This window comes from Mya arenaria, chromosome 10 (assembly GCF_026914265.1).
Source record: "Mya arenaria isolate MELC-2E11 chromosome 10, ASM2691426v1".
Taxonomy (NCBI): domain Eukaryota; kingdom Metazoa; phylum Mollusca; class Bivalvia; order Myida; family Myidae; genus Mya; species Mya arenaria.
In genome coordinates, this window is record NC_069131.1 from 13,980,429 (window position 1) to 14,040,573 (window position 60,145).

General features: G+C 36.1%; 4 protein-coding genes across 7 annotated transcripts; 3 read left to right on the forward strand and 1 right to left on the reverse strand.

Annotated features, from left to right (window-relative positions):
- Window positions 1-6,648: 6,648 nt before the first annotated feature.
- LOC128204082 (17-beta-hydroxysteroid dehydrogenase 13-like) lies at window positions 6,649-18,053 on the reverse strand. Its single transcript, XM_052905427.1, has 7 exons — window positions 17,772-18,053; window positions 16,386-16,487; window positions 15,489-15,635; window positions 13,484-13,590; window positions 11,884-12,021; window positions 11,074-11,190; window positions 6,649-10,272 (listed from the first exon to the last, which is right to left on the reverse strand). Exons 1-7 carry the CDS (start codon window positions 17,979-17,981, stop codon window positions 10,188-10,190), a joined length of 906 nt encoding a protein of 301 aa, XP_052761387.1. The 5' UTR covers window positions 17,982-18,053; the 3' UTR covers window positions 6,649-10,187.
- An 82-nt stretch (window positions 18,054-18,135) lies between these two features.
- LOC128205129 (uncharacterized) lies at window positions 18,136-38,549 on the forward strand. 4 transcript variants are annotated; one of them, XR_008256179.1, is made up of 20 exons: window positions 18,136-18,197; window positions 19,845-19,937; window positions 20,649-20,760; window positions 21,102-21,187; window positions 21,656-21,747; window positions 23,583-23,694; window positions 24,443-24,549; window positions 25,212-25,338; window positions 25,949-26,069; window positions 26,665-26,750; window positions 27,426-27,634; window positions 28,080-28,139; window positions 28,249-28,410; window positions 28,740-28,868; window positions 29,778-29,892; window positions 31,124-31,267; window positions 32,039-32,217; window positions 32,817-32,839; window positions 36,695-36,786; window positions 37,554-37,592. XR_008256179.1 is itself a non-coding variant. In XM_052906564.1 (19 exons), the coding sequence occupies exons 2-19, from the start codon at window positions 19,850-19,852 to the stop codon at window positions 37,729-37,731; spliced, it is 2,199 nt and encodes a 732-aa protein (XP_052762524.1). In that variant the 5' UTR covers window positions 18,136-18,197; window positions 19,845-19,849; the 3' UTR covers window positions 37,732-38,549. The 4 variants fall into 4 exon arrangements, 3 of the variants coding, with proteins under 3 accessions (XP_052762524.1, XP_052762526.1, XP_052762527.1); XM_052906564.1 differs by lacking the exon at window positions 32,817-32,839 and having other exon boundaries at window positions 37,554-38,549; XM_052906566.1 differs by lacking the exons at window positions 32,817-32,839; window positions 37,554-37,592 and adding an exon at window positions 38,156-38,549.
- Window positions 38,550-38,925: 376 nt separating this feature from the next.
- On the forward strand, window positions 38,926-48,818 carry LOC128204345 (neo-calmodulin-like). The gene is made up of 5 exons (XM_052905760.1): window positions 38,926-39,003; window positions 43,379-43,478; window positions 45,294-45,437; window positions 48,003-48,144; window positions 48,707-48,818. Exons 1-5 carry the CDS (start codon window positions 38,926-38,928, stop codon window positions 48,816-48,818), a joined length of 576 nt encoding a protein of 191 aa, XP_052761720.1.
- A 3,791-nt stretch (window positions 48,819-52,609) lies between these two features.
- LOC128204346 (basic proline-rich protein-like) lies at window positions 52,610-54,595 on the forward strand. The gene has a single exon (XM_052905761.1). The coding sequence runs from the start codon at window positions 52,610-52,612 to the stop codon at window positions 54,593-54,595; it is 1,986 nt and encodes a 661-aa protein (XP_052761721.1).
- Window positions 54,596-60,145: the final 5,550 nt, after the last annotated feature.

Sequence of the window (60,145 nt, forward strand, 5' to 3'; positions counted from 1 at the left end):
AGTCGCAGGTTACAAAACACTGTATAAAAGCAAGGTCGTCTGAGTTACCTTTCCCAAAATCGACATTACCATTAATGCCAGTTGCGCGGTGGTCATATAGGGAAAACATGTTTCAGATGTATACCAAAATTTTACTAGTAAATATCATCCTAATTTTCTTAGGAATCGTAGGCGTGTTAGGACACAAAGAGAAGCGGATTCTGAACTGTACGGAGGATGCCGAATGTCAGAGAAGTCAGTATTGTTCCCCGCACGGGTGCATACCTTATGGACGGCTAGGCGACGTCTGTCCGTGCCAGCGGAAGTACGACTGTGTGGAAGGTGAGTGCCGCGCTCGCGTCTGTTCCCGTGACGCTGAGTGTGGTGGCCGGCAGTGCTGTGTGGTGGGGTGTCAGGAGGAGGGTCGCGCACAAGGGCGTTGCCAGAGTCTGGGACGAGCGGGAGAATTCTGCAGTACTGGCAATACGTCGTCAAGCATCCATAGTGGCTACTGTCCGTGCAAAGATGACCTCGAATGTCGGGGCGGTATGTGTCACCAACGCATATGCCAGAAAAACTCCGACTGTCCGCAAAATTATTGTTGTATTCGGTTCCGCTGTGTCGAACTCGGACATGGATTCAGGGACGCTTGCGAACCCAAGCAGAACTACAATCCTTCGTCGATGATGGCTTACGCCTGTCCGTGCGTCACAGGCTTCCGTTGCTCACCGGAAACAGAAAAGTGTGAGCGAAAAAGATGCCGGAAGTCGAGGGACTGTCCAACGGAAATGTGTTGTAAGAGGCGCCGATGTCGGGAATGCGCGCCAACGATAGGTAAAGCGCATACAACGATGATAACCTGTATTATCTAGGTGTACATGAACATCTTTCAAATTGGTATCGTTTTGTATTTAAATTACAATTAAACATATTGCATCACGTCATAATTAATCATGTGGCATCTTGCTTAACAGAGCCCCCTGTACTCGAAATTGAGATGGACGTATTTTCCGGTCGACCGAATCCAAAATGGGAGGTCGATGAGTCACATCACATGTTTGGTCAGCTGGTTGAGATGTTGATGACGTCAACAAATACAAGGTGCTTTTTCGAAAGGTTTCATCCCGACAGTAAACTTCACTTTTAAATGCAAGAAATGTCACAAAAGAAGCGATTGCACGTTTAGGGCCACTTGATATGTTTGTTAGGAAATATTATCCTTATTTTCATTCTTACGTAATTTTACTTGTTCTAAGACATCCGTTTTAGTACCTGAATTCATGTTTTCAGTAATCATCGATGTGTGAAAAGCGATGCAGGTCTGGCATCAAGTGTCCTAGCATTGTTGTTCATCATAATATATATATATATATATATATATATATATATATATATATATATATATATATATATATATATATATATATATATATATATATATATATATCCCCGATCATATTTCTATTAGAGCCAGTAAATAAATTATATAATATTCTCCACGCTCAGTCTCGGCATGGACCTAGGGTACCGAGGTTTTATAGTAAAGGATCGGACGGGCGACCTCGGATGGCGGACAGTCGGCATCGCCACACTTCCGGAACTCGAGACGGTACTCCTGGAATCCGCTTCCATGGGTATACAACCGGAAGTATTGGAGCACGTGCTGGAGAGCATCCGCGGCATGGTAACAAGAATCATGTCCTAATTTCTCATTTCAAAATCCGTCAATTTGACACATACCGTTGTCATTGTTATTTAAAAAATAGACAATTCAAATATATATATTCTGTAGTTGTACGTAGTTTAACTATGTGAAATGTAAATGAGTATTATTGTAGAATACTACAGAAGACAGTACCACAACAATACCACAGACAAGTACCGCCTCCACATCAGCCACCACTACCACCCCAAGGCCTAACACACCCACGCCGGTCCCAGTCAAGGGTTGCAAGCTTCCGGCATTCGTCCCTGCACCTTGGAACGCTGCCGCCAGTGTCAAAATAAACAACTGCTATAACTACGCAAACAACAAAATGACGAACACGTTTGCGCAACCAGGTCAGTTGAATAACCTATTTCAAGTTGCATTCTCACAGTTTGATTGTTTGACATGTTTGTTTGGTGTCTAGAAATGAGCCAATTTTGGCGTTTATGTCTTGAAACCAGTAATGTGACTGATAAAAAACGAGCAGCTTTCCGATTCATGTTCGAAAAATAATGATTCATGGCGAAAGGCGTCACTAACGCTTCAAGAAAAATGCATAAAACATCATTTTTTAACATACGTACATGTACATATGAAAAACTGCAATCGGATTCATTGTCAGCAGTATTATATCTCTGGTTTCAATGCTTTTTGCAAAAATTTGCTTGTTCCAAGACATGAAAACAAGTTGTCAAAATGTTCAATCTGTGAAAGCGTTGATTTGGAATGTGATTTTACCACATTAATTACCTCATTCAAAGACAACTTGTGATAATCATCAGTTTAAAAGTTTATTAAAAAACTTTGACCTTAACGAAACTCATTTGTAGCTGTTTACAAGTTAAGTAAAACGTATAAAGATAATTACCCAAGACAGGAACACGATCACATGATAAGTAATGTTATAAGTATTAAACTTCAAAATAATTTAGGTCGCGGATCAGGGAAAATGCACACTAAACCAGGAAACGCGGTCGACGTGTTGGCCGCTACATTGAGGGACGGGATCAGGCCGCAGGCGAAATTTAATCCAAACATAAAACCCATGATCTGTTACATAGCCCTCGTCATATGGCCTAATGTGGACTTCCACTACTACCGACTGGATGATAACAAGAAGTGGTCACACAAGCCCGGCCAGACCCCGGCAATCAATACTGACAAGGCGGGGAAACTGATAGCGGACCCGAAAACAGCGGCCCGGGGCAAATATACTGTGTTTGTGTCCTACCTCGAAACACACACCGGAGTAACCATAATCTAGATGATTTTATTGACAATAAAATACTGAGCTATTTTTGTTGTTCTTCTTTTGGCTGTTGTTGTTGGTGTTTAACTGTAATAGTAGATTAATTTGATGTTCTTGTTACTGGCTACTATCGTAACTGTAGCTGTTTTAGTATAGAAGGAGGTCGCATCAGTAGTAGTGGTGATGGTGGTGATGATGGTTAGTAGTTGAAATTGAAGCATAGTTATAAAAACCTTGGTTGAAGTGGGGAGCAAACAGTCAATAAAAGATAGAGAACTGATACCATATCCACTCTCACACAAGGGGTATTGTAATTTCTCGAAACAACTTAAGTCTTTTATAATTTTGTTCTTGAATAATTTGTGAAATGTGTACTATTTTGTAAGGTTTTGTATTGTTGATTGAAGTTATCTGTCTGATAATCACTAAATCTCAGTTTTATTTATCAAAATAAGGTTAAAGCAAGATATTTTGCTAAACAAAATAAACTACTAAAGTCTGTTAGGCTTAAGAAGTTTCAAGAAAATAGGGCAAGGACTCATACTAAGCTGGCGGACATTTATACCTTTATTAAGTGCATTGGTAGCATCATGCATTTATGTAAATGAACCAATCACGGTGCAGTTATTTGCTGAATCGCGTTACTCACGCTTTTCAAAATGGTGGACTTTGAAGAAAAAATTTGAGCATATATCAACATTCAGTATCTTAGTTTTAACAATTCTAATGATTTGCCACTCTTTGTGACGTACTGTAATAACAAAATCCGTAAAAAGTGCATTTTAAAAACCTTGGAAAGCCCCTTTAAAGTCGGCAAGATAGCGTAACATCACAACATTAGCTCATATCTTTGAACCGACTATATGACAATTAACATACAGTATATAGTGAAACTGCAATACAATTTATCAATGTGTTATGACATTCGTGATTTTCCTGAATGCACATAGAAAGATGTCAAAATAATATATTTAAATAGGAATATATTTGATCACGAAGAACTTTTTCAAATGTTTTTGATGCAATAGGAATATGGTGCTCACTGGCCTGTAAATTGACTTGCCCAATGGATCTTTTTTCTTAAAAGAGCAACTTAATTGAGCTTGGTTTTACTGATCAGAGAAGACGCAAGTTCTAGTCAATTTGTTAACTAACATAGTTATTGGTTGTTCTAGAGCTTCTTTTCGGGCTTTAAACAATTTAACATATATTTTGTTACCACTGAAAATTAAAATTCATTTTACATTTAATTTTTGACAACCTCGGGAGATTTCTACAATCGAACACATGATATTTCCCAATACTCTTTGCAACATTAGTAAAAAAAGGTCCTGAACAGTATCAGCAAAATTTACACTTTCTGTAAACTTATTTTCTTCTTTTCCATTTATTTTAATTTGACTTTGTTTTTTTTGCTGTTTTAAGACAAGTATATGTTGATGGTTCCCAAAAATACAGAGGACTTTGAGACGTAAATACATATTTCTCGAATTTGGTAACTTGCTGAACCAATGAAACTGCCTATTTAATTATTCATGATTACGAGATTACCGTAACCAAATAGCCCACGGTACACAAGGAAGCATACATGTAGCGTTGTAGTGTATCTGGGGTATCCGTCGTTTTGATAGTGGTGGTGGTGGGTAGTGAGAAGTGGCAGTAGCAGTTGCAAATCGAATACATTTTAAGACGCACGTCTAAACTGTCTGTCAGCATAATGTACATGTGTATAGTATTGTCTTAGTATGCCCACATCGGAGAAACCGTGGTATATTGTTTTGCACATGTAAGTCTCCGATTGACAACTAGAGTATGCTTAGGCTTAGGTCCTCAAACTTGGTAGGGAGGCTGGTCATGACAAGCAGATGACCCCTATTGATTTTTAAATCAAAATGTCAATGGTCACGGTCGTGGTGAACTTAAACCCAAATATTTGTATGATTGATAAATACAGTATACTTTTATACGGTCCTCGAACTTGGTAGGGAGGTTGGTAATAACCAGCAGATGACCCTATAAAGTTTGAGGTCAGTATGTCAAAGGTGACAGTCGTGGTGAACGCAAAAAGCTTGTCCGATTGATTGCTATAGTACGATTTGTCCTTCTATCCTCAGACTTATAGAGATGTTGATCTTAATATTAAATTACCCCACATATATTGAATGTGGAATGACGACTTGAATTTGTTGCCATCAGGGGTTGTCATAGATGACATACAAACATCAAGCTTGTCAGATTGAAAATGTATGCTTTGTCCTACGGTCCTCAAACTTGAAAAGGAGGTTGGTCATGACCAGCAGATGACCCCATTCATTTTAAGGTCAGTATGTCAAAGGTCACAGTCGTAGTGTCATTGATCGCAAAAAGCTTGTACGATTGATTACTATAGTACGATTTGTCCTTCTATCCTCAAACTTAAAGAGATGTTGATCTTAATATCAAATTAGCCCACATATATTTAAAGTGAAATACTTCCATAAGGGGGTGGTCATAGATGATTTTCATTTCATAGAACATTTCAATGCTCTTATAATGTATATCTGCCAGTCAAGGATTTGTTACGTGACTGTGACCAGCTCTTGTTTGTGTCCTGCTTCTAGTACACTATGTCGTTACTAACTACAGTTTATAATATCAAACATACTAACTATAGTTAAGAATATCAAAAATATTAACTTTAGTTTAGAATATCAAACACACTAACTATATTTCAGAATATCAAACATACTTACTACAATTAAGATTATCAAACAAACTAAGTAAAGTTAAGAATATCAATCATACTAACTGAAGTTAAGAATATCAATCATACATGTACTAACAAAAGTTAAGAATATCAATCATACTAATAACAGTTAAGAATATCAAACATACTAACTACAATTAATAATATAAATCATACTAAGTAAAGTTAAGAATATCATACATACTAATTAAAGTTAAGAATATCAATCATACTAACTAAAGTTAAGAATATTAAACATACAAACTACAGTTAAGAATATCAACATTACCACAGTTAAGAATACCAAACATACCAACTAAAGTTAGAATATCAATCAAACTAAGTAAAGTTAAGAATATCATACATACTAACTACAGTTAAGAATATCATACATACTAAATACAGTTAAGAATATCATATATACTAACTACAGTTAAGAATATCAAACATACCACAGTTAAGAATATCAAACATACCAACTAAAGTTAAGAAAATTGATCATACTAAGTAAAGTTAAGAATATCAAACATACTAACTACAGTTAAGAATATCAAACATACCACAGTTAAGAATATCAAACATACCAACTAAAGTTAAGAAAATTGATCATACTAAGTAAAGTTAAGAATATCAAATATACTAACTACAGTTAAGAATATCAAACATACGACAGCTAAGGCCTAAAAAAATACATTTGGTTCGGGTTACCCACCCTACCTACGGAATAGGCGCCGACCCTACCGTTTTTCATAGTCAGTTTGAAAAAAAAAATGAAAAAAAAAAAATATATATATATTTTTTTTAATTGCTTTTCAATATGTAGTTTAAACCTTAAATGCTTATACAAAAGATAACTTTAACACCATTCTCCAATTATGAAAATGATATTCTTATATAAAGCCTTATAAAAAATAATTAAAAAATAATAAAAATCCTACCTTCCCTACCTGTTTTTGAAAAGGATGTTACCCTAACCAAACAATTTTTTTTAGGCCTAATTTCATAAAAATTCAAACTACAATTAAGAAAATCAAATATGGTACAATAAAGGTAAGCCATCCATCATAAGGGAGCAAACATGCGCTAGTGCATTTAGATAATAAAATTCCAAGATATGTCTATGTTTAATGTTATATTGAACATCTATTAACCCCAAACATTCTTAACTAGGCGTACACATGTATAGTATAATAATTGCATAATTAATTAACACAGCAAAAACATAACAATATCATTCCATATAAAATATTCAATCCTTTGTCAAACAAAGAGGACATTTAAAAAGATATCACTTGAGGTCAATTACATATTATTAAAATAGGATGTTTTTATAGCATTTAGAATACAACCTACATTTTACGCAAATGAAATTGCAGAAAGGCAACCATTAAGTAGTGGACTTAATCATTAAGATTTTCAGCTTTCGTGCATGTTAAAAAATCCGCCTACTGCCAATCATTCAATACACATTCCCTGCGTCAGAGTTTTTGTTGACAATGTATCAGCCAATGAGGTTGTATTCTAAGTAAGTTAGATGCATTGAGGTGAATTCTTAATAATTAAGAAGGGATCGTTTGCTACGCTCACTCTGCCCATTCTTAATGATTCTTACATCTGCAGGAAAAAATAAAATCCCAATAGTATTTCAGTAGTTTTGCAATGTCTGTTATTCCACAGGAATTGTTTGTGTAACAACTGTTGCAATAATACATTTTCCAGACAAAACTTGGATATAAACATGAGACTTTTGAAAGTAATTTGGCAAGTACTACCCACAGAGGCTCGGACGTTTGTGAAAAAAGATGTTATTACCAATAATAAATGTGTGGTTACCATGTTTAAAGTCATACTTGTAGCTATACATGTTCATATTGGATAATTTAAATTATTAATTGTGGATGGAATGATAAAGAATGACACATTTATTGTCAATAGTAACACTTTATTTCCAAAACATAAGCCCCTATGGTAGTACCTATGTTTGGCACAGTTGTAAATGATCCATCCAAATCAATGTATACTAGTTAGTGCTGTAGTTCATATAAACAGCTGCTTCAGTGTTGAGTTCTTGGCAACTCTACACCAGGGGAACATAATGAATGTCTGAATGTTAAAAAAAGTTCTCTAAATGCCCATTATTGTGGTTAGTTAATGCCGCAGACGTAGATTATTTTAATTTGGCAATGGTCTATTTTTGCATTTATTTTTAATTTGGACATTTAATTTTTTTGGGGTACAAATACTATTTTTATCTTATCATGCCATTTCTTTTTGCCTAATGCTAAATTTCGATCACATTTATTTTTGGTACCATTTGAAAGTGCATTTTTCACTGATAACAAATATGTAAAATAAACCATCTTAAAAACATCACACATATACAAGTTATTGCAGTTTGTGGTATTGCTAATAAGATCATCATTTCCACTGAAATCAAACAGTAACTGACCTGTTTTGCAACCTTTCTGACCAAAAACCTTGTGAGCGATACTTTCTCAAGTATATCAATCACATAATTCTATTCAAACTCTTATGTAACGAAATCCTTTTAAGCGGTACCAAAATAATATGGAGTAAGCAGGCATTTAACATTCCTGTACGGTAATTGTGCAAAGCTGAGAGTAAAAATTTTCAGCAGCATTATTTCGGGCTATTCCAGTAAAACATATAACCCCTGGGGGGTGGGGGGAGGGGGAAGGCAATTATTTGAACAGTATATGGGTGGGTGTCTTTTTTCGCTAATTTTGACCCCAAAAGGATAAATTTGCTTCTGTAGGGGGAGGGCATAGTTTAAATGTGCCTTCCCCCCCGGGGGTTACATGTTTAAATGGAATAGCCCTTATTGATTCGCAGACAACAGTGCATCAGCACTTGCTAATAAAATAATTCATGGCCAAGCCAGTATTCAATACAATTCTTATCCTTAGATATGTCTCAATAATTTCATTCAGTCTATTGATTATTTATTAATGTTTAAGTTCAATCAAACCCTTCTAAAAAAAAATATGCTTTTCACCAAAATGCACTTTTAATGCAGAAAATAATAGCTTTTAACGCAAAAAAGTGCTTTTAATCTAGAAAAAATGCACTTTAAATGCAGAAAAATGTGCTTTAGTGCATTATAGCAGTTTTAGTCCAAAATAAAACAAATAAGTGCAGATAACATGCGCTTCAGTCACAAAAAGTGTATTTTTTTCTAGATTTTAATTCTCTCAGAGAGTATGCATGCCAATATGGTGCCAATACCACTGTGTTTAATGCAGATTTAATGCATGTTTAACACATATTTAGATGGGAAACACTCAGATTTTACTCTTAAGGTAGATCTAATTTGGTTATCGAATACAGCCCCTTATCTTTTGGTGAACAATATAGCAGATTCTTAATTGTTGTGAAATTATCATTTCTCTTCTTATATATTGTGGATTGATACCCGGGTATTTAATTAATCATTTCTCTCCTTATAGTGTGGGTTGATACCCGGGTATTTAATTAATCATTTCTCTCCTTATATTGTGGGTTGATACCCAGGTATTTAATTAATCATTTCTCTCCTTATATTGTGGGTTGATACCCGGGTATTTAATTAATCATTCCTCTCCTTATATTGTGGGTTGATACCCGGGTATTAAATTAATCATTTCTCTCCTTATATTGTGGGTTGATACCCAGGTATTAAATTAATCATTTCTCTCCTTATATTGTGGGTTGATACCCGGGTATTAAATTAATCATTTCTCTCCTTATATTGTGGGTTGATACCCAGGTATTTAATTAATCATTTCTCTCCTTATATTGTGGGTTGATACCCGGGTATTTGATTAATCATTTCTCTCCTTATATTGTGGGTTGATACCCAGGTATTAAATTAATCATTCCTCTCCTTATATTGTGGGTTGATACCCGGGTATTTTATTAATCATTTCTCTCCTTATATTGTGGGTTGATACCCAGGTATTTAATTAATCATTTCTCTCCTTATATTGTGGGTTGATACCCGGGTATTTGATTAATCATTCCTCTCCTTATAGTGTGGGTTGATACCCGGGTATTTGATTAATCATTCCTCTCCTTATAGTGTGGATTGATACCCGGGTATTTGATTAATCATTCCTCTCCTTATAGTGTGGGTTGATACCCGGGTATTAAATTAATTATTTCTCTGCTTATATTGTGGGTTGATACTCAGGTATTTAATTAATAATTTCTCTCCTTATATTGTGGGTTGATACTCAGGTATTTAATTAATAATTTCTCTCCTTATAATGTGGGTTGATACCTGGGTATTTAATTAATAATTTCTCTCCTTATAATGTGGGTTGATACCTGGGTATTTAATCAATAATTTCTCTCCTTATATTTTGGGTTGATACCCGGGTATTAAATGAATCATTTCTCTCCTTGTATTGTGGGTTGATACCCGGGTATTTAATAAATCATTTCTCTCCTTATATTATGGGTTGATACCCAGGTATTTAATAAATCATTTCTCTCCTTATATTGTGGGTTGATACCCGGGTATTTAATTAATCATTTCTCTCCTTGTATTGTGGGTTGATACCTTTATACATCAACTCGTTTGGATTTTCCTTAAACTTCGATGGCCATAAACTGAAAATATAAATTCAAACCTTTAGAGCAGTATACCAGGTTAAAATCAAATAGTCACTTATTTTTTGAATCATAAATAACCCTTATAACTCTGTCACTAAAATATAACAATTTATATGAAACTAGAGAAGCCGAACACATATCAAAATTTAAATTCTCTAAACTGATGCATTTAAAAATGCATTAAAAATTCAACATTATATTACAATAATTAAATTTTCATAAACATATGGGAAAAACAACAATAATGTATGTGTATGCTATCATAATTAGATATGTCTCAAGTCTCCTACGGTAGTGATGTTCCGATAATTGATTATTATCAAAAATTAATTGGTTGGGCCTGAAATCAGTGACAATCGATTGTATTTGGTCATAATCATTCATCAATTCAAGCGACTATTTTTTTCCCCTTCTTTTTCGCTCCTTAATTGCGCTTTGTTAATTTCCACCGACTGAGTTCATTTATACATTTGGAAATGTTCAGATGTTATCGTTAACAATCTGGTCAAAAGCAACAACAACACTTAATAACTTCAAACATACCCATGATATACCGTAAGCATAGTTAAGGATTTTCAGTTATTGTACAAGAATAAAACTACAATTACAGTATTGTAAAATACCCATTGTAGTCATTGTACAATTGATAATTGATGACTTGAGTGGAAATTATTTTCAAGGTAAAAATGAAACCGATTCTAAACACCATCCTACACAGGTTTCCTCCCTGACAAATACTGACAGTATTGAATGGGTATTAAAGCTGCTTGATATTAGTTCAACCTCATTAGAATATACCTGGAAATTTTGAGCAAGCCTCTGTACCAGCTGGGAATAAACACAGATGTCTCGTTCATCTGAGCTCCCTCTACCACAGCAATGGCCACTTGTGCTGGCGTCAACCACTCGACCCCTCTGAAAATGAAGAGATCAGTAGGTTAAAAGGTCAAAGGTCAAGGGTTAACCCTAACCCTAGATAAAATCTTATCAATGATCATATTGTAAGTCATTTTTTCGTACCCTTTATCCTTGGTTGCAATGAGACAATGACAAAACCCTTGACTGGAAATATAACTCTATGCTTGTTTAATTTAAAAAATAAATTTTGATTTTCAATTCAGACTCCCTTTGTATTCAATTGAAATTCATGATCGTACGACATATCCCACACTTGTTGATAAGAAGAGTCCATCACACATATCAAGGACATGGATAAGTTGTATATTATGGCAATTTATGATTTTCACTAACTACCTAATGATGCTCTAAATAAAGAAATAACTGGACAAATTGTAAAAACAAGAAACGTTGCCATACAACCAAACCAGGTTTCTAATGGATTGACAGAGAACTCCAGCCTTCATTCAATGGATTCAGTTTCATCTGTTTCTTCTAATTTTACTAACATTTACCTTGACCTTAGGGGCACTAAATGCATGGAAGTCCTCCAGAATGTTTTCCTATATACAAAATTTGGTCAAGATATGTCAACTGTAACTCAAGTTATTCAGTTTCATAAATGAATTTGATGCCGCCCGCCTGAACAACAGCGTACATCATTCTTATAACCAGATTTCACTATGTGGATAAAAAAGGTTATGCACTCACATGCCAACCGTATACTTGGTCATTCCAGTGGCTACAAACATGGGGTAGACGGTGGTGAAGTTAATCCCTGTGTGGCCCTCTCTTCTCATCTCGTCTTTCAATGCCTCTGTAAATCCCCGTACAGCATACTTACTAGCTCTGGATAAACAATCAATCAGAGACCTTAGTAATATTGCTTTTCTTAACTGGTGTCTAATATAAAAGCTGCACTCTCACAGATTGTCAGAGTTGACACTTTTTAAAAATTGTCCCAGAATCAGCTGATTTTGGCATCAATGCCTCCAGTTCATTCATATTAGGTTATTCACAAAATAACAGATCTCAGATAAGTATTTGGTAAACTGAAGAAAATAACATATTTCTTTAAGCGTTTGTCACACTTTTAGCCATAAAACATCAATTTTGAACGTAAATACTATAACTGTGATCTGATATTTTGTCAGCAGTCTTATATCACTGGTTACCTGACTTTTACACAAAACTAGAACTGGTTTCTAACGCGGAATTTGAGACTCTGAGAATGATTCATATCATCTTTATCATAGCTATACTGACATTCCTGCAACCATAAATAAGTATAAACAATTAAGTACCACAGTGACTAAATTGGAACAAACTTCTATAGGCTAGTCAGCGTAGCTCAAAATACCATCGAAGTCTGAGGAAATTGCAAAAGATTTCATTCATAAGTTTTCTGTTAAGAGAATATGTCTACTTTAGAAGAAAAAAAGTTGCACTTAGAAAACCAAATTTGAAAAAAATGCCTTTGAACCTTCTTAACAATAAATTTCTACAAAATCTGAACATACTAGAAAATCTTTCATCTTGAGCAGTATAATTTTAAACATTATGGTTAAGACAAAATATATAATATAGTTTATCTTTACATAACCAATGCAAGGTTTTGTAGAAAAAACAGTTAATGTCTTCCAAATTTGGCCATTTCTGGCAAAGGGTAAACTGTTCCTAGTTTGCTGAGAATCAACACTAAATACTGACAAAAGATTATATAATGTATTTAAAGTGACACTCTTATTCAAAATCAATACACATACATGTACATTAGGACAAACATAAAGTTTGAGTAATACACCCTCAACTACTTACCTAATAATGCAATTATGGAAAATATTAATTACTATAAACAATATTGTAACTGTGTATTTAATAGCTGAAAATGCAAAAATATTAAATCATTGGTGAATGCTAAAATATTTATTATGATTTACTATAGTCTCATAAGGTAGCAATACCATGCTTTCTGCACATTTCTTTTAAATTAAACTCGGTATCCTTCATAAGAACCATTGTTTTCGACATTTGTTCATCCTTTTTGGTATTTTTAACAATTGTATTATATGTGTTAAATCTTATTTTGGAGTAATAGTGCATCTTTAAACACTACAAATATGGATGTGGAGTAAATATTTAAACACTACCAATATGGATGTGGAGTAAATATTTAAACACTACCAATATGGAAGTGGAGTAAATATTTAAACACTACCAATATGGATGTGGAGTAAATATTTAAACACTACCAATATGGAAGTGGAGTAAATATTTAAACACTACCAATATGGATGTGGAATAAACTTACGAATATTCAGTGAGGTATGCCACACCCGTCTGAGCGCTCATTGATGCCATGTTGACAATATGGCCCTCGTTACGCCTGACCATGTAGGGGAGAAACTCTCGACATGTCTGAGCAACAATGAAAGATATACACTACTTAGTAACTAGCAACATTCTTTTATTTATTTGTTAATACAATAACAGTTTTGAATAAGTCTATCATAATTTAAAGAAAAAAAACCTGTTTGTTTTATTATAAATTAGTAAAATTGTGATAAATGTCATTTGTATTATATAGACATAAATTTGTATGTATAAATCAAAGATATACTGGGTGAGTACCTAAATTGGAACAATTTTGGCACTATTTTTGAAATATTTTTAGTAAGACTTGCACTACAATGACAAAAATTTTCATCAGCATACTAGGATTAAAGACCGATTGGTTGATATAAATGGCATTTTTCAAGATACTATCAATCTGCATGAAAAGTACTTTATTAACCGCAGTCAAGGACTGCCATTTTTGTCCTTGGAGTACCTTAATATGGAACAGTTTTAACTCTTTATTCATCTTTATGTATAGTTATAAAATTATTGGTACATGTTTTGTTTAAGTAAGTTAATTATTTATTTTAGTTTCAACTTTTTTTTTTTTTTTGTCAAAAAAATACAGACTGAACCAGTATGCTGTGATTGTGGCAAGCTGAAGTAATTCACCCGCTTACCATGTATTGACATTTGAACATGAAAAACTTTGAATGATAGCAGCATTTGAAATACTTACCGGAGTATTGTGTTCTTTGGAACTTGTATCTAAGGCAAGCATTTATATTGATTAAAATCATAAATACGCCGATCGCGATCAGAAAAACACTTTTATAATGGGTGTTCCATATTAAGGTACTGTTCCAATTTAGGTACTCGCCCAGTATGTAAGTAAATCAGCAGGTTATACCATAATACAATTATACAGATATAATGTGTATTTAACTATCATATGTAGTTCACAGTATTGAAACATTCTAAACAGATCAAAAAGTAAACAGAAGTTGCAAATAATCTTGTAATACAAACAGGAGCTTTCTGAAAAAGTGTCTTTTTATAGTTGAACAGGGGGCTCAACTCAGCAATTGATAAAACCAGAGTCATGGGTCTTGATATACTTGCGCAGATATTGTCTCAGGCAACATTTTAGCACAGTATCATAGTACTTTATCTTGAACGTTTTTTGAGTTCTAGACAAGGTCAAAGTTTTTGCACAACAATGCAGACAAATGGTTTTGCACAACAATGCAGACAAATGGTTTTGAACAGCAATGCCAATGCAGACAAATGTTTTTGAACAGCAATGCCAATGCAGACAAATGTTTTTGAACAGCAATGCAGACAAATGTTTTTGCACAACAATGCAGACAAATGGTTTTGAACAGCAATGCCAATGCAGACAAATGTTTTTGAACAGCAATGCAGACAAGTGTTTTTGAACAGCAATGCAGATAAGTGTTTTTGAACAGCAATGCAGACGAATGTGTTTGAACAAAAATGCAGACAAATGTTTTTGCACAACAATGCAGACAAAAGTTTTTGCACAACAATGCAGACAAATGGTTTTGAACAGCAATGCCAATGCAGACAAATGTTTTTGAACAGCAATGCAGACAAAAGTTTCTGCACAACAATGCAGACAAAAGTTTTTGTACAACAATGCTGACAAATGTTTCTGCACAACAATGCAGACAAAAGTTTCTGCACAACAATGCTGACAAATGTTTCTGCACAACAATGCTAACTAAAGTTTTTGCACAACAATGCAGATAATAGTTTTTGCACAACAATGCAGACAAACAATTTTGAACAACAATGCAGACAAAGAATTTCGCACAACAATGCAGATAAAAGTTTTGCACAATAATGCAGAAAAAGTTTTTGCACAACAATGCAGACAAAGACACCATGGCTATGACAAGAACCTCATTTTTATATTTCTTAAAAAAATGGATAAACTGAAAATGTGTTCTCAGTACCCAAATATAAGCCAGAATGTTGACATCAAACGTCCTCTTGATGTCCTCCTCTGACATCTCCAGCAGGGAACCACCATGTAGGATGCCAGCATTGTTCACCAACACCTCCACCTCTCCCACCTCTCGTCTCATTTTTGCAGCTGTTGCCTAGAAGTGAGCTAACTTTTAAGTATTTTTGCAGGGCAGCCTGGAAACAAGCTAACTTTCTAAGTATTTTGCAGCTGTAGCCTTGAAACAGCTAACTTTCTAAGTATTTTGCAGCTGAAGCCTGGAAACAGCTAATTTTCTAAGTATTTTGCAGCTGTAGTCTGGAAACGAGCTTACTTTTTAAGTATTTTGCAGCTGTAGAATGGAACAAGCTAATTTTTCAAGTATTTTTGCCTTCGTGGCCTGGAAAACAAGCTATTTTTTAAATGTCAGATTAATGCGTCTTGTAATATTATTATCAGCAATTTGTTACTTCTCAATTAGTTACCTCTCAGTTTTAAAATTGTTTTCATTGTATAAGCCCATATGGGCATTGCTAATCAACTTGTGTAGGTAAAAATAAGTGTCATGTCCACTGGGCTTAGTATCTGCGAGACAACAAAGGGCTATCCCTGCTAAGTGGCTTTGAACTTGTGTCTATATTGATAATATTAAAATCTTTATTGATAAAATGGCACATGTTTTTACACATTCTTACACTTAAATTATTTTGTTTAATAAACCTGAACTTGTAGAATGGCATGTCCCTGATCTTCAAAATGATTATCAAAAACCAGATTCCGACAGACAACCATACCCTTTCAAAGTACACTATGTCACAAAGCATCATTTGTCCTTTGCTGAGATATTATAACAGTATTAGAGACCATAATCTTACTATAGCCCTTCTACACAGATTTGCACCCTTACTTTGATGTTTTCGACCTTGCTGACATCACAGACATAAGACTTGGCAGCGTCATCCTTGTGTCTACTTTTACGAATTGTCTGCTCAACTTCTTCCACTTGTCTCTGCAAAAGAAATAAAAATTGTGCATTAAACAGGTAGAACTGAACTAATGTCATTTATATAACGCTATAATAATTATACACTTAATTTCATTTTACAAGAAAATTACCCTGTAACATTTTTTTAATATTCAAATTGTTGGCAAATAATTAAAGATGCACTCTTGCTCCCTTTTTAAGATTTACCACGATTATTAATATTGTTTCAATAATCCTTAAAGGATGAATAATTATTGAAAACAATGGTTCTTATGAAAGATACCGAGTTTAATGATAAATTTAAAAGATATGTACATAAAACACAGTATTTCTACCTTAGGAGACAATAGAAGATCACAGTAAATCTTTTAGCATTCACCAATCATTTAATATCTATGGGCTTTATGCTATTAAATACACATTTGCATCTTGATTTCAGTAATCAATATTTTCTGTAAATGCATTGTATAGAAAGAAATAAAGGTTAATCAGTCAAAATTGATATTTGTTATACATAAGTATGTATTGATTTTAAAGAGTGTCACTTTAATATATACTTGCATTGTTCATACTTGACTTAACTTTTCTATAATTCTTCTATTTTTCAATTCTGATTATTGAGGGAATCTTCATGTGTAAGGTCAGCTATAAGGCTGCCTTTCCACTCAATTTTGCATTGTCTGGCATAAATATATTTTTATCATCTTGTTTTGAATTAAATTAGTACCTATTTCTACTTTCATTTGTTTTAAACTTCCATTTTGATAAATCTTACATGATCGAGTAATGTGATTTATGAAAATAAATATTAAAACTCTTTATAAAGTGGTATCATATATATTTTTATTCAAATGATGTCACTAATCATAAACCAGCGTCATGTTCACTGTGACAAAAAGTGGACCTTATGTACCAGTCAATTATAACCAAAGCCCCACCAGGTCCGGGGTTATGCTGGGGTTAGTCAGAGAAATGGGCCGTGTTTTTACCTTTCAGGTGGCCCCACAGTGCGGGTGAATGCGGTGGTTTTGTCTTCGTGCAAAATATAGCAGAGAATGGGACTAACCAAGGTTCTCTGGGGTGAGGGGGCATTTGGCGGGGGTTTCACCAGCACTTCATCCCCTCAGGATGGGGATTTTGCCTGGTCTTGGCTGGACTGAAAGTCAATGTCCCCGCTATTCCCTGGGGCTGGGGGTGGGGGGGGGGAGGCGGTGTTACAACTGACTGGTGAATTTTATTGAGCATTATTGGATTATAGACTTTTTAACTGCCTTTTCAATCATTTCACTGATAAAGAGGGACACATACTTTGTTTATATCCCACAGGATAAGTCTGGCACCGACTTCACTGAATTTCATGGCCAACTCTTTCCCAATGCCATGGCCAGCTCCAGTGACCAACACAATGGTACCGGCAAAACTTTTTTTCTTCACTGGGACAAAGAAGCGAATGACAGCTTCTAAGTAGCAGTAAATCAGATAGAATAGTGTCTGAAATATTTGAATAACTATATACATTGTCAATTGTATCCTGATTAAAGAGAACACACTAATTAAAAGCCTGCTTGGTCGAAGTACAGTTTTGTTTGTGTTGTGTAAAAAAAATAATTTTGTACGAATCGCAAAATATAGATGATAAGTTGCTTCCCTTAGTTATAAAACTGCCACTTTCTAAGCTATACCTCAGTGATCAGCTGATTGAGCGTGAAACGTTTCATTGCACACATTTACGAGGTATAGTAGTTGATTTGCGCGGTTTATTCAAACTAATATACTTCCGTCTGATCATTTTTTCTCAAATAATAAAACAGTAAGTCTGAAATGAAAATCAACTAGTTGAACAAAAAGACTGTCAGTGTGTGGACACATGACTGTGTACATACAACTGTCAATGATTGGACGGATATCTAATCGTAACCCGGAGAAAGAAACTTTATCTTACAACACTTACATAAAACAGAAAACATAAAAAAAACATTGCCAGCATGTGCCCCAATTAAGCTGCATATTTTACCAATTGAAATCACCAAATACACATTAATTCAATCAACAACTGTAAATGGACCCAAAACGTTTTAAATCACTCAACTTATTTCCTACTTATGTATGAAAACAAACTGGTGATTACTGAACATATTTATTTTTTTATTTCACAGTTATGCACCTTAGAATACTAATATTATTATTAAAACTATAGTCTCAAAATTGCCGAAAAAATACTATTTAAGTATAATAAAGTTGGGAGCTAAACCAACAACAGTATAATTAAGAAAAAATAAGAAATCTGACAACAAAACTGCTCGCCCACGAGGACTCTTAAATACACTGAGGGATAATTTAACCTTAAAGCCTTTTGTTAAAAAGTATTACTGATGCTAATCAAGATGGTGGACCTCAAAGATAATATTTGAGCATATATCAAGATTTGTCGAAGGGTTATAGCTGTCAGTTTCATCATAAAAAAATGTCTTTTACAAAATATGAGCGAGTTCCTTTAAAACCTGCTTTGTTTTCTTTTGGAATACATCAGTTACATCATGAATACATCATGAGATATAAAGATGCTTGTAAACATTAGCAATAAAAAAATTGGCTTTGGATCAAACTTTTACTAGCAACAGTCTGAGCGCATAAGCAATCTTAGTAAGTTACATGTAGGCGCTTCAGCGTTCATACACAGATTCAGTGTCAGCATTGTCAAAAAATATGATGTGGACATGTTATTCAAAAATCAAACATTTTAAATTTTGGAAGCAGCCTTTTTCATTGTTGGTTATAATAAACAATAACTATCTCAAAGCTGAGTACAGTACCAAACATAAACTTAAAAATGTGTGGGCACAAGAGCCCCAAATCTTCATAGGTAAACCAAGCTACTGACTACTATTGAATAATTGTAAAAACACATTAAATTGCCAAAATACTCAATTGGTGTCTTGAATTTTGCATCCAATTAAAGTTATGATTGAAATACCCGAGAGCTTTGAATCAAATCTGGGGCACTCCATGGCATAATCGGTGTTGTGCCCTGCAGCCCCATCTTTCAGGTATGTGATAAGTTTAAGCAGCAAACCAGGGGTAAACCCTGCATATATTTCATTGCAGCATATGCAATGGTCAGTACTGACAGCTGCCATTTGAAGTAAGACATTAAAAATTGCGCAATACGCCATGAAGCTTTGTGATTTTATACTGGTGTTCAGATTTTCATCATTACAGCTATACATTGTCAAACACAGAATCTTGTTACTTTCTGGTGTTTCAATGATTTCAATGTGTGAAAATAGGTAAATCCACAAATTTACAGGTTACTTTGGTAATAAAGATCAGATATAAACAGTTGATATCTTGATTTAATACATGAAATTATTTTATTTTCAGGATTTATGGCTTTTCATTATGCTGGACTTTTCAAAACTTTTCTCAATAGGTGTGGAAGCTTCAACAATGTTTGTAAGAGACATGTTTTCAAAGGTACAGGTCTTTTTTCTCTTCAGTTTTTCAACATTCATTTGCAACTTGTACATCATAGTTTCAATAATTCATTAAGAATTTATCAGGTTTTAATGCCAATTTTGTGTCGTTGTCATTATTTTTAAAATTCAACCAGGATTGCTATTGATACCGGTAATAAACTTATATTTAATATAATACGAGTATAAGTTCATCAGAGGCATCTCATAATTAAGTTCAGTAGGGAATGTTTCAAGTTGTGAGTGTTAAAAACTCCCTTGATTTGATAGTAGTCAGTAAGCTACATGTATGTTAGGAAATGATATCAGTGAACATGTCCTCAAATATAGAGTCATTCGAAGGGAATTCATTTTATTTCTCATCTGGTGGTGGTGTGTAAGCTTATTTATACTAGTCTTGCACTCAGGTCTTGCCCATTTGACGAGTGCTCCGTTATGATTGTTAGTCATTATATGTTTTTGGAGCATAGTGCACAGACAGAATGTAACCCTGGCTAGAGCTAACCTGGTTCTTTAACGTGCAGCACTGTCTCACAGGACCCCCATTATACATCCCTCCCAGAAGACGATTAGTATTTTTTTAGTGGTGGGACAGGGAATTAAACCTGCGACGCCTGGATTGATAGTCAAGTGTGTTACCACTAGACCATGGATCGGCCACATTTTTCATCTGTAAATAATCTATCCTTTATATATATTTTCATCCTCTCAGGCCCCCTCCACCTATCCAATGAGGTGAAGGCTGCCCTGCATGATGGCAAGCCACTGGTTGCCTTGGAAACCACCATAGTTACCCATGGAATGCCCCACCCGCACAACCTCAGGTGTGCAGTTTTCTTTCTTTAAAAAAAATCAGCATTAAAATGCCTAATTTTGTTTGTTTAAGATTTGTCAGGTAAACTGACATACAATAGTAAAAATCACTTACAAATTCAAAATTTGAACACTAATGCGGCTTTGTAGATCTGTAATTGTGTTTTATCGCATCACTGATATAGATAAATGTAGTACTCGCAACATGTAATTATGACAGACTTCACTTCATGAAATCAAGTTTGACACTTTGTCAAAGGATAACAAAATTTAATGAAAAATATTTAATATATTTAATTTTTATTATACTTATCATTTCTTATTTTAATAACTAGTTTGATTATTTTTACAGTACAGCTTTAGAAGTGGAAGATATTGTCAGACAGCATGGAGTCATACCAGCGACCATTGGCATTATACAAGGAAAAGTCCACATAGGCATGTGTCATATTTATATTTTGCTTGTGAAAAATGTAGTGTACAAAAACAAATTATACAAATGATCATAATGAATATTTACCATTAAAGCTAGTGCCAATGATTTCTGCATAAAAATATTTATCTCGTAATTTTCTTGTGTCATAATTATATTTTTCAAGTAAAAAATGTCTTGTAATTTATTTATTTTAGTTAGTATATAATTAGTAAGAAGACATAAACACAGTCGTGTTGATTTGATTTTTAATTATAACATTATTTATGAATGCTCCTGTTTTGTTTGTACTATTTTTTCAAAGGTATTTGAGGTGGATTTTTGTTCTGTATGTTTATTTTATTGGTGTTTTGAGGTAGGCGATTGGTTTTCAAAGGCATACTTTATAACTGCATACTTTCTGGCATATAAAAGGTTTCTTACTTCAGTGAAAGTTCATGTAAAACATACATTTCTCTTTCCTATCTTTTTAGGTTTATCATCCAGACAGTTGGAATATCTGGCTGACCCAGTTACTGAGGCCGTCAAAACATCCCGCCGGGATCTGGCATATGTTCTTTCAAAGGTACAATATACATAACAATCCATTTTTTTGCTAGTTGAAGAGCACATTTATAATAACCTTAATTAATCTATGATACCATTACAGCTTATGCTAATAATTTCTGAAAAAAAAAAGAATTTTCTCATTTTCAATCCATTGAGAATCAAAAATTCATTGTTTTAGCTTGGCCATAAAAATTGCTTTATTCAAAATAAATATCTGCTCATATTTCAGGTTTCTTATAAAATGTCTTAAAGCTATCCAAATTTACAAATATATGAAACAGTTTTTGGTCGTATTAAGAACCTAGATCGACAAAAATGGCAAATAATTTTTGAGAAATGTACATACGGTAAATGGCAATGTTTTTTCAATCCTATTAGCTCTCCAGATTGATATGAATATAAAGCAATTTTAGATCACATTACTAAACCAATTAACAGAAACAGTAAACATTTTTTGGTCCTGTTAGCAATCTTAATCCAGATTAACATAAATAGCAAACAATCTTAGGCCACATAAGCAATTCAGATTGACACAAATAGCAAACAATTTTTGGTCCTTTTACCCTCTAAAATCTAGTAAAAATGTCAAGAACAAAGTCTATTTTTAATAAGTTTCACATACAGTATGTATACTTAATCTCATGCAGTATTAAAAAGTTTCGATTTAGTTTATCAAGATTACGTGTATCTGCACATAGACTTATGATCGAGAGTGGAAGATGGGCGAAACCCAATCCAATACCCGTTGATGAGAGAAAATGTAATACATGTCAAGTCTTAGAAGACGAATACCACTTTGTTCTGGAATGTGGCCTATACTCTGATATAAGACGTAAATATATACCAATATTTTATAGACATAGACCAAACATGCAAAAGTTTATCCAATTAATTACATCTGATAAAGAAGACATATTAAGAAATCTTAGTATATATGTTTACAATGCATTTTTAGTTAGATCAGTTGACATGTATGCGTCCTAATTATTGCACGTGTATTGTGATCTATCCGTTTATCATGTAACGTTTTGTATTGTGTAGTTAGTTATAAATATTTACTAGTTTAACAAACATGTATGATATACTTTTACATAGAAGTACTGTTACATAAGTGAGTGTTCAGCTTTTATTATTTAGTAAAACAAATTCGAAAGTGATAGTTGCATAAATGATGTATGCAAATACTTCTGATGAAGTATCTCTACCTGAAACAAAATAAGTATGCATGATTGCTTAAATCCGTATAAGTATTTATTAAATATAACTTTTCACTTCGACACACACTCTCTGTCTGTATTGATACTAGACTGAATATTTGCACACAGTGTTCATGTACAATGATTCTCTAAATTTTGTTACATTAACAGTCATTATCTAATCTTACCTGATTCAGATATGACTATTACAAAAGTGAATTTTAAAGTTTAAGTGATTTCCCTTAGGCTTCCTATAGTTTTGTTTTGTATAGGTTGTCCGATATAGGGAGTTGCAGATATTTTGCAAACACAACTCTCATTATAGAACAACTATTGTATATATGTACATGTATTTATTTCAACTTATCTGTGAATAAACATATAACGTTATTGACACGTTAATTTAATTAATAGACTGCATTATAACATATTTTGATTTACTGAACTTATGAAGTTGGTGTATTTGCGTATTTGATATTTATGTTTTTTGTTGTTGTTTTTTGGTTGTCTAGTTTTGGTAATTTGTATGCATGGAATCACCTGAAAACACTATATTGTATATATATTTGTCCACATGGGCTATGGCCTTCTGGATATTCTGTAAATAAATCTTGAATCTTGAATCTATATTGTTCTATTGAACTCCATTATGTAGGGTTTGAATGGGGGCACAACAGTCTCGGGGACCATGGTGCTGGCACACATGGCCGGGATCCCGCTATTTGTTACCGGGGGTATTGGAGGCGTGCACAGAGGGGCGGAATCAAGTAGGTAGCATCATTCGATTTTGTGTAGACTTTGTTTAAAATTGTATACACTACTGCCTTAGCATATGATTGTAAAGTGAATGTTTGCCTGATTCAAAGCCAATGAATAATAAATACTTTTATCTTATAATGAATAAAAGATCTAGATAAAAAGTACTGAAAATTATAACCAGTACAAGAAAAGTCTGTCGAACAGGGTATTTAATTTATTTATGATTAGATTAAAATGGGATTAAATAAGTTCAATTGCAACAGTGACAATGATCATTTTGAGAGGTGCATCATAAAAAAATGAGATCTTATCCACAATCCAATTAAAGTATATGTGATTTGTGCATCATCCTCTTTGCCTTGAATGTTAATTAATAAATATGAAGATCCATTACAGTCTGTTATAGCATGTATAGTATCTATATGGTCCATTGGTTTTAAGTTGTGATAATAATAATGTTCTTAGTACTTAATAAAAAAAATCAACACAGCAAAAAAGTAGCACAGAGTTGCATGTGGTAGCATCAATGATTGGCAACTGAAAATGGATTAGAAAAGTCTTAAGACTTTTATTTATAAGATGGGAATTTAGGAAAAGAGTAAGAATTACCAACTCTAAAGCCACATGATATGTGTAAAGAGCATCCATTTGTACTGATCTCTAATACAGCCTCATGTCGAAACACTGATGTATAATTTTTTTTATGGAATCCTACGTCCTGCTACAAGTGTAACCTTTTCTTTTTGACTATCCTAGGTATGGACATCAGTGCTGATCTGACAGAATTAGGTCGGACACCTGTCACTGTGGTCTCAGCTGGGGTCAAGTCAATACTGGACATTGAGAGGACATTGGAATACCTTGTAAGTCTAGTACTCTGTTACCATGGCAACATAGGGGTCAAGTGCTTACCTGACATAACAAGGTCACACACTGGTCACTATGGTCTCAGCTTTGGTCAAGTATATACTGGACATTGGGAGGACATTACAATATCTGGTAAGTCAAGTACTCTGTTTCCATGGCAACATTGGGAGGACATTAGAATATCTGGTAAGTCTAGTACTCTGTTACCATGGCGATGTAAGGGCAAAGGGCTGACCTGACATAACAAGGTCGCACACTGGTCACTGTGGTCTCAGCTGGGGTCAAGTCTACACTGGACATTTGGAGGAAATCAGTGTCGTGTCTCCCAGAAGTATTTGGTAGGTTAAGTTATTTGTTACCATAGAAACATGTAGGTCACGTCTTGATATCACAGAACTAGGTCGCACACTTGTCACAGTAGTTTTTGCTGAGGTTAGGTCAAGAATATTTGGAAGGTTTAGTTTCCTTTTACCATAGTAACATTGAGGTCATGTCATGTCTCCATAGAACTAGGTCACACACTGGTCACTTTTGTTTCTGCTGAACATTTAATAAAACCATTGGAGTGTTTAAAGATCCTGTTACCCTCTGAAGTTGATTTACATAATTTTGCTCTAGATGGAAAAGTTATTTATACCCTACATGTCATATATTTCAGGAAACCCAGGGCGTTTGTGTCTCCACATATGGAGAGTCCAGGGATTTTCCAGCATTTTTTTCCTGTCACAGTGGGCACCAGGCCCCGTATAATGTTACCTCACCTCTTCAAGCAGCGAGTCTCATTGGTAAACTGTTGTGTTTTTTTCCAATGTTATGTAATACAAGAAAAAAGTTTCTTAGTATGTAGGTTAATATAAGTTCATTTATTTCAGATTAAACAAATTTATTCCATACGAGTGCGAGCAAACATAGAAATAATGCTTAATTTGTAATGCATGAACTATGACTCACTTGATTTTTTATTGAAACTCTGCTTAATTAGGTATGATGTTGCTGCTCAATATATGAATTGATTCAGTTATGTTGCTTGGAAAGCAGTACACGAAATACTTCGCTCTAATTTGTTAATTTGAAACAATGAACTATATAAATCTATTTGCAATGAAGCAAGATTGTGCATAAGCATGTTGGATGAATAAGACCATGAAAAAAGAAGATATAAATTCTGAGAAATAGCATTACGTTATTCAATTTATATTGCTGGGGCAAAGCAGTTACACTACTGCTGAAATAAAAACAGCTGTTTGATTTTTATGTACCCAAATTCAATACACATTTAGTGAAATAATTATTTCCACCCACAACCATCTTGGATGGATAGAAGTTTTCCAACTGCAATTGAAATCCACCCTGACTTGCAGGAAAGCTTCGAATTTCTTGATCTCTGTATTACAGCGGCCCAGGAGAGCCTTGGTCTACAGTCAGGAAACCTGATAGCAGTGCCCATACCAGAACAGTATGATACGTTGGGACAGGAGATTGAGGGGGTTATACAGGGTGTGGTCCATGAAGCACGGTAAGAACTATGTTTTGCAGCTTGGCTAAAACGACAGATATTGGTTGATATGATTCCTTGACAAATACCAGGATAAGTGTCCATTTTGAGGGGCAGTAAGGAATTTGCTGGGTGTTACTTGAACCATCAATCACCTGGATGAAACCTATACCACAACACCTTTTCTACCTAATGATTTTGTTGGGATTAATTTTGCATGAATTGTGCAAAATTTTACAGTCAAAATCCAGTGGCTCAATATCCCAGGGACAAAAAAAAACTTTGAGCCTTTTAAAAATCAAAAAGTAGGAATTGGTCCTTTATATCCAGTTTGAGCCAACAAGAGAATCAAGCCAAGCAATATAGACCCAACGGGTTGCGACTGTATAGGAATTATAATATATTTTTTCCATTTGTTTGTGTATGCCAGTAAAATTAGAGCTATGTATAAAAATATGTTTGTCTTCTTTGTATTGCCACACTATTTCAATTCAATTTTAACATCAGCAAAAATTAACTGCATCTTCTGTGGGAGGATATAGGTCAATCATTCATGTTGCAAAGCAAAAAACTAATATCCTTATGTCATAGTCATAGTTTCCTTGGATATTTTCAGCAACAAGAACATTCAGGGCAAAGAGGTGACACCTTTCATCTTGAAGAGGGTCAATGAATTAACAAGAGGGAACTCCCTTAAAGCTAGTATCCTTGAACTGGATGAAGGACAAATATGTATAATTGTATAATTTATAAATAGACCGTAATATTCCTCATAGGTCAGGAACATGATCGGCAAAGAAAAAAATACGTGTATCTCTTATTTAATGAGTGGGTTAAAATAAGCCACTCTTGAAACCTGTTTAATCATTTACAAAATAAAGTAAGTGTGGATTTAGCTGGAGCAAATCCGTCAAAATATTATTTTCTCAAGGAAGAAAATTATTATCAGCAAGCATTTTTGCTTTGTCATAGATGATTATTTCTTATGATTTTTTCCTGTATGTTCATGATTGATTTGAGTATATTGTTTTATAATAAAAGAGTGGTAGATTGGGGAGACACAGAATATGAAAATGATTTGATAATCACTGACAGAGAATGTATATTGACTGCCATTATGATTTTCTCCAGTGAAATAACTGATCATATTTCAATGGCTTCCTAGTCAGTAATTGTATAATTACTTGTTAACCATGGGCAATATAATGCGTTTACTTATAACATGTTGAAACATTCTCATTAAATTCCATTTTCATGGTAAGTATTATTTCTTTGGCAGACTCTTAGTCTTTGTGTTTCAAAAGGAACAATCAAGCATAGCCATGTCTTCATGAAATACGAACGTAAAACGTTAAATATCCTTAACCATTGCATTAGATATTCATCTCATACACAATAATGCCAAAGTTGGTGCACAGATTGCTGTCGAGTTGAGCAAACTAAAGTCTGGCACCAGTAAAACAAATGGCAGTCCAAGTTCAAGGGGGAGTAACTCTTTCAATGAAGGAAAGCCTGAAGATTTTGTTGTGACCAATTACAGTGAGCCAACAAAGGCTTCTGACAAGTTGCAGGCCAAGAAAAGAGTAGTATGGTGTATTTTGTTATTACTGTCTAACTTTTTATATGGTTGTCCAGTTAGCGCAGTAGTTAGCTCACTCGCTTCTCACCGAGGCGACCCAGGTTCGATTCCCAGCCAGGGTGCATGTGAGTTTTGTTTGTGGTCACCAAGCCAGACAAGCGGGTTTCCTCCGGGTACTCTGGTTTCCCCCACAACACAAGACCACACACTCAGGCGTAACATCATACCAACAAGAGTGGTTAATATAATGTTGTAATAGCTTGTTTCATAATCCTTGTAAAATAAATAAGTTTAACTAAATACATGGCCATGTTATGATTTTTAGGTCATAATTGTTTTAGACAAATGTGGTTTGGAACGAAAACACTTTCTTTAAACAATATGCACATTTATTTTGAAAGAGATACCTGTAGGAAATGTATTATTGCATCTTTGATATATTATGCTTTCAGACTGTCGTTGGAGGGTCTATAGTTGACTTCACAGCCAGACTTGGAACACAAGATGTTCAGGTATTGAAACTGCAAGGAAATTAAATATCCCAATTATTCTGTCTGTTCATGATGATGTTCATGCTATAGGAACTGGGTGGAAATTGTGACCTTGAATTGTTTGTTACAGAGCAATGGAGGCACATATCCAGGAACGGTAAAGCAGTCATTTGGGGGAGTGGGAAGAAACTTGGCAGATGGCTTGTCTAGACTGGGTGTTGACACGCTCTTCATCTCTGCTGTAGGGAATGACTCACACACGGCTACCTTTGAGTCACACTGTAAACATATGGTAAATGGTTTCCAGTGTCTATTACGGTAGATATTATCACTTTTTATACTGTTAACTACAATTATCACTGTCTTAGAATATATCATCTCATTCTCATTTTTACCAACAACTTGTAGTGTTCTAAACTTGGTATGCATATTGGTCATGACCATTAGATGATCTCTGTTGATTTTTATAGGTAACGGTCAAGGTAATGTTAATATTTGGCAAAGAAATGGTGGGGGTTCCCCTCAGTGCTGCATTTGGGGAATACTAGTCATAGGAAAATCACAATTCTGTCAGAAAACACACAAAGCAAATAACAACATTTGACCTATGCCATCTTTCAGAACCTATCTGGTGTATTGCGTTTGGAGGACCAGAGAACAGCTACATACTGGGCTGTGCTCAAAAGCAACGGGGAAGTTATATTTGGTATCGGGGATATGGATATACATCAGCAGATCTCCCCACGCTATGTAAGACGAGCAAAATGCTTTCTTATATATGTTTGACATGTGAGAGATGCATTATTTTTTTACACCATTTTTATGACTTTTGGCTTCAAACTATTATTAAAGAGAGCTATTTGGTAGGTATTATATTCTTGTTGCCTGTTATGCCTACAAGCCGACAGTAATACATCATACATTTCTATGTGATACTATTAAGACATGTATTCCTGTTACTTTACTTTTTCCAAACTGATGTAGGATAATCCAGGATAACAAAGCAATTGAAACAATGCTTTATTATATGCTTTTTGGGGGTTTGTAGAAATTTATCAGTAAAATAAAATTGATATTTCACTGTTTCAAACAGTGAAAATATCACAATTGATATTTTTCACAATTAAATGTCATTTTATATCCTTTTGATGCATATAATGTAGAGAAAAATGGTTTGTTTCAGTGTAATATTGCAATGTTTTCCACCTCATTAACACATATTCATTCATTTGGTGCTCACATGGTGAAAAATGTTACAGTCTTCCACTGAAACAAACTATTTAACAACCATTTATCCATTATCTGTTTTATTGCCTTAGACATGTTGTCAGGCAAAAGCTCAAACACTGCCAATAATTAAAAATCCATACCTGTTATTTACATACAACTTAAGCACCACATGTTACCAGGGATAGAATGCAAGCTTGTAGTAAGTCCCATAACTCTAGCTCTTATAACTGTCAAGTTTTGCCCCTTGGTTGTGTGATAAACATGGACAAGTGTCGTTGGCTGCTACCAATGCTCTTGTTATACATGTTCACCTTTTCGTAAAGTTTCTTTATATTAGCAACAACAACAACAATTACCTTTATTGCATAGACGATCCAAATATCGCTACATCATTTGTTATAATGTTCACTATATTTCGTGTTTTGACAGATATATGGGTTCGAGGAGCAGTTAGCTGGCTCAGACATTGTGTGTGTGGACGGGAACATCACTGTGGAGGCCATACAGACTGTGTGCAGTATCTGTAAACAGAACGGGGTACCAGGTACTGGCTTTGTAGGATTCCTTTATGTATAACTTTAACAAAAATATGGAACAAGGTATGATTATTTTTAATAGGTTAATGTTTAGTTTATGATTATGTCAGGATTAAATGGGGAGACATTTATATATTGTTTTTGCTTGAGTTGTCTTGAACCATTTAAATGATTTTTTAATTACTCGCTTCAAATATTCACCATATTGAGATGATGTGCAGAGCCCACGTTATAGCCAGCTTAGTTCAAGATCAAGGTCACACTAAGAGGTCAAAGGTCATATGACAACTTTTGGTGTCTGCTCCATATCTCTTGAATCCCTTGAAGGATTTTGAAATAACAGGCCACAAATGTTCACTATGTTGAGACGATGTGCAGAGCGGTCAAAGCTCTTACGATTTCAATTTGTGTCCTCTCTATATGTCTTGAACTCCTTGAAGGATTTTGAAATAACTTGCCACAAATGTTCACTACATTGGGACACTTTGCAGAGCGCATGTACTGACCAGTTTGGTTTAAGGTCACACTTTGAGGTCAAAGGTCATATGTCACATTGAGGTCAAAGGTCATATGACTAATGACAATTTTTCCTGTCGGCTCCATATGTCTTGAACCCCTTGAAGGATTTTGAAATAACTCGCCACAGATTTCCCAATGTCAAATGTCATAAAATCAGACATCAACAGTGGGAGACATCTGTTTTTGAAAAAAAACATTAAAAACGTCCACTTCTTATTCCTCAATTGTGACAGACACTGATTTCTATGCTCAAGTTAATTTTAAGAGGCCATAAAAAAGGTTTCCTGCTGGTGATGATGAATGTTGTTGAAATGTCCAATATGAAAACAAAGTTGTCTTAGTGTTGTGTAATTTCAGTTTGTCTGTTTTTCTATAATAACAAATTTGAGGTATTTTCACAAATTTGAGGTATATTCATAGAAATCGTTATTGACGGCATCAGTGGCAAAGCAAAAGCGCTTACCTCAGCTATAACTCAATAATAGTTTAATATTATCATATGGTATGCATGTTACACACATATATAGCAGGCCTAAAACTCTAGTTATTGTAATTGGTGGATAATGCCTGTCTTCACAGTCAGAAGCAGAAACATACAAACCTCAACTTTATCTCCATGGCGCTCTTGTTCTCTATCAGCAGTTAAAGAAAAACTTTGATCTTAAACTTACATTAAAGAAAATTAAATGTATGATCCCATAAGAAATATTTTGTTTTCAGTATTATATGAGCCCGCAGATTTATCAAAGGCTATGAAGCCATTTGAGACTGATGCATTTGAAGCGGTTGTCTACACAACGCCTAATCTAAATGAACTACGAACGATGGCCGCGCATGTGTCGGGAAAACAACCATCATCAACTGGTAGGTCATTGGTCTTATTTCAACTTTGGAATGATTGTGACTTCAATGGCTGTGCCATGAAATTTCTAGTATGTTTTTTTTATAAATATTTTTTAGTATTTTTTAGTTTTGAACCAACATAGGTAAATTGACAAGCTGAATGATGGGCTGATGCCCTGATGTGCCCCTTATACATTATACAATAAATGTATGGTTGATCTATGGTTATCATTACTTTGACTTAGATTAGAAAACAGCTTTTTTATAAGACTTCTGTAAATTATAAATTTTACGCCACTCTATCCCGATTCCTATTGCCATAAATGAAATATCTGTCTCTCCAGTTTTCAAAACTTAAAATATTTCAATCTTTAGGCGACTTTGAATTAACTGCTAGATTTTCATCCCCACCCGCCCATTCTTTATTCTGCCGCCTCTTTGTTTTTTTTACTCAAATAAACAATGTTTAACTAGGTTCTGTATTTGTTTTGGTTTCTGTCAGGGAACAGCATTTATTCATACCTATGGTGTTGATGTGTTACGAACTTGTTTCTAGTTCGTTTAAAACATATGCAATGAGAAAGAGCATGAACACATATTCAACAATGAAACATTCATCTAAGAAAAATAAAAAGTAAAATGTCACCCCACTGCCCAATTAAAAAAAATTGGATGAAAATCTAGCAAATGATTTATATTAGCATCGATACACTTTTTTCATGTGACTGATAAAAAAGAGTACCAGTACATTCAGTATCATGCACAGATTATAATAGTTTTATTTTTTACTAGTCATAGACAGTGCAGATGACATGGATTTGAATGCTGTAATTGAGGAGACATTGTCCTTGCTGACTCCGGTATCCAAGCACATTCCTGTTACCATGGTGACAGTTGGAAGGCACGGTGCTATGCTCTGTTACCATGGCGACCAATCCAGTCACATGCCAATGAGAGGGGATAATTTTGTGGTAGGTTTGTTTTACTAGTCTAGTTCTAAATAAAGAATGTTAGCGTAAGGCTCCTGCAGAGCTTCCATTTAAGGATGTATGAAAGTATATTATCTCCATGAAAATGAGCTTAATCTCCCAAAATAGGGCTTTGAAAAACGCAAACTTCAAGCTCTGGATTTATTTTCCAAAGCTAAAAGGTTAGAAATTTCAGATATCAAAACCTAGGGTCAATGTTACATTAAAGTCCACATGATCAATAACTTTCTAATTTAATTAATGGTTTAAATACATTTTTGTGAAATTGGCATGTTTTTGTTTGCAAATAATTTCATATTTTGTAAGAATTGTTAGACAATATTAGAGACATTCTTAGTTTCAAGAGATTTGAACTTCCGTATTAGGGAGAAAAGCTTTTAAAAATGGTGGCAATAAAGTTCAATTTTTAAATTATTAATGGAAGCCCTGGGCTAGATATTTTTGTATTAGAAAATGAATATCGTTGCCATAGTCTATTAAATGCTGACGTTGAGTTTTATTCAAGTAATTACATGCAGTATATAGCTAAATGATTATTTTTTTTTGTATAATTAACTTCGTCTAATTTTAACTTTTCTCAGTACAGTTTTAATATGAAAATATGGTAAGTAAACATCTCACTCGTGTTCTCTAGTTTTGAGTCCAATGTCATGCTTTTGATTACATGCTTATATCACAGTATCACAGTGATATCACCTGTCTTATATCAAAGTGATATCACCTGTCTTATATCACAGTGATATCACCCATCTTATGTCAGAGTGATATTGCCCTTCTTTTATTAGAGTGATATTGCCTTTCTTATAATACAGTGATATCGCCCATCTCATTACTGAGTGATATTGTCCATCTTGTATCAGAGTGATATTGCCTGTCTTATATCACAGTGATATTGTCATTCTTTTATCACAGTGATATCGCCCATCTCATTACGGAGTGATATTGGCCATCTTATATCAGAGTGATATTGCCTGTCTTATATCACAGTGAAATTGCTCATCTTATATCAGAGTGATATTGCCTGTCTTATATTACAGTGATATTGCCTATCTCATTACGGAGTGATATTGTCCTTCTTATATTTTGATGTATCACTGTGATATTGTCTTTCTTTTATAACTGTGATATTGCTTTTCCTTTATCACTGTGATATTGACTTATTTTATCACTGTGATGTTGCATTTATTTTATCACTCTGATGTTGCCTTTCGGTTGCACATTTCATGGCTATTATGGCTCTAATTCTGTGTTCTATTAAATAATAACTGTGTCAGTATTAATGTTCCCTAGTGTAGTTTTGCTGTGTGATTTGGGTTTATTTATGTAACTATGTCCCCCTTGAAGAAGCAGGTATATATTGTTTTCACATGTCGGTCAATCAGTTGGTCGATCGGTATACCAAACCTTGTCCGATTTATATCTAGGGTTACATTAAATGCTTGTGCGTAAGGTCCACAAACTTGGTTGGATAGTTGGTCATGACAGATCAGCAGGTGATCCCTATTCATTGTCGTGATTACATTGAACACAAAAAACTTGTCCAATTGATAACTAGAGTACTCATTATACTATGGTCCTTAATCTTGGCAGAGATCATAGCCAGCAGATGACCCCTATTTAATTTTAGGTCAGTATTTTATGGTCATGGTGACCGTGAACACAAAAAGCTTGTCTGATTGGTAATTAGAGTTATCATAGGTGGATGATTCTCAAACTTGGTAGGGAGGGTGTTGATGACCTACATATGCCCCCTGATTTTGAGGTCAGCAGGTCAAAAATCAGGGCCAGTGACCTTGAACTAAAAAATCTTGCTGAATGAATAGTTTTCAAACTTGGTTGAGAGGTCTATCATGACCTTAAATTACACCACAGACATTAATTGTGAAATGACTAATTGGGGGGGGGGGGCATAGATAATTTCTTGAACATCACTTAGGCTCTGAAAATGGCTATCCATCTGATAAGGACTAGGGGGAATAGGGGGCATTTGTCACGTGACTGACAGCTCTTGTTATGAATGGTGCACTATGTGTAGACAGTAGTTAACTATTTGGGATCATACCAAGATTTATGTATAGATAATCTCGATAAATGTCCACTTTGAAGGGTTGGAATAGTCTAGTAGTACAGATGTTCGTGCCCAGCCAAGAGGTCGCGGGTCTGATCCCTACCAGGGGTACTTTCTCATGGCCTCTTAAAAAGAACCCCAGTACTGGTCTACCTATTGTAATTGATATCATTTTTCAGGTGTCTTCACAATCAAGCTGAAATAAATTAGTTTAAAGTCATTTGGATATCATCCCTGACTAATACAGATGTAACCAATTGTAACATATTTCTTAATGCACTTTAACAAGGTAAGAAAATGTACTTCACGACTTTAACATAAATTATTCTTCCCTGCTGCCCTTACTTTTTAGATCATTTGTTCTTTTGAAGATAGATCGGCTATTATGATCCAGTCTTATGTTGGTGGTAGTAGCGCTCAAAAACTTTAACACTGGACATGACTCAAAAAACAATTCAAGATATTCAAATGAAACTTGGTACACATGTTGCCAAACTGAATATTCACATCATGTATAGCAGATGCATAACTGTGGCTTCAATTATTATTGAGTTATTCCCCTTGTTCAACTGTATGAGCAAGAATGGACTGTTGGGGTTTGCTCCATGGCTCTCTTGTTAAAGACTTTGTCTTGTTTTTAAATCTCCTAATTTGAAATGTTTCTACATTGTATGTCACATGTAGTTTGGATGCACAACAGTCTGTATTCAAATTTAAGTATTATAAATGCTTTTCAAATACTGATATAACAATACTTAGTATATGATTGTTTAATTTCAAAACTTGTCAATCATAATGACTTTACTTTCACATTTATTCCACTGAAGTTTGCGCTGCATCTGCTGTTGAGAATAAATCTTGAATTGGGGTTTTTTGCTCTTCATTTAAAAAAATGTTGTTTGTTGTTGTGTACTTGTACTGTCATATTTTACACTTTAGCTGTGTATAAGAAGCACAGTAATTTGAAAGCTTGTGCAATGTTCTTGTTATTGCAATGCAATGTTATAGCAAATGCAGTTTCACAAAAATATCAAATTAATTCTTATATTTTTGAATACCTTATGCTTTGAGTGAACTTACAAAGTGATTTATACAACCGTAATTTTTTGTACGGTTGAACCCGGTTGGCATGAACCCACCGATTTTCTCCTTTACTCGCACTTGATATAACAGACCAATTTCTTTATGTTGAATGTAAGCATTCCTGGTTGGCTCAAACTCCACGAGGCTCGATGCATTTTCATCGGTCCCTGGGACTTCTGTCGCGTAACGCTACTGTTCACTTAACTTTCGTGATAGTTCGTTCAGTAACCAACCAACAACTGTTCAAGTGTTCTAAGTCTTTATTGTTCCACGTTCTTTCTAAGTATAATAATCAGTATATAATACAGCATGACATTTAAGGTAATCCCGCATCCTAACTGCCGTCCATTAAGGACCCAAGGCCGGTCTCCTTCCGTGCCTAACAAAACTCTGTTTTCCCATCCCAAATCATCTCTTTTATACTGATTTGTTGTCTACATATGACAGCTTTACAACCACAGGAATACACGTTTTTGTAATTAACATGACCATTTTGTACCTTTGTACCAGGTCGGCTGTCAACCATCTTCATATTCAAATGACAATCAAATATGCCCTACATTACTAAACATACAGTATGTAGACACATATTCATTTACTTAAATCTTAATTATATCTTAAATATAACGTATTACGTCACATTCTATAGTAACTCTGTTACGTGACACTTCGAGCCAACAGGATTTAATTGTAATTACCAGATTAACACTTTCTTAAAAAAGTTTCTGATTTTGTTTAAAAATGTGAGTTATATTTTCTATGAATCAATGATAAAGGCCAAAAACATTTTTTTTTTTAATTTATGAAATAACTCCTACTGGTAGGCAAATCATAGGCAATTTTTAATTTCAATAAATGTTACATTGCAAAATAACTTTTTTTGGACCTTCTTCAGTAAAATGCACATGCCATTGAATATTCACTTTCAGTAAAAATACCATAATAATAATAATATAATGTTTTCAAGAACCTCAGTAAATTCAAAAACTTAAATATTTAAGGAGGGTAACAAAGTAAATAAAAAAATTACTTACATAATCACAGTTACAAAGTCCTAAACCAACTAATCATGCTCTTTACTTAAAATAAATAGTCACTACTGAGATAGTTAATGTGAGAACTTTTAGCAATCATACAATACCTGCATTAATAAGAAGGCCCACATGCTTCCTAAGCCATTTTGATTGGACATTGATTGTTTTACTCTACCTAATTCTGTCAATTAAAAGAAATAATTGCTAGATTCATCTTCTATTTCGTTTTATTCCATAATAATCACATTACCAATCTCCACTTATGTTTACACAGAGGGATGGCTCAGTGACGGTGGAGCATTACCCTGTGATACAGAGAGGGGAGGCAGGCAGCAACATAGTCAGTGTGTCAGGAGCTGGCGACTGGTAACTGGAGTTTGATGAATTATCATTTTTTTGCCTTTGAAGGGCTGCATCAAGTACTCGGACCATATGTCCGTCCATCTGCATGCCGTCCCTTCTGTTTCTGATCAATAATTCGGGAATATAACTTGGTAGGGTTGTTGGTCATGACCAGAAGATGAACCCTATTGGTTTTCAAATGAATGGCTCAAAGGTCAAGCTTGTGGTGACATTGAGCTGAAAATCAATTTCTGTTTAGTAACAGAAAAACGCTGGGTCCCAGGGACCTCAAACTTGGTAGGCAGGTTTTTCATCACAAGTAGATAAACTGTATTGATTTTAAGGTCAATTGGCTAAAGGTCAGTGTCTAGGTGACCTTGAGCTGAAAATCTGTTTCTGTTTAATAAATGAAGAACACTTGGTCCCAGGGACCTAAGACTTGGTAGTCAGGTTGGTTATGACCAGCAGATGAACCTGAACTATTTGAGGTCAATGGGTCAAAGGTAAAGTCAATAAATTATAACACTTGCACCTAGGAACCATATACTCTGTTGGCAGTTTGAAGACTACCAGCAGATGACCCCTATTGATAATTTTCTTCAAAAATGTTGGAGATCAATATATACATACTATATAGAAAGGATGTCAATACTAAAGGCTATTTGTCCATTAAGACTCAAATACTAATGTTTGTCTGTTCATTTAGGTTCAAAAATATAATACAATTAAATACTTGGACATCATCTTCATGTATTCCAGCAGTAATGATGTGTTTTTCTTTTCCATTCCAGCTTGTTATCTGCTTTCCTTGCGGGTGTCTTATCCGGGCAAGACACCCCGACCTGCATGACCAGCGGCCTTCTAGGGGCTCGTCTCTCCCTGCAGTCTAGTCGGGCCGTGCCTGACACACTCACTGCTCAAAATGTCAGGGTCGAAAACCCCATTAAACCAAGCGTGTTCTACTTGTAGTATTCAAACCTGACTGTCCACAATATATTAATGAAAATTGATGTAACACAGGGAGTGTACTGCTAGTAATGTATGTCATTGACTGCCGACTGTGATGGCGAGGAAACATCAATTGCACCGCTGTGGTATCAGTTTTTACTGGTGGTGGGATTCATTGAAAGTTTTACAATGTTTCATGTATTAGGATACTGTTTATAGTCCTTGAACTAGCACAGTCGGTTGAGGGGAAAGAACTATTGCTTTGGTGTCATATGACCTGTAAAACATTTAGTGACATTTAACCTATAAGTTTTTATTATTTCTTCAGATTTATCAGAGGGGTCACTCCTACCAACGATCTAGCTTAAAATAACTATGAATTACTGCAGTTAAACAATGTTAAAATATAAACACTTTTAGGTTAAATGTCACTAATTTCTTACAGGTTATGTGACACCAAAGCAGGACTTTATTCCTTGCAAACAACTATGTGAACGAATGGATTGAACAGACAGTTTTGCCCATACTAATTGAAACTGTGTTTTTGACTATTTGTGTAATATTTTTATGTTGGTTTAAAGTACCGGTATTATGAAAAAATGTGATATTATCATGTCATCTTTGAAAACTATTGAGTAATTTAATGTTGGTTGAATGTATTACATTGATTGTTATGAAAAAGCGCATTTGCTAAAATAATTTTACTCAAAATCCCCTTTATCATCAGTATGTTTTGAATTGTTTAATATGATTATTAAATTATTATTTTTCACTTTGTATTTGTGTTATAATTATATGGTGAAACATAACTAGCAGTTTTTGATTTGTGAACGTTTATCAATTTAATAATTAAAGACATTTCCTTTTTACGATATAGTATTACATATAATTTAGATATTTTTTATATTTTATGATTTTTTTCTTGAAAGGGTTTTATTCTTGTTGCTTTTTTGCAAAAAAAGATGAATAATTTGATTAGAAATATTAGAAATGTAATGTTTACAAGAAACGTACGGAAATAAATTGTACTTGTCATCAAACTTTAATATAAATTTAGTTGTTCTTGTATGGGTAGAGTGATCTTTTAAATACACAAAGCAGAAATAGTCTCTTATAATATAATAACAATGTGTTTTACAGTATTAGTTCCATTGATGCTTTTATTTAAAACCATTATCCTTTTAAAATGCTGCATGCGGGTCAATATAGATGATGATGGTGGTGGTGGTGTTTGTGGTGGCGGTGGCGGTGGTACTGCTGCTCAAGATGGGGTTCATGATGCTGCTGGTGCTGGTGCTGCTGCTGATGATAATGATGATGACGACGACGACGATGATGATGATGATGATGATGATGATGATGATGATGATGATGATGATGCATTTAGCATATATGTAGATCCCTCACTACCTAGTAAACAAAGGTGAAGATGTACTTTTATATCTGCTGAATAAAAACAGCAGGATTATAAGTCCCAGAGAGTATTTAGAATAATCCTTATGGGTATTTAAAGCGGTACTTCATTAAGACCGCCTTTCATTGTTTGTTTGAAATAAAAGTGAGCTCCTCAATAAATAGTGATTTGAAATAAAAGGAGTATAGTGGATTCAAATGATTCAATCTGTGTGCTTCAAGCAAGAATTTTGTGTGGAAACAGAGCGAATACATATTAAAATCACAACTCGGGTGCAAATTTAAACGTAGTGAAAAAAGGAAAGTTATTTTAAACGATGGTAACACCTCAGCATTTTTATAATATTAAGCACATTTCAGTTGAAATATTTTGTATTAACTAAAAGAATATTTCATGAAGTCTACTTGTAGTTTTATTGTTCTGTTTTGCATATTTTTAGTTTTATTATTCTTGTACCATATAACGTATGACATTCTTACATACGTTTACTGAAGTAGGTATTTGCTACGTGAATCGAACGCTGTACTTTTTTATGATGAGTAATACTTGAGCCATTAAAAAAAATAACATAAATTTCATGTATTTCAAGAACTTTTGTCTACATGTAGGCGCTCTTGCATGTGTTTGTGACCTTAAATAATAATAATAATGATGATGGTGATGATGATGATGATGATGATGATGATGATGGTAATGATAATATTAATCATTATTACACATAGCACTGTTCTTATTTCCAATATGGCCTTCTTGAAAAAAACATTAACACAATTGACAATGCAATAATAACCAATCAGTAATAAAAAATATAATATTTGATTTAGATTCGGCTGAAATGCTGTTAAATACTAGCATTTGAAAAACCCCGAGGATGAATCGTTTATTTTGGAATCTGACTAATCGTTTATATGATAATATTTCAATAAGAACAACATGGTTTCCATATATCAGAACAATCATAAAAAATATAAGCATATTTTAACGATTTTAACGAGGAAAACTTAGTTCACATATTTAAACTGATCATGAATGAATGCATGCATAGCGCAGTTTTCGCATCCATTGGAAAGCGCCGAACAGATCAAAAACAGATGATTAAGAATGGGCGGATTGAGCGAAGCGAATGAGCCCTTCTTAATCTTTAAGATATTACTTCATGTCATATAATGGACTTAGAATACAACCTCATTTTCTAATACATTCTCAACGCAAAATCTGATGCATGGAGTGTATATGGGATTAGTGGCAGTAGGCGGAACTTGAAACACTGGCGAAAGTGAAAATTCTTAATGATTAAGTCTAGTATTTAATGAATGATTAAGCCTAGTATTTAATGATTGCCTATCTACAATTCCATTGGCTTAAAATACAGGTTACTTTATAAATAAATGTATGTTAGTGTATGCAAATTGTTCGATGCCTTTGTTGGTTGAAAATTAAATGATGCATGTGAAGAATGGGGTTTCGCCACGTCCAAAGAAAAACATCATATACATTTTAAATTTGAAAACGATTGTTACAAATACAATGAAGCATATTTACTGCTGTGGTATACTGATAATAAGGGAGATATTCTTAATATAAACATATATCAATAGATATGTAAGATATTAAAATTCGCAACTGTAATGACATCATAGTGAAATATTTGTATAACAAGGTTACTTATGACTGTAAGAAAAGTTAAAGAAACTGGGTTTCAAACATTGTACATTGTACAGTTGCTACAGCATGTATGAACCGTATCTTCTATTGCGCCGATGCAATAATACGTTTCGCATGTTTTTTGTCCAGACTTTTTAAAAAATTTAACTTGCGTCGGTGATGGGGTACTGTACAAAGATACATCGAAGTTAATGTCAAATCTTACTTGCGTCGGTGATGGGGTACTGTACAAAGATGCATCGAAGTTAATGTCAAATCTAACTTGCGTCGGTGATGGGGTACTGTACAAAGATGCATCGAAGCCAATGTCAAATCTAACTTGCGTCGGTGATGGGGTACTGTACAAAGATACATCGAAGCTAATGTCAAATCTTACTTGCGTCGGTGATGGGGTACTGTACAAAGATGCATCGAAGCTAATGTCAAATCTAACTTGCGTCTGTGATGGGATACTGTACAAAGATACATCGAAGTTAATGTCAAATCTTACTTGCGTCGGTGATGGGGTACTGTACAAAGATACATCGAAGTTAATGTCAAATCTTACTTGCGTCGGTGATGGGGTACTGTACAAAGATGCATCGAAGTTAATGTCAAATCTAACTTGCGTCGGTGATGGGGTACTGTACAAAGATACATCGAAGCTAATGTCAAATCTTACTTGCGTCGGTGATGGGGTACTGTACAAAGATGCATCGAAGCTAATGTCAAATCTAACTTGCGTCTGTGATGGGGTACTGTACAAAGATGCATCGAAGTTGATGTCAAATCTAACTTGCGTCGGTGATGGGGTACTGTACAAAGATACATCGAAGTTTATGTCAAATCTAACTTGCGTCGGTGATGGGGTACTGAACAGAAATAAGATACGAGATTTCACATTTACTTCGATGTATCCTTTTTAATTAGGTGTTTGGGAAAAACGCAAAACGTAGTTTTGCATCGGTGCAATTTTTTTCATTGACTACCTAGAGGTTTTACTTTCTACAGTACTGTACAAATTGAAAAAAGATGCGACATTTAGCAAAGAAATACGCGTTATTCTTCTTGAGCATTTTCAAAAGGCGAGGGCGGCATCGCGATGGCCCTAGTAAAAGGATTCCGTTAATCTGTAATGTTCTGTTCTTAAATCAGTGGGTGATAAACAGTGGACATTGAGTGATATACCATTTTAAGTCCGATTAATCTGGATTAATAATTTGCTGTCCGATTGCAATTAAGCACAAGTAAATACATCAGTTTACGCCCTGTCAGATCTCAATGAACATATATATTTTACAACAAAGCATGATGAACTGATCAGGATTGAAACTTACCCAATTGCAATTTGTAAACTATTAATATGTTTGTACTTACATGTAATTAAGCGTGCCTAAACCGCATCGAAACTGTCAAGTTGATTACTGAATTAAGCTTTAATTATATTAAACCTGTCATTTAGGATAAAAAAAACTAATACAACGTCTCTTTTGAACAGCGGCATCGGTACATTCTTCCCTTCACACTTCGTTACAATACTAGTACTCGATAAAGCCGAGTGTGTTTTACTATGTACTGGATACCCGACGATGCGTGAACGAAGTTCCCATCGACGATTGGGTGCACAGTATAGTGTTATGCATCAGTCAATTGTAACAACGCCCCCTGGATCCGGGTTGGGGGAGGGTTGGGGTATACCGGGAGTAGCGAGGGAAACGGGACGTGTTTTTACCATCTAGGTGGCACCGGAGGGCCAAGTGGATGCGTTGGTTTTGTTTTTGCGCCGAAAATAGCGGGCCGGGGCTTTGTGTCGGGAAATATCCGTTCTTTAAACGGGATTTGTCAGCGTTTCAGCAAGCTTTTCCCGGAGTTGAACAAGATCTAAACGTATGCTTTAAATATGTCCCCGTATGCGAGAGCATTTGGTCGGGATCATGTTTTATCAACAGTCTGTTTACGCAGGGCGGGGATTTTACCTGGGATTGGCTGGACAGAAAGTCAAAATCCCCGTTATTCCCGGGGTGGTGGGAGCGTGGTTAAAATTGGTTAGAATCCGAGATACTTTGTCCATACAAATTCTACCAAAATATTATTGGACAAGACCTCTAAAGTTATTGATGGGACAAGACCGATTTTAGGTAATTTCTGTACAAGAATGGTGATACCTGAGCAATATGGCTGCAATATACTGACCAAATTTGGTGATGATTAAAGTAGATATACCACTAGACCACTCTCAAAAAGCTGATTTTCTGACGATTCCAAAGTAGTATTGTGCTTTTAAGTATGCTGAATCGCTCGTGCGGCAATGTTGTCTTTATGTTATGAGATAGACCCAGGTCGTCTTCGTGATTGGTGCGCGTTTAAAGGACCACGACCATTGTACTCCACCAACTTAAACGCGTAAAACGGGACAGTCCATCCAACTTTAATTCCTCCTTACATAGCCTAACATTAAAGCTTGATTTAGAACTATTTCCTAAGCCTTACAACACTAGTGGGGTCGTGAATCGAGCTTCTATTGCGAAAAAGCTACTGTGGCCTAGGTACTACCTCGGCTTGTCCTTATTAAAACAAAGTGAATTGAACTGATTATTTGTTTCTACACAGACCACAAGACGCCAATCGACTACGAAGGTCAAGCTCCCTGGCAGGGAAAGACGACAGTCACGGGCCCTGAAGTCGGAAGAGATCAATAAATTCGACAAAGGTCTGGGAGTTTTAAAGCTGCGCTCTCACAGATTGAACGTTTGACACCAATTTATGCGAAAATGCATGAAAATTAGTCTTATAAGACTGCTGACAAAAAGTTAGATCGCAGAATTTTACATTTAGGTTCAAAAATTGATGTTTTATGCATTTTTAGCTCGACTATTCGAAGAATAGGTGGGCTATACTACTCGCCCCAGCGTCGGCGTCGGCGTCCGGTTAAAGTTTTAGGGCAAGTTGGGATTTTCACTTATAAGTCCAATACCCTACATTCTATTGACTTAATACTTCACGCAGTTGTTCAGGGCCATCACATGATGAGGTTAGATAACTTCATATCATTCTTTACACGGAGTATGGCCCCTGATTGACTATGGAACTTAGGTTAAAGTTTTAGGGCAAGTTGGAATATTTATTAATAACTTCTATATCCTTTGTTCAATTGACTTAATACTTCACACAGTGGCTCATGACCTTCACACAATGAGGTTACATAGCCCCATATTATCCTCAATACAAGTTAAAGACCCTGATTGACTTAGGTTAAAGTTTTAGGCAAGTAAAAGTTAAGGGCAAGTTGGGATTTTAATAAAAAAAACTTCTATACCGTTCATTAGATGCACTAAATAAAATTCAGAATTATTTACGACCATCTTACAGCAAGAAACATAACTCCGTTTTAAGCCTAAATACACATTATGGCCCTTGATTTTTTTAAATTTCCTTTGAAAGGCATATTTGTATATTCTAAACCACATTTTCATAATGGGAAATCAAGTTATTTGAATGACTTGCGTCATTGTTTGAGCGGGCTGGTGGGAGGGCAGCATCAAAGTCACCTTATGTATCGAATAATTTTAGTTAGGTTTGACATAAAGAGACCAAACTTGGTATTATTACATCGTTATTCTATTCTAAGTCAAAGCGGCGTAGTCGAGCGCGCTGTCTTATGACGCCTCTTGTTCTTTAACCGTTAGTAACGGTTTAAGCCATAAAACATTAATTTTCGAACGGAAATATGAAAATCTACGATCTGATTTTTTGTCAGCAATCTTGTATCATTGGTTTGCAGATATTTACGCAAAAATTGGCTCATTCCAAAACAAAAAAAAATAAAAAAGTTACAAAACAGTAAATCTGTGAGATTGCAGCTTTAAACTTTAAAGTAGTTTTCATTATTCTAGCTCGCTTGTGATTGGTAGCGATATAAGTTGTTGCACTTGACCTTTTGTTTGGGACGAAACGTATACTAGTACTGTGCTTGTTAAAAGACCATGTTTGTCGTATTTTTTCATAACAGCTGATCTCTGTTCGTCTTGTGATAACTTCGATAGCATTCGGAGCACCTCGGCCATTTTTCACCGAAAACAACCTCAGATATATGCCGGTACATCGGTAGAAGTAGTTTGTAAAATTTTAAATATTAGTATTAATTAATTGAAGTGTTTGTACGTGTATTTTGAAATGGTTTTATTGCATGAGTATTTAAGGTTCTCAAGAGTAAAGTCATTTAGTTTAACTGTTAAATTGAAATTGATACGCGATCTACATATAGCATAGTTAAATGTCAATATTTCTGACACTGTAAACCGTCCATAAAAAACCGACGGTTGTTTTGATGGAAAATGGTCGAGGAGTCCCGAATGCTTCCATAGAAAGCACAACTGCTTTTGTTGGTGTCCCAGGCGCAGAAAATATTTGGAAACATATCGAGGGATGCATGCAAGATTTTAGTATGACCTTCTATAAGCTTTATAGTTACAACAGTGTTACAGACTACACTCGATTTATATACATAATATTGTTCCCTTTCCAGACGTGAAAGAGCTATTTCGTGTTTTTGACAAGGACGGTGACGGAACGATCTCTACAGAGGAGATGGGCAAAGCTCTCAAGACCCTGGGCGTGCCCTTGACCTACCAGGAACTTCGGATGGCCGCCAAGTCCATAGACAAAGATAGTAAGTGTATAATATGTGTGAAAGAAACTTGTAACACCGGTAAGTTGTCATCGGGAGTTTGAATGGAAGATCTTTTGTTCATTAAACGTAAGACAAACACACAAAAGTGTTTTTATCGTAAACTGAACAGTTATTTTGACAACAACATGCATAACAACGAATTGACATGGTCACAATGACACATGCTATTAATAAAAGAAAGAACAAAATACTCGAGGAGGAGTTCTGATTAAGCCCCACATGTTAATCATTATAACTATCTAAAAGTGGTGCAAAATTATTTCAAGCATCAAGACTTCCTAACATATCATTATTGATTTATATGTAATATAACCATGAGGACTCTTTTTCACTCCAAGTATAAAAATGTATATAGAAAATTTAAAGTGAATACGCTCGATTTTTTTCTCTTTTGAAACCCCCCATATTTCAGAACCATCATTCAATGTAGCAATTACAAAAACACCAAGGAATTGGTTTGAAATTAGGATGCATTTAGAGCATTGAGACTATGGTTTAAAGAGTTAGTATAGTTAAAGCTGCTCCGAGGTAGTTAAAATCATTACATTAACCGTTTCCATTCTGTATTGTTTTAAACAAATTTTCCGTAAGAAATACAGCATTGTTTTCTCTTTGTGTACTTCAAGTACTCTTGTAACAATTGTTTTACAAGTTCTTTTGCATATCATAAACAGTTTTACCACTGTCACATTACATGCAAATGCATTTTGCTCTATATAAATCACAATACTTATGGTAAGTCCACATAGAGGGTCATCTTCTGAAAATAACTTAACGTCATCCACGAAAACGGCCAACACCATTTGGGAAATTGTATGCCTTTATCTAAAGAGTAACCGCACAAATAAAGTACTTATGCACCAGTCAATTGTAACCACACACCCATAAGGTCCGGGGAATGGCGGGGACTTTAAATTGACTTTCGGTCCAGCCTAGCCCGGGAAAAAATCCCCGCCCTGCAGGTACGAACTGCTGGTAGAACCAGCGCCGAATGCCCCCGAACCCAAGCGACCCTAAGTAAGGCCCATTCCCTGCTATATTTGGCGCGAAGACAAAACCACCGCATTCACCCGGCACTGCGCGGCCACCTGGAAGGTAAAAACACGGCCCACGGCTATCCTCGGTATATCCCCGGACCTGGGGGATGGGGGGAGCGTGATACCAATTGAGTGGTGAATTTATATCGAGCTTTATTTTATAATACAAGATTTCATTTTATCTTGAACAGTCCCAATAATTTCCCCGTTCATTCATGATCTATATTTCCTTAACCGGAGATCGACTCCATCAAGTGACATGTCTTTAAACGAGTGTAGTAGTTTGTAGTACATGTGTATTTCTGTTGAAACAGGAGAACATGTTCTGTTTTAGTGTCAAGTATACCAGGCCTTAAGACAAGAACTATTTTCCACAGCAAATGAATTAGATTTATTGCAATTATTTTAATGAATACATTATTGTTTATATTTTTCAACAAGGGTAAGGCAAAAGTAACTGCCAAAACATGTTTAAACATTCTAAATCTTAGATCTAAAACTTTATGTATATATGAGCATAGAATTGATGGTTGAGAGTACTATTTAGTTTTAAAGCTGAACTCTCACAGATATACCTTTTTGACAACTTTTTTATTTTTTGTCTTGGAAAGAGCGAATTTTTGCGTAAATATCTGCAAATCAATGATAAAAGATTGCTGACAAAAGATCAGATCGCAGAGTTTCATATTTCCGTTCGAAAATTAATGTTTTATGCTTAAACTAACGGTTTAAGAAAAATGCATAAAACATCAATTTTTGAACTTAATTATAAAAATCTGCGTTTTTTGTCAGCAGTCTTATATAACTGGTTTCCATGAACTTTCGCAAAAAATTGCTCGTTCCAATTTTTTTTCAAAAAGTTGTCAAAACGTTTAATCTGTGAGAGTGCAGTTTTAAATATTAAAGCAATTATAACATATAATCATTGTATGTGATTATTAAACCGTTATGTGTGAAACTATTTACCATGATACATGTAGTGGTTATATTTAATAGTACAAATATCTATTTTTAACTTTATGCGTATACATTTACGATTTTAATCAGATTCTTAATAATTCATTATAGTCTCGTTTACTCAATTTGAGTGGCAATTCTTTTATGAAACGTTTTTATAGTGGAAATCTTATGTGTATTTATTGACGAGACTGTGATAAAATATATGAAACCTACAATATTTTCTTTTTTTAGTTTGAATTGAATACGAAGGCGACATACTCATAAAATTCAAATATGCGTTAAAAAGGATTTGTTTTGCTAACATCATTAGTTATGTACGATAAAAAAACTGAATGATTTTCAGCTGAAATTTACAAATTAAAATCTGTGCCCATCAGTTGCCGTTGAACCAAATAAAATTGGACACCAAAAAACAAACAAACAAACAGCAAATATGTGACCGCGCTCAATTGAGCATAATGTATATATGTGCACCAGCTTAAAAACTATGAAATGAATGCCACTTACTTTACTTTAATTTAACGAAGTATTTTTTTTTCTTTTTCAGAAAACGGTAAGATAGACTTCAGTGAGTTCCGGGGGTTTATCCGGAAGCAGTTCAGACAGAAGGACATCGAGACGCATGCGTGGGAGACTTTCCGGTTATTTGATAAAGATGGAAACGGCTCCATAGACCGGAAGGAGCTAACGTATGATACGAATTTGTATACGTTGGGTTGTAATTGTGATTGAAAGATAACAATTCAAGTAGGGATTACATTCGGCTTACATTCGTTTATAAAGGGGTCGTCTCAAAGCTTCTTAAATTGGTTGCAAGGTCAAAGATCTCATGTTTTTGAAAAAAGAACAGTTGCGTTACAATCTCCACATCAGAACATTATTTAACAAAGCACACTAGTTTAATAATACTATGACAAATTCAAAAATAATCTCTGTTAAGGGGCACAATGCAAGAATCCAAACGACAATGAACTATAGACACTAACATATTAATATCACATAAACAAATACAAACACCAAACAAAGACTTACACCACATACAAAAATCCAAACACCACAAACAAGCTACACCCTCATCAAAATTACTTTACCGCTGAAGAATGGGATTAACGGCTTTAAAACAAGAGTTCACTGGAACTCGAGTTTACTGTATATCGAAACAACGACCTAACTTTTTCGTATGTTGATATTGCCCTCTCCATGCTACTAATGATAAAAGAAGAGAAATGCCGATTTTTGCCATACTTCCAGACACGCCATGAAGTCGCTAGGGGAGGAGTGTACAGAAGAGGATATCAGCGAGATGTTGAACGACGCAGACGCTGACGGTGACGGAAAAATCAACTTTGACGGTAGTATTTAGGGATACGTTAATTGTCTTTATGCGTTCCGTAAATGTATACGAGGAACTTTCGAAATGAAACTCTTATTCCTGTGGAATATGGCTATTGAATATATTCACAGAAATATAATAAAATTTAGGTTTTGAATTGAACTATTCCAGTCCTCCCGTCATGAATTTTGTAAAAATTGCCAATGAGCATTACATTTTGAATTTCCCTATTTTTATCAATATATTACATGGCCCGGGCATAGGTGAACATATCAGTCAGGGATGAAGATACTTATATTCCAGCATTGCAAAATATTTTGACTTATATTATTTCGACTTATCTGGGCTGGGAGAAAATACTCCTGTCTACGCTCTGGTTGGGATGAACCTATCTTACACTTTCGGCCGTGGATATAAGATATTTATAACTAATTTTTGGTACATACTAATATTTATTATAATACATAATTGATATGTCCTTATATTTTTTAAACCAGCTCTGACTGTCACCAATATGCCCGAGGTTGTCGAAACACCCCCCTTTTCACCCGTGCTCTCTACGCGTAATCGATCCAAGGCTATGAATAAATAATTACTTATAATATGTAGAATTCAACCTACATTTATAGCCAATGAATTTTCCTATACGGCAATCATGAAGTACTAGTCTTATTCATTAAGAATTTCAACTTATTAAAGGTCGGCCCACTGCCACTCACCCGATACACGACCCCTGTGTCAGATTTTGCGTTGACAATGTCTCAACCAATGGGATTGTATTCTAAGTCAGTTAGATTACCTAAATTAAAATGTTTATGATTAAGAAGATCTCGTTTGCTTCGCTCACTCCGCCCATTCTTAAACATTAAGATTAAGTTCATCTAACTCTTACATATATTTTCTGTTGTTATGCTTATGTCAAGAGGCGAGCTGAATGAAGTGCAACGCTCCCAGAGAGCCCTTGTATATTGTTTAAGTACGGATATTATTAATCACATTATGCGGCCAAAAGTTGCCTCTTAACAAATCTCAAGAGTATATTAAGTGCTCTGTTATTTAAAGATTAATTGTAACATCAGCATTAAGAAATTACTTATAAACTTATATTGTTTTTCCAGATTATTGTTGTAAAGTTCAAGAATATTAATATTTCGAAGCATTCTGGTGCCAAAATTGACCCAAATAATTGAACTACTTGTTACCATAAACTATACCAAGTGCAGACAGGTTGTAAAGTATTGAACTACTTTTTTTAAACGGCAAATATTCTGATCCTCGATTATGGGAGCGTATATCGTATATACTGGTGGTGTGATCATGTTGTTTGGAAACGTATGGTGTGATTATGCAGTGTTGATGCGTACATGGGCGGTTCAAGGATTTGACATTAGAGGGGGCGTAGCGTAGGGACGTAACTTTATGATCTGCACCCCTCCCCCAGAACCGAAATTTGAATGGTCATCGATAAAAAGGTCGAAAAAAACACACATGACCTAGTCATCAGTACATACATTATGCACTTCCATATAAATGACACTACTCGGAACATTATATCATGTTAGAGGGGAGGGTGTTTTCTCTGTTTAAGTCTATACATTAACACCAATATTTACACTATAACCAAATAGGCGGAGCTTTATCGTGCAATAAACACCATGCGGATAATTGTCTACTCTTTTTACTGACAAGCAAACTAGTTAATGAACGTTGTCCTTGACAGCAGTGTACACAACACGGACGGGTAAGGTTTTTTGGGGTAAGAGGGGGCGTACTTAAAGGGGCGCAAATTTTGACTTTCTTACCCTCACTTTGAGCCAATATAAAACGTTTATTATAATATATTTAAGAAAAAATACACACCACTGAGGGTCATATGACATTGTAAGGACCGACCAGTCAGCCCCCCGAAGGTGTAAAATATTATGAACCGCCCCGCCCCCTCCCCCGAGGGTGTATACGGACAAGCCAGTCAGCCCCCGAAGGTGTATATGGACCAATCCCGAAGGGATATAAGGACCGATTTACTGATTTATGTATATTTATTAACAAAGCAGATGGAATATATTCCCAGAGCAAGTATTCTTTCGTAAATAAAATGTTTTTTTACTGATATATTTTCAGAGTTTTTAGCGATGTGGAATGCAAAGATAGGGGTCGAATGATGCAGTGTTCCTGCCGTTGGCGTATTATGTTTTTTTATCAAATGCTTTATCTTCTTATAGTGTTAATAACTTTGTGAAATGTTCATATCTTATTATTCATGTTTATCGTATTTTTGCATGTTTTCAAAAATAAATATGTAATGACCGTGAATAAGTAATTCGCTTTTCTCTCTATACGATTTAAAGCTGCACTCTCACAAATTGAACGTTTTGACAACTTTTTTTGGAACGAGCCAATTTTTGCGAAAATTCATGGAAACCAATGGTATAAGACTGCTGACACAAAAAAAATTGACAACCTGCGATCTCTCTTTTGTCAGCAATTTTATATCGCTTTCTTGTTAGATATTTATGTAAAAAAGGGCGCAAAAAGGCAATAAATATCTGTCAACACGGTAAATCTATGAGAATGCAGCTTTAAAAAGACTTCTTATTTAGTATGCATTTAAACATGGATATATACACGATAATTTGTTCACGATATATAACAAACGCACCATTTAAAATTGAGCCAACAACAAAGTTCCTGTTTACGAACAGTCTTAAGTCTGAGTTCAGAATCAACACACAAAATTCAAATCTTGATTTTTTGTACCTTTCTTAAAGAGAGTTGATGGTGAAATCGCTGTATATTGGAAGTTAGCATCGCTCTACATTTTACATGGAATTTTGTTTTGCAATGAAAACAATGTTGTGCACATTTTGAACATGTCATTTTCATAGTCTGAGTGAAACTGTTTGTGAACATAAACTCCAGGGTAAGGGGACGCACGCCCCAACTGACGCCACTTTAGTAGCATACCAGGTGCGGATCCAGATATCCACATTACAAGGGCGTAACTTAGGGGCTTAACCTTTTGAATTGCGCCCCTGCCTCAGATCCGAAATAATTTGGTCTAAAGTGTTGGCAGGGGGGTTTGGGAAGGTTTTAAGGGGGTGGTCGCTCGCCGGTTGCCCCCACCCCCACTGGATCCGCTAGGGCATACCAAAAATTCCTGAATCTTCCGCCTTTTAACCACCTGAACAAAATCCTTGTTTCATTTCCTGATTGTATTTCGAGAACTACATGTATACAATATGATAAAATGAAAAGGTCAGAGTCAATGCGATATTTGTATGTCTGTTGGGCACCGGGCAGTGGGTTTTAGTATTTGACCTTACAGCCAAACATGCATCCGCCGCTCGAACCTCCTGTAATAAAAAACAACACCAACATAACACATAATGAAATATTTCATCCAAAGTATGCTTAACAGACATATTTGCAGCAACAGTTTTCAAAAATCCGTTACAATATATAGGAATATTAATGCAAAGCAGGTCCAAGACCCAAGCAAAAAAGGGTAACCGTCCATGACAGTCAAATACGTACATTTAATTGGATTCAAAACGTTATCGTTTTATTAAACTAGCCATTCCTTACCTGATTTTCCGCCAGTAGGACAGATGGGACAGCACTGTCCCGGTGGCGTGTATGAGTCCCTGCAGCGGAGACGGGGACAGGAGGCGGCATTGCAGTCGGAGCCGCTTCCACCGCATGAGCCCCCTGCGCAGCCGGCAACAGATCCGCCAACTGGAGCAGACAGGCTGCCACTGGAGGTCCCAGACGACCAAGAATGTTGTTGTGACCAGGACTTTTTACTACCGGAAGAGCCGCCCATGATACCTTCCAATCCACCAGATTGGACATACAAACCGTCCGTGTGGCCGCCACCTGTAGCACCAACCATCGCACTGGAAGCAGACGATCCGCTGGAGCCGCTTCCCCCACAGGAGACACCTGAGCAGCCACCAACAGACCCGTCATTGAGTATGGGCGAAAGGCCGGAGCGGCTTCCTCCACAGGATCCGCCTGCACAGCCGCCACCAGATCCACCACCTGGGGCAGACGGGCTGCCGCCGGAGGTCCCAGATGACCAAGAATATTTCTGGGACCAGGACTTTTTACTTCCGGAAAGGCCGCCGGCGACACCTTCCATTCCACCAGATTGGACATACGAACCGTCCGTGTGTCCGCCGCCTGTAGCACCAACCATCGCACTGGAAGCTGACGATCCACTAGAGCCGCTTTTCCCACAGGAGACCCCTGAGCAGCCTCCAACAGATCCACCATCGTGTGTTGTCGAAAGGCCGGATCCGCTTCCTCCACAGGATCCGCCTGCACAACCGGCACCAGTTCCGCCACCTGGAGAAGGCGGGCTGCCGCCGGAGGTCCCAGACGACCAGGAAAATTTATGTGACCAGGACTTTTTACTTCCGGAAGAACCGCCGGCGACACCTTCCTTTCCACCAGATGGGACAAACGATCCGTCCGTGTGGCCGCCGCCTGAAACGCCACCAATGCCACCGGAAGGTGACGGACTATTTGAGCCGCTTCCTCCACATGAGCCCCCTGAGCAGCCACCACCAGATCCGCCCGCGGGTGCAGACGAACCGCCGGAGCCAACCATCGCAACGGAAACAGACGATCCGCTGGAGCCGATTCCCCCACAGGAGACACCTGAGCAGCCGCCAACAGATTTGCCATCGGTCGTGGTCGAAAGGCCGGAGCCGCTTCCTCCACAGGATCCGCCTGCGCAGCCAACACCAGATCCGCCACCTGGAGCAGACGAGCTGCCACCGGAGGTCTCAGACGACGAAGAATATTTATGTGACCAGAACTTTTTATTTCCGGAAGAGCCGCCGGCGACGCCTTCCATTCCACTAGATGGGACAAGCGATCCGTCCGTGTGGCCGCCGCCCATGCCACCGGAATTTGACGGACCGTTTGAGCCGCTTCCCCCACAGGACCCCCCTAAGCAGCCGCCAGCAGATCCGCCATTGGGTGTGGGCGAATCGCCGGAACCGCTTCCCCCACATGATCCGCCTGCACAGCCACCACCTGAAGCAGACAGACTACCGCCGGTGGTCCCAGACGACCGAGAATGTTGTTGTGACCAGGACTTTTTACTTCCGGAAGAGCCGCCGGTGCCAACTTCCATTCCACCAGATGGGGCATTCGAACCGTCCGTGTGGCCGCCGCCTGTAGCGCCAATCATGCTACCGGAAGCGGACGGACTGCTGGAGCCGCTTCCCCCACAGGAGCCCCCTGCACAGCCGCCACCAGATTCGCCACCTGTTGCGAACAAACCACTGGAGCTGCTTCCCCCACAGGACCCCCCTGCGCAACCGCCATTAGATCCGCCACCTGGAGCAGACAGGCCACCGCCGGTGGTCCCTGACGACCAAGAATGTGACCAGGACTTTTTACCTCCGGAAGAGCCGCCTGTGACACCTTCCATTCCACCAAATGGGACATACGAACCGCCCGTGTGGCCGTCGCCTGACACGCCACCCATGCCACTGGAAGCGGATGGACCGCTGGAACCGCTTCCCCCGCAGGATCCGCCTGCACAGCCACCACCGGATCCGCTACCTGTAGCTGAGAGACTATCGCCGGATGTGCCAGACGACGAAGAATATTTATGTGACCAGGACTTTTTACTACCGGAAGAGCCGCCGGCGACACCCGCTATTCCACCAGATGGGACAAACGAGACGCCCGTGTGGCCACCGCCTGGAGCGCCACCCGAACCGGAAGACCAGGTCTTGGACCACGATGAACCGGATGGTTGGCTTATCTGTGGAAAGAACAGACAACTGTGAGGTCGATATATCACAACCACTAAACGCCAGCTTCACCACTTAAAGGTGGTGCAAAGAAAAACAGCTGTCGATACTTCATTGGTGCAATATAATTCTTATCAAATGAGAAGAAGCGCGCCCTGGAACGCACATGTTATAATCGACTGATATATCATAATCGACGAAACAAATTGTACGTAATCTGTACGAAGTCGACATTTTTCTTTCATTTTCAGATATTAAACTTTATCACTACATTGTATGCAAAACAATGCATTGAAGAAATCCTGGCAGCTCTTTAAGGATGATTGTACGCTTTTCACGTATAGAATAGGTAGCTATACGAGCTATACGCTGTATATATATTCTCGTGTAAGGAAAATAGTATATTTTAATGAATTAGGAGGCATGTCACAAATGCTAGGGGCATTAAAAGGTGCATGACTTTCACTAAGATATACAGCTCTAAAACACTATTCTCGCAAATTAAGATATATGTAACTAGTCAAATCCAAATGTTACTTTGGGCGCAAAACGAACTCGACAGCGCCACCACTACTCGACAGCGCCATCACTAGAGCAACAGCGCCACCACTTGCATTATAACGTGCACGTGTCCTTTTTCAGAGGTGTTTATTAGTTGTGTTGTGTTCCGGCGTAAGTAATATACATAACAGTTATATGTGCATGCGCCAGAATGTTCGTACGGTGTGTGTGTAATAGGCAACGCAGTAACTTGAAATCCTAGAAGATTTCAAAATATTCACACGTCCGATTCGGGAGAAATGCTCCTGGCACCTCAGTTCCCACAATATTGAAATTAAATCGTAACCATCTGCAGTTAAGGTGTTCTTACACAGTACCACATTTTCCGATTTTTGAAATACGTTCGTTTAATAAAATTATCAAATAAAATATAAATTACATTCACGTTTGCAGATGTGAACACAGGGCACAACTGCACCACGGAAGTGTCGACAGCTCATTTTCTTTGCATCACCATTTAGTGGTGGAGCTGGTGTTAAGTGGCCGTGTAGATGCGTCTTTAAGAAGACGGAAAATCATTACATGGCAACGTTTTCTATTTTGATGAAAGAGATTTTTCCTCATAACGCAAGTAACTGAGATAAGATTCATCAACACAATTTGAAAATATGCTCACTTTGACTGGTGTCCCAGAAGACCACCCGCTAGACCAGGACGTTGCGATGCCCGTTCCCCCGGGAATATAGGCGGGACCTGTTCCTCCACAAGAGCCCCCGGTGCAGCCGCCGCCGCTTGACCCTCCGGTCCCGCATCCGCCCGCGCCACAGCCGCCACCACCACAGCCGCCACCACCACAACCTTGGGACAGAACATTATTTTTTTTGTATTGAGTGGTATGATTTTATGAGAGATTCCAGGACAAGAGTCTTCCGACAACTACGCGGCTTTAGGATACATGGTGGTCAAATTCATATAAAGATGATGAGGATTATTTCACTGCTATACAATTAAACAGCGATGACATTAAAGTAATGGAAGTCCTTGGTTGGTATTCGATATATGAACTTAGGTCCAACTTATGGCCAAACATCAGTGACTTCATTCACTGTATAGGTCCGTTATTTATATCATGCCATCCGATTAGCTACATCGTTCTTAGATCCAATTAAGATCAATATTGAAAACCCTTCCTGACTTAGATCATTTTAAATGACAGATGATTTTGCTTCTATTTATTTTAGTCTGCATGGTTGCTTCAGCTGAGGTATTAAGTACACCTTTGCAACATAAGCTTCTTCATCTTTTATAACCCTGAGAATATCGATCTGCTATTCTGACGTTTAGAAAGCTTTAATATGATTTTGTTTTGCTTTTGCCTGAGTATATTTCAGAACGGATGGTTATCATCCGAAAAAAAACTTTCCAAGAATTAATTTATAAGTGTTTTAAAGTATTTTAAAGTTCAAAAGTTATCAAGAGTTTGAAAGCTTTTTATTATTCATGGGTCGATACATAGGCAGTGAACGGCTGTCATCATTTTAAAGAGCATAATTACGTTGATATAAATATTTGGTCGATTTTATATATTAAACAGGTTATTAGTCGAAAAAACCTTTTACTTGAAATTAAGAATATTGACCAGTCAACTACATTTAATATTTATGACACTTAAGTAAAAAAGATTTTATTTTTGTTTATGATCGAGTTTATTAAGTAATTTCTTAATGAATAAGTTGCATAAGTAAGCGGTGGCCAAATTCTAACCGACTTAGGGCTAAGCTTCAGGCAAATTTCATCAGCTTTAAAATTAAGCCATGCGCCTGTCTAAAAGACCAGTCAATCTCTTCAAGATATTGTGACGTTGTTTCAATCAGACTTGACACTAAAGTGTGCCTTTGTAAATGTAAACATTAGGCATGCCTTTATGCGCATGCGCAGTTATAGCAATTATTTTAATCACGAGTCATCTTCAGTAATAAGTAACGCGTCTTCACAAATAGAAGACCAAACTTTTAAAAAATATATCTCCCCTGATTAGCTTACAATGAAGGCCAAACACTAAATACGTATTGAAGGTTGAATTTCCAAGAGAAATGGTATACATGATATGTACGTTAAATCCAAGAGAATAATAAAGAGTCGACACTCACCGACGGCAAGTCTCCTAATTCTGCTGTACAATTCCAAACCGAAAGATAATTCTGCCAAACAAACTAGCGCAATTATTCCAATAATCTTCATTTTGAAAGTAAAATAAACTTTATATTTTTAATTATTTTTTCGTTCACGTATGAACATTCAATCCAATATGCTGGTAGGACGGCGGACGGCTGGGTTTATATTGGCGAAATTTAATTGAAATTCATCCTCAAACATTTGTTTGCGTGTAAAACAAGATATTGAAAAACCTATTCAACATCTATAAACCTTTAACAGTTTGACATAAACGTCCGTATAATTCCTAGAACTTCAATGATTTTTTTCTAATGAATTAACATGTATGTTAAGTTGGTGGAAATAATTCAACACCTTTTAACGGATGCTCTCATTTGTGTGTAACCAAGGGGTCGAACTTAATTTTGCGGAATTTTAAATGAGGGGCATGTCCAGTGCGGAATAAATAGCGGATTCTTTGGGTCATTCGGAAATCCTCGGCCATAGCAAAAATAACCTCGGATGTATATGGACGGTTTACAATGTCAGAAATCTTTACACGTTGCAATTAGTTCGCGTAGTAATTTCACTTTAGCTGTTAAACTTATTGACATTGCTCTTGTGAACTTTAATTGTTAATGCAATAATACACTCCACGGGCAATCAATTTAAACTAAGCAATACAAACTACACGATTAAACACTAGAATTTATTAAAACTCGTATTTAAAATTTTACGAACTACTTCTACTGATGTACCGGCGTACATCCGAGATTGTTTTCGATGAAAAATGAGCTCCAATTGTCTTTGGCACACGACACGACATTTAATATTGAATGTCTAGCTTGCCCAACATATTACATTCAACATTGAATATCCAGCTGATTCTCAATCAAATGCAGCATTCAGAATTTAACACGGACTGGCACGACACATAATAATCACATTTGGAATCTAACTGTCCAGCTAGCCCGACAAACGACATTGTATATGTATATTGAATGTCCAGCTGGCCCGTTGAACAACTGTAAACATTGAAAGTCCAGCTTGGTCTGCAAACGATATTGTACACTGTATGGACAGCTGGCTCGAAAAACGACATTGTACATTGAATGTCCAGCTGGCCCGACAAGCGACATTATACTTTAAATGTCCAACTGGCCTGACACACGACATTGTACATTGAATGTTTATCTGGCCCGTGTACATTGAATGTCCAACTGGCCTGACAAACGGCATTATGCATTAAATGTCCAACTGGCCTGACACACGAGATTGTACATTGAATGTTTATCTGGCCCATGTATACATTGAATGCCCAACTGGCCTGACAAACGGCATTTTACATTGAATGCCCAACTGACCTGACACACGACATTGTACATTGAATGTCCAACTGGCCTGACAAACGGCATTGTACATTGAATGCCCAACTGGCCTGACTCACGACATTTTACATTGAATGCCAAACTGACCTGACACACGACATTTTACATTGAATGCCGAACTGGCCTGACACACGACATTTTACATTGAATGCCCAACTGGCCTGACACACGACATTGTACATTGAATGCCCAACTGGACTGACACACATTTTACATTGAATGCCCAACTGGTCTGACACACGACATTTTACATTGAATGCCCAACTGGCCTGACACACGACATTTTACATTGAATGCCCAACTGGACTGACACACGACATTTTACATTGAATGCCCAACTGGACTGACACACGACATTTTACATTGAATGCCCAACTGGACTGACACACGACATTTTACATTGAATGCCCAACTGACCTGACACACGACATTTTACATTGAATGCCCAACTGGCCTGACACACGACATTTTACATTGAATGTCTCGCTAGCCCGATAAACAACATTACACGCTGGGCCAACAATCAAGACTGAATTCCGACAGTTTACATACCCAGAGACAATAATTGATCTTTATATTTCTTTATGGAATTTACAAAAGAAACTGCTTCGCCAGTATAGTATTGCTACTTAAAACGTTGTCTAGGTGAGCTACAATTAGCTCATGTTGTTTACCAAGATCAATGAACATAACATGTGACATTTACGTATATGAATTGTTAAATTAATTTCATAATTGACAACAAGTTGTATTTGTCTTCAGCCGTTCCTAAAGCGGCCTTGTTAGGTTAACCAGTTTTCAAAGAAAACAAGTACAACACAGGAATGAACAGTGAGTCAAAATGGAACGCCTACAGCACGTGCATTCATAGTTGTTTCCTGTTTAATAACGACAACAACATGTTTTCCATTCAGTTGAATATTTTTTTAATAACTTATTACATTAATTTATCATAATCAGTAAGTATTTCTATAAAAATAACTGTCACTAGACGTACACTCATTCATGAGTGTATTAAGTGCAATTATTCATTCATAAAAAAAACAACTTCAGAATGTATGTAAAACAGTAATGACAAAAAACTTTAGCCCCGCCACTCTCCATTTCATTGAATCCTCTCCCTATTTTTAATTTGCATTGCAGCATCTCTTTGCTACAGTGACTACAGTAAAATCGACAATACTCCAAGTAGCGGGCCGAAAACACGCCATGTGGCGGGCCGAAAACACTCCATGTGGCGGGATGAAAATACGAAAATACGCCAAGTAGCGGACCGAAAACTCGCCATGTGGCTTGGCGAAAATACGCTAAGTAGCTGGCCGAAAACATGCCATGTTGCTGGGCGAAAATTCGCTAAATAAATGACCGAAAACACTCCATGTGGCGTGACAATTTTTTTTTTGGTTTTTGGACTAGGGCACTTGTGGCCTAGTTCATAGCCGTAACCGCGATGTCTGCATTTTCAAGCCACATCTGGGGATTCACTGACGTAATGTATTCATACGCTGTATTTTGATTGGATTGCCGTTAGCGAATTTGAATA

Coding starts and splice junctions, on each gene's coding strand:
- LOC128204345 (XM_052905760.1), top strand. CDS start 38,926: ATGGTGGTGGTGGTGTTTGTGGTGGCGGTGGCGGTGGTACTGCTGCTC. Junction 45,438..48,002: donor CAAGTCCATAGACAAAGATA/GTAAGTGTATAA, acceptor TTTCTTTTTCAG/AAAACGGTAAGATAGACTTC. Junction 48,145..48,706: donor ATAGACCGGAAGGAGCTAAC/GTATGATACGAA, acceptor CCATACTTCCAG/ACACGCCATGAAGTCGCTAG.
- LOC128205129 (XM_052906564.1), top strand. CDS start 19,850: ATGGCTTTTCATTATGCTGGACTTTTCAAAACTTTTCTCAATAGGTGT. Junction 28,869..29,777: donor AGCAGATCTCCCCACGCTAT/GTAAGACGAGCA, acceptor GTGTTTTGACAG/ATATATGGGTTCGAGGAGCA. Junction 36,787..37,553: donor GTGTCAGGAGCTGGCGACTG/GTAACTGGAGTT, acceptor TTTCCATTCCAG/CTTGTTATCTGCTTTCCTTG.
- LOC128204346 (XM_052905761.1), top strand. CDS start 52,610: ATGATACCTTCCAATCCACCAGATTGGACATACAAACCGTCCGTGTGG.
- LOC128204082 (XM_052905427.1), bottom strand. CDS start 17,981: ATGTATATAGTTATTCAAATATTTCAGACACTATTCTATCTGATTTAC. Junction 12,022..13,483: donor GCATACCTCACTGAATATTC/GTAAGTTTATTC, acceptor TTGTTTATCCAG/AGCTAGTAAGTATGCTGTAC. Junction 10,273..11,073: donor GGCTTGCTCAAAATTTCCAG/GTATATTCTAAT, acceptor TTATATTTTCAG/TTTATGGCCATCGAAGTTTA.